This window comes from Primulina eburnea, chromosome 4 (genome assembly GCF_022965805.1).
Source record: "Primulina eburnea isolate SZY01 chromosome 4, ASM2296580v1, whole genome shotgun sequence".
NCBI lineage: Eukaryota > Viridiplantae > Streptophyta > Magnoliopsida > Lamiales > Gesneriaceae > Primulina > Primulina eburnea.
In genome coordinates this window covers 29334152-29406240 of record NC_133104.1, presented here as the reverse complement: position 1 = coordinate 29406240, position 72089 = coordinate 29334152, and the positions used below count along the sequence as shown (strand labels likewise).

Genomic DNA, 72089 nt, shown 5'->3' with positions numbered 1-72089 from the left:
AATTAAGTCCAGATTGATCAGATTGTTATTGATTTGGACGGTATATTGATATGAGATTATTGATATTGTCATTGCCAGACAGATTGTGAGTTCAGGACTTCGACTGAGCCAGACACCGACGAAAGAAAGGTATAAGTCAATGTGGTATTGGGAGATGGACTTGAGTCGGTTTAGACTTGGGTTTCCCTAAATCACATACTTTATTTTATTGCATGGATATTTGCATTACATTGATTAATGTACTTGTTCTCTTGAATTTAGATGACAGGTATTAGACGAGTTATCTTGTGACAGAAGTGCCGGATAGTGGTGGTATCGCCACGGCACATTGCACGATGTCACAAGATAGGATGCTAGCGATAGAACTACAGTCCTTGACGGTTAGGTCAGGACACTGGATGTTTGGTTATATCGAGTAATGGAATCTATTACGGAATTCGATATAGGAACACCATATTTGGTTATATCGAGTAAAGGGTATTGGAATTCTTCTATTACGGAATTCGATATAGGAATACCAGGGCACTGGTTATATCGAGTAATAGAGATTATGGTTCCATCCTTTACGGAATTCGATATAGGAATACCACATCTGGAAACCGGGATCCCTAGACTAGGATTGAGTCTAGTCTGAATTATGAGTTATGTCGACAGATTGATATTGATTATGTTTCAGATTTTGATACATATATCTGTTACCTGATTACATGCTTTATATTGTTTTATATGATTGCATGTTTCATTGATTTATACTGGGATTATATTCTCACCGGTATATCCGGCTGTTGTCTTGTCTGTATGTGTACTTGACAACAGGTGGGACAGGATCAGGGTCCAGGAGATGAGGAGAGATCGTGATTAGAGTGGAGGCTCCGGACTTGGATTAGAGATAGGGTGGAACACTTGACATTAGTTGTTAAACCTTAGTTTATTTTGAATGCATGCAGTACAGGACTCGTATTGTATTTTATACGGATATGTATATGAGTTTGATTTCACTACGTTCCGCATTTTAAAAAAAAAAAAAAAAATTTAGACCCTGTTTTTAATTGATTAATTAGTCCCAATTATGATTAAGAACTTGATTAGCGTCCGGGTCCCCACAACAGGTGGTATCAGAGCGATAGATCCTTGAGATTGAGATAGGAGCTAGTGAGCGGGGTAGAATGTGTTTTCTTTCCTGCTTTTGATTGCTAGCATGATTTACTGCTTTATAATACATGTTTATCTGTTTATCTGATTTGATTTGAACACATGTATTATTGAGAACGAATCAGAGCCGATTCTGGATCAGCAGTAAGATGATCGGAGGAGGACTGAAATAGAACTTTGGGTTGGGATTGCTAATCCTTTTGGTTATCAGATATGCCTCCGAGGAGAATGCCAGAACAGGGGAGTACCTCGAATCCTCCCATGGATGTGACACCTACAGCAATGGAGAAATTGCTGAAAAGGTTTCAGTCATTTCATCCACCGACTTTGAAAGGAACGGAGAACTCCGTGGAATGTGAAAGTTGGTTGAATGACATTGAATCACTGTTTGAATCTTTGGAGTATACTGAGGAAAAGAGGGTGAAACTGATAATACACCAGTTGCATGACGTTGCTAAACACTGGTGGATCACGACTAAAAGGGCATTGGAACAGCGAGGTACGGCCATTACCTGGAATGTGTTCAAATCTGAATTTTATCTACGGTTCTTTCCAGTTTCTTATAGGAAGGACAAGGGAGCCGAGTTTGCAAACCTGAAACAAGGCCAGTTGAACATTGAGGATTATGTGGCTAAGTTTTCGACATTGCTCCGATTTGCTCCCCACGTAGCTGAACATGATGAGGCCGTAGCAGATCAGTTCATAAATGGCCTAAATCCTGAGATTTTTACGCTGGTAAATACTGAGAGGCCCAACAACTTCACCGATGCCCTGAACAGAGCCAAGGGAGCCGAGGCAGGCTTGATGAGGCAGAGAGAGGCTTCATTTGTGCTTCCAGCACCGGGACAGCAACCACCACCTCCTCGATTTGAAGGAGGCAGCAGCAGTAGAACCGGGAAGAAGGATTTCTTGAAGGCTAGAGGGAAGCAATTTAAGAAATCAGGGACTACTTCGTCCAGTTCGAGTGGCTCTAGACAGACCGGTCAGAGCCAGAGCTATGCAGGACCGTACTGTAGTACTTGTGGAGGGAGGCATTCCACAGATCAGTGCCGAGGAGTAGTTGGCAGCTGTCGTATCTGTAGACAGCAGGGACACTTTGCCCGAGTGTGTCCACAGCGAGGTGCCCAGGGATCCCAGGCAGCTGAGTCATCTGGATCAGTGGCTCAGGCAGGTAGACGACCATCTGCCGTTCATTCCTTTCAGCCAGTACCGTCTACTCTGTCACAGCAGAGGCCAGGAGGGGGCCAGACCGCGAGCCAGCCTCCTAGACAGCAGGCCCGATTGTTTGCTTTGACTGAGGAGCAAGCACAGGATGCACCTGATGATGTAGTTGCAGGTAACTGTTTTATTTCTGGTTATCCTGCATATGTACTGATTGATACTGGTGCATCACATACTTTTATGTCTGAGCGATTTGCTTTAATGCATGCATTGCCTGTTGAGTCCTTAGCTACTGTAGTATCTGTCACGTCTCCGTTAGGAACATGTTTGATATCGGTGAAATTTGTGAAATCGTGTATACTGCAGTACGACGGGCATACGATTGATTTAGACTGTATTGTTCTTGGTTTATCTGATTTTGATTGTATTGTCGGCATCGACATGTTGACCAAGTACCGAGCTACAGTCGATTGTTTCCACAAGATTGTTCGATTTAGACCTGAGATGGCTGAGGAGTGGAAATTTTATGGTAAGGGTTCTAGAGCTAGAATTCCTTTGATATCTGCCATAAATATGACTCGATTATTGCAGAAGGGAGCGGATGGACTCCTGGTATATTCAGTTGATTTACTGAAGAAGAGCCCATCATTGGCGGACTTGCCAGTGGTGTGTGAGTTTGCTGATGTCTTTCCAGATGAGATTCCTGGATTGCCTCCGATTCGAGAGATAGACTTCGGCATTGAGTTAATGCCAGGAACAGTTCCGATTTCGAAAGCTCCTTACAGGATGGCACCGATCGAGTTGAAAGAGTTGAAAGAACAGTTGGAGGATTTATTGGCCAAGGGTTACATTAGACCTAGTGTATCTCCTTGGGGTGCTCCAGTACTGTTCGTGAGAAAGAAGGATGGGTCGATGAGACTTTGTATCGACTACAGGCAACTGAACAAGGCAACGGTAAAGAATAAATACCCCTTGCCTCGTATTGATGATTTATTTGATCAGTTGCAGGGTTCATCGGTATATTCCAAGATCGACTTGAGATCTGGATACCATCAATTGAGAGTCAGGGATTCTGATATCTCAAAAACAGCATTCAGAACCAGGTATGGACACTATGAGTTTATTGTCATGCCTTTTGGTTTGACGAATGCACCTGCGGTATTTATGGGATTGATGAACCGCGTATTTCAGAAATACTTGGATGATTTTGTTATCATATTCATTGATGATATATTGATTTATTCAAAGAATATGATTTAGCATGCTAATCATCTGAGGACTGTGTTGAGAATTTTGAGGGCAGAGAAACTGTATGCTAAATTGTCGAAATGCGAGTTTTGGCTGAAACAGGTTGTGTTTTTGGGTCACATGATATCGGAAGACGGTATATCAGTTGATCCTAGTAAGGTTGAAGCCGTGATGAGTTGGCCGAGACCTATATCTGTACCAGAAATTCGCAGTTTTATGGGTTTGGCAGGATATTATCGACGATTTATTAAAGATTTCTCGAGTATTGCCAAACTGATTACGCAGTTAACTCAGAAGAATGCTCCATTCGTGTGGACAGAAGACTGTGAATCCAGTTTTCTTGAGTTGAAAAAGAGACTGACCAGTGCGCCTGTGTTGACGATTCCTTCAGGCACTGGTGGATTTGTTGTTTATTGTGATGCATCTCACCGAGGATTGGGTTGTGTTTTGATGTAGCGAGAGCATGTGATTGCTTATGCCTCAAGACAGTTGAAACCCCATGAAACTCGTTACCCAATTCATGATCTTGAATTGGCAGCCATAGTCTTTGCATTGAAGATATGGCGGCATTATCTGTACGGTGAAAAATTTGAGATATATTCTGATCACAAAAGCTTGAAATATCTGTTTTCGCAATCAGAGCTGAATATGAGACAGTGGAGATGGCTGGATTTACTGAAAGACTTTGATTGTGAGATTAAATATTATCCAGGGAAGTCCAATGCAGCAGCAGATGCGTTGAGTCGAAAGGTATGTGCACTATCCTCATCGATGATAGGTGTCTCGAATTTGATAGAAGACTGCTGTTTGTCTGGATTAGCTTTTGAGACGGATTGTCAGCCTCTAAGATTATATGCAATTCGAGCTGAACCAGAATTGATATTGAGAATCAAAGAGGCGCAGAAAATTGATCAGAACGTACAGAATTCGATTGCGATGGTTAGATCTGGACATCAATCGGAATATTAGGTTCGTGACAATGTCTTGTATGTGAATAATCGTCTTGTTGTGCCAAATGTTTCAGATTTGAGACAGCGGATATTGACAGAAGCGCACAACAGTCGTTTTAGCATTCATCCTGGTGGCAGGAAAATGTATAATGATTTAAAGACACAGTATTGGTGGAAACAAATGAAATCTGATGTGACTGAATTTGTAGCCAAGTGTCTGAATTGCCAACAGGTGAAGGCTGAAAGAAAGAAACCAGGAGGATTGTTACAGAGTTTGTCCATTCCTGAATGGAAATGGGATCACATTTCCATGGATTTTGTGACACAGTTGCCGAGAACCTCCCGAGGTTGTGATGCGATTTGGGTCGTGATTGATCGATTGACCAAATCTGCATGTTTTATTCCATACAAAATGACGTATAGATATGATCAGATGGCCGATATTTATGTCCGAGAAGTGATTAGATTGCATGGAGTGCCGAAGTCGATTGTTTCAGATCGTGATCCTCGTTTCACTTCGCACTTCTGGCAGAGTTTGCAGCAAGCTCTTGGTACGAAATTGCATTTGAGTACCGCATATCATCCACAAACTGACGGACAGTCAGAGCGTACGATCCAGACATTGGAAGATATGTTGAGAGCTATAGTGCTGGATTTTAGCACTAATTGGCAAGAAGCATTGCCACTTTGTGAATTTTCGTACAACAATAGTTATCAAACGAGTATTGAGATGGCACCATTTGAAGCGTTGTACGGAAAGAAGTGCAGATCCCCATTATATTGGGATGATATCTCTGAAGTTCATGAGACTGGACCGGATATGATCAGAGATATGACCGAGAAAGTTAAATTGATTCAAAAGAAAATGAAGGCAGCTCAGGACAGACAAGCCAAATATGCCAACCTTCGACGACGACCGTTGGTATTTGAGACTGGAGACCGAGTATTCCTGAAGATTTCTCCTTTCAGAGGTGTTGTCAGATTTGGCAAGAAAGGGAAATTGTCTCCAAGATATGTAGGTCCATATGAGATTCTTGAAAAGATAGGAGATCGTGCCTATCGACTAGCATTGCCGCCTTCATTATCTGGAATACATGATGTTTTTCATGTATCGATGCTGCGGAAATATCTCCCTGATGATTCACACGTGATTCAACCAGATGAGACCGAGCTGGATGAGACATTGAGTTATGTCGAGAAACCGATCAGGATTATTGATCGTAAAGAAAAACAGCTCAGAACGAAAATGATTCCCCTGGTAAAAGTTCAATGGACTCGTCATGGCGTTGAAGAAGCCACTTGGGAGACTGAATCTGATATGAGACAAGAATTCCCAGCATTGTTTCATTAATGTAAATTTCTTATACAGTGTTTGTATATACTCCTTATTGATAAGAATGAAATGCTCGTGATTTCGAGGACGAAATCGTATCTTAGGGGGGGAGGAATGTAATGCCCGGAAATTAATCACTGTAATTGACGTCATGTGATTATGAATGGACCAATCGGGATACCGAAAAGAGTATTTAAAATGAAAGTAGGGATTTTTGGTGCGAACCAAGACCGCACCCGCGGTCCCTACGACACAGCACCCGCGGTGTAGATGATGAAAAATGGATAGGATTGCCGTGGGGTGACCGCACCCGCGGTGCTTACGAGACCGCACCCGCGGTGCAGGACCGCACCCGCGGTGCAGCAACGACCGCACCCGCGGTGTTGCGTGTCTTGCGGAAAATGAGCCACTTCGCCTTATGCATGCACGGATATATATAAGCATTCCTTCCTTCGAAAATTCAGTAGGGAAATCGAGAAAAGTTGGAGAAACTTTGTTGGAAATCCTTACGCCTTTATCTTTCAATCCGTCCGTCCGAATTTGAATCCGACTTCGGTATTGAGTTCCTAGCGACGTAGGCTACAACTGGACGTAAGTTTTACTACGTTTTGACATGTTTTAGAATTATGATATTGTCAGAATTGAATGGAATTCATATATGTTGTTCTTGACATATGAGACATTATAGAATCGAAGTCAGACTAAGAAATGGACTGGTTATGAAATTGTTATGAATTTTTTGGGGTATAGTGATTTATACCGGACAGATTTGAATTGTGACGGGATTACGGATTGTATTGGATATGAGTTATGGATTGTAACTATTATCTGTTGACTAGGTATTGACGGGGATATTGAAATTGTACCGTTATACCGTTGATTTTGAATTAAGTCCAGATTGATCAGATTGTTATTGATTTGGACGGTATATTGATATGAGATTATTGATATTGTCATTGCCAGACAGATTGTGAGTTCAGGACTTCGACTGAGCCAGACACCGACGAAAGAAAGGTATAAGTCAATGTGGTATTGGGAGATGGACTTGAGTCGGTTTAGACTTGGGTTTCCCTAAATCACATACTTTATTTTATTGCATGGATATTTGCATTACATTGATTAATGTACTTGTTCTCTTAAATTTAGATGACAGGTATTAGACGAGTTATCTTGTGACAGAAGTGCCGGATAGTGGTGGTATCGCCACGGCACATTGCACGATGTCACAAGATAGGATGCTAGCGATAGAACTACAGTCCTTGACGGTTAGGTCAGGACACTGGATGTTTGGTTATATCGAGTAATGGAATCTATTACGGAATTCGATATAGGAACACCATATTTGGTTATATCGAGTAAAGGGTATTGGAATTCTTCTATTACGGAATTCGATATAGGAATACCAGGGCACTGGTTATATCGAGTAATAGAGATTATGGTTCCATCCTTTACGGAATTCGATATAGGAATACCACATCTGGAAACCGGGATCCCTAGACTAGGATTGAGTCTAGTCTGAATTATGAGTTATGTCGACAGATTGATATTGATTATGTTTCAGATTTTGATACATATATCTGTTACCTGATTACATGCTTTATATTGTTTTATATGATTGCATGTTTCATTGATTTATACTGGGATTATATTCTCACCGGTATATCCGGCTGTTGTCTTGTCTGTATGTGTACTTGACAACAGGTGGGACAGGATCAGGGTCCAGGAGATGAGGAGAGATCGTGATTAGAGTGGAGGCTCCGGACTTGGATTAGAGATAGGGTGGAACACTTGACATTAGTTGTTAAACCTTAGTTTATTTTGAATGCATGCAGAACAGGACTCGTATTGTATTTTATACGGATATGTATATGAGTTTGATTTCACTACGTTCCGCATTTAAAAAAAAAAAAAAATTTAGACCCTGTTTTTAATTGATTAATTAGTCCCAATTATGATTAAGAACTTGATTAGCGTCCGGGTCCCCACATCAGTACCTACAACAATCAAGTCTAGTGAGCCTAAAGACTCATCATGCATATATTGTAAATAAAGAGTACATAATATAGTAAAATTTGCATGGGATAAAAATATCATGTCATGAGGCATAAAGTGAAAATTACTTGTCATGAGCAATTATAATACGTGCATAACTGAACTGAAAATCATAGTGAAAATATTTGCTCCTTGGAGCCCTGTAATAAAATAGCATGTAATAATTTTCTGTTGAGATGATGGTCTACGCATGTGGTCCCTGAACTGAACTGACCGGTAACTGGAGACCGGGCCTGTAACTGGCGACAGGACTTAGTAATGTACGTCTGATCAGACCACTGCCACAGTACTGGGTGAAACAACTGAACTGACCGGTAACTGGCGACCGGGCCTGTAACTGGCGACAGGACTTAGTAATGCTCTCATAACCGGTAACTGACGACCGGACCGGTAACTGGCGACCGGATTTAATCATGATAGTAAAGTGACCACAAACAATATCGCATAAATCTCAAAAATGAATATTTTTGCACGTAATATAATTAACCAACATAATTAAATATGAACAATTTCGATCTTCTTGCATTAAAATCATGTACTTGTGATATTTAAAAATATCTATATGGCTTGATTGAAGAGTGAAAGAAGATATAAACATGCCTTGGTTTGTTTTGACAGAAAACAAACAAAATAACGACGCGGCGCGGCGGAGACGGAGTGCTCTTCACTTTCTCACTTAATTCCTTTAAATTAAGCATGCACCATAATTATTACAATAGCGTAAAAATCATAAACGTGATGCATGAACATTTAAAAATATTATTATTTGTGCTCAGGGCGCTGCTAGGACAAAAATCTCACCCCGAGTGCAAAATGCCCATTTTGCCCCTAAAAACTGAAAAATTGACGTTTCAACCGTAGACCTCTAAAATTGACCCGAAACTTACAAAACTCCTTAAAATATCCCAAAGCATATTTAAAAGTATTCCTAGACGTAAACTCGAGCCCAAATCAGAACTTAAACGATTTGTTTTATAACTTGGACCGGGGTCCCGGTTTTAATCCGAATCGACTCGAAACGCAACAAATCTTTTCGAACTTTTGAACCCACCTTACAAACTTTAAAAAGATCCTAAAATTATCCCTCATCCTCATAAACCGACGGCTGGAACTCCAGCACAACATTTGCCACTAAACTCTCTCCACAAGCCACGTCTACCCTTTGCTCACCTCTCCAAATTCATGCCAACCCTCCTCCACCGAACCAGCCCTCAACCAATCACTTCTCGACTAATCTAGGCTCTCTCCTGGACGCAAACATCCCACGCAAACAGCCCATGCACGCTGGAGTTCATAACATCTCGCTAGTTTTCCCAAAACGCTCGCAATGATTTCTCTTCGGCTAAACTCCCTTGCACTGCACTAGATCTGAGACCAGCGAGGTTCAAGCTTTTCCAGATCGTGTTTCAGACTCCTCAAAGATGAGTCCACGACCTGAAGTTGCCCTCACCCTATCAACTCTACCCCTGGTCCGAGACACATCCCAAACGATGCATTTCTCACGCAAACTCTCGGCCTAGCAAGCTATAGCGCGTCACCACCTATCCAATCCCACAAACAACAACTGGAAACCATGAACGACCCCTCCAACAACCAGGAAATCAGCAGCCCTTGGCATGACAGTAAGAAAAAAAAACGTGAGTGACACAAAGGAAAGTGCAACCGATGAACTTGAATCAATGCCGAGGAACATTCATGCATGGACCGAAAGATTTACACATAATATTACACATATCAGAACACATATACGCATGAATGATGCATAAAAAAGAAGAGTAAAAGCGTGTCTTAAAGGATGCGCAGACATAAGGGACCCGATCAAGAAAGCTGGAGGAAAAATCTAGTGCAAGAACAAGGAAAACGATGGGGCCTCCTGCTGTAGAAGGTGAAAACGAGGGTGGCAGCAGCTGGGGGAGGGTGTCGGCTGTGGTGAATGATTAGGTTTAGGTTAATGAGGGGTTAGGAGTTTAATATATAGTAAACAAATGGTTAATAGGCTCTCAATTATTTAATTAAAAGTTTAAAAGAGTATTAAGCTCAATAAGCTTAAAAGTGGGCCCAAAATCCAAACACGCTCCCGAAAAATATTTCGTGTTGAAAAATATTTTGAAAATATTAGCCGAACCAATAAAAAGTCCCCCGATTCGATAAAATTTGCGTACCGTTAAAAATAAAGTCCTGCATGTAAAAATACCCCAAAAATTCCCATTTTTGTAAAATACACTTAAAAATGCTTTAGCTTAATTTATAAAAATAAATCATGTAATAAAATAATTTTTCTCAAAATTCTCCGGTCTCCGTTCCTCGATCGAACGTGAAATGCACCTAGAAATCCTAATGCACGAACTTTTAAAATTTCATGAATTAAATTCTACCATGCATGAATTATGCATAAAATGCATAAAAATAATTAAACATAAATTGATGGAATAAACATGCATTTTATGCTTTAAAAAAATTTAATAAAATACTGCAGAAATTTAATAACTTGCATGCATGCCAACTTTTTAAATTATATTTACTAACACGCTAAATTACCACTTCTTAAATAAGCCTTTATTAACTTATCTCAATACTCCATCTCCAGTCCGGCCTCACTTATTTAATTGAAAAGGTAACAATTTAAATACTGCGTAAAATAAATAAATTTCAAGAAAAGAATTTAAATACTCATGCAATAAAAATCATTTTAATTTAAATACTAGAAATTATGCATGGCTTCTACGTAGTCTGATTTACGGGTTCTACAATGACGCTCATCTTGGAATTTTTTCCATAAACGTAGAAGTTCAATATGCACATGTCCACTAGAATGCGTCTCAAGAGTCAATAAGATGTCCACTAGAATGTGTCTCATCTTAATGAAACCAATTTTATCTTCTCTGTTATCGGAAACACATCCCAAAGATCTGCATCGTTTGTCACAAGTCCATCTTGCACACTTATGACAAACCCCTAACCTTTTGGCCATTCGTTTTTTCGCATAAGTGCTTTTTCCTAATCCAGGCAAATACCGAATGAGCAATGATTGTGGAACTTCTCCTCCTAATCGGACCTTAGCTTCTATTACAAGACGAATATCTTCTGGAATTCCTTTTTACATTATCAATCTCAATCTTTCACACCTTTGTGCATAAATTTTTCTTAGAACATTTTCAGAAACAGAGGGAAAATATTTACAAATTTTTGAGAGAATTTCATCCATTTTGAAAAGAAAAGAAATGATTGTTTTTAATTTTTTTATCAGCAATTGTGAGAAACTGATTTAACCGACTATGAGAGTCACGGAGTACCGTTATCCGCCATTTAACCGGAAAATAAAAAGATTAAAGAAACCTGAAATAAAAAATAACAAAATTAAATGCAACATAAAAATTGAAGGACCAGAAAGGGAAATAAACTCTTCTTGAAAGATTTCATTTTCCAAAAATGGTTTAAGCCTTTGTCCATTCACTTTAAAAACATCACCATTTTTAGGATTTTCAATATCCACAGCTCTATAAGGATATACATACTTTACAACATATGGGCATGTCCATCTTGATCGTAATTTTTCAGGGAATATGTGAAGTCGAGAATTATAAAGCAAAACTTTTTTACCAATCTCAAAAGATTTTCTAAGAATTGTTTTATCATGAAATGACTTGATTTTTGCTTTGTAAATCCTTGAATTCTCATACGCGTCATTTCTGAGTTCATCAAGTTCATTAAGTTGCAATTTACGCAATTTGTTGGCATCATCCATGCTTGAATTTAAAGTTTTGATCGCCCAATAAGCTTTATGTTCCAATCCCACAGGCAAATGACAATGTTTTCCATAAACCAACCTATAGGGAGACATATTCAATGATGTTTTAAAAGCTATTCGATATGCCCAAAGTGCATCACTAAGTCGCAGAGACCAATCTTTTCTATTTGAGTTAACAGTTTTTTCCAAAATTTTCTTTATCTCCCTATTAGCTAATTCAACTTGTCCATTTGTTTGAGGATGATAAGGAGTAGTTACTTTATGAGTAATACCATATTTTTTCATTAATGAAGCAAATGGTTTATTAACAAAGTAAGTTCCCCCATCACTTATCATGGCTAGAGGAATTCCAAATCTACTAAAAAATATTTTCTTTTAAAAATTTGATGACGATTTTATGATCATTTGTTCGACATGGAATTGCCTCTATCCATTTGGAAACATAATCAACTGCAACTAAAATATACATGTATCCAAACGACGGTGGAAAAGGTCCCATAAAATCAATTCTCCAACAGTCAAAGATTTCAATTTCAATGATAGGATTCAAAGGCATCCAGTTTTTTTTGAAATCGCACCCAATTTTTGACAATTTTCATAGATCTTGCAGATTTCGTGGGTGTCTTTAAACAAAGTGGGCCAATAAAATCCACACTGCAAGATTTTTGCAGCCGTTTTCTTTGAACAAAAATGTCATCTGCATGCTTCTGAATGACAAAATTTAATGACACTACTTACCTCATTGTCGGGTATGCAACGTCGAAAAATTTGATCTGGACAATACTTGAACAGATATGGATCATCCCAATAAAAGTTTTTTACCTCATTCAAAAATTTTCTTTTATCTTGGGAACTCCATTGCGGTGGCATTTTTCCTGTCACAAGAAAATTTACTATGTTAGCAAACCAAGGTGTAGTGGTAACTGAAAATAGATGTTCATCAGGAAAATTATCGTTAATTGGTGTCATTTGACAAGATGGTTGTAATGCCCTAGAATTTAATTAACGTAATCTGAAATGATTTGGGTATGATTACCGTAATCTGGAATTAATGTGAAATGATTTATTAATTAATTACGGTAAATATAGACCAAACGGATCGGACCAAAACACATGAGAAAGGTGTAAATTGTGTGCGCAAAGAAATGAGTTAGCGCACATGCGCGATTGGAATGGAGCGCACATGCGCGAGAAGGGCAGAAGCCTGCGCGCACATGCGTGACTTCACGGCGCGCACATGCGCGCGAGCTCCAGAAGGTGGGGCGCATATGCGCCGATTGGATGCGCGCATATGCGCGAATGTTGATTTCCGAGACAGTAGGTCTCGCGCATATGCGCGAGATGAAGCGCGCATATGCGCGAGTAGTCCAGTAGCCGGACAGTGCTTCTGGCGCATATGCGCGGAATTGTGCGCGCATATGCGCCGGTCATGCTGAACGTAGGAATGCCACGTTATGATGTGTGCAACGTGTATATATATAAATATATATACATACAAACGTTCATTATCAGAAAAGGAGAAAGGAACGAAGCTTAGGGAAGACGGTTTCAACTTTCTTCGACGCAAAGAATTTGAGTTTACGAAAAATCCGTCCGTCAGATTTTAAATCCGACTTCAGTACCGAGTTCCTATCAACGTAGACTACAACTGGACATTGACATGGACAGACGTGAAATGGAGTCTTCGTCTTCGTCAGATCATGAAGACAAAGGTATAAGTCAATGTGGTATTGGGAGATGGACTTGAGTCGGTTTAGACTTGGGTTTCCCTAAATCACATACTTTACTTTATTGTATTGATATTTGCATTGATTGATTGATATACTTGTTTTCTTGAGTTATAGATTACAGGTATTAGAAGAGTAATCTTATGACAGAAGTGCCGTTAGTGGTGGGATCACCACGGGCACATTGCACGATGTCATAAGATGGTGTATTGGCGGATGTGCCAAAGACGGTCACTAGATGTTGGTTATCGATGTGGATAGATGTATAGCTTATTCTATTACTGTTGGTTGATATTATATCGATGTGGATAGAGGTATAGCTTATTCTATTACTGTTGATTGATATTATATCGATGTGGATAGATTCATCGTTCCTTCTATTACTGTTAATCGATGTTATATCGATGTGAATAGAATCGGACTTTGTTCTATTACTGGTAATCGATATCCTATCAATGTGGATAGAATCAAGGCTTGCTCTATTACTGTTAATCGATAATATATCAATGTGGATAGAATCAGGGCTTCGTCTATTACTGTTAATCGATACTGTATCGGTGTGGATAGAACTGGAGTCTTTTCTATTACTGTTAATCGATGCTATATCGGCGTGGATAGAACTGGAGTCTTTTCTATTACTGTTAGTCGATATATGCATACCAACTTCTGGAATCGGGATCCCTAGACTAGGATTGAGTCTAGTCTGAATTATGTAGCTACGAGTATTGTTGACAGCGTGCTATTGATTATGTTTCAGATTTGTTACATATTGTTGATACCTGATTACATGTTTTATATTTGTTTATATGCTTGCATGTTTCATTGATTTATACTGGGAGTTATTCTCACCGGTTTATCCGGCTGTTGTCTTGTCTTTATGTGTACTCGACAACAGGTGGGACAGGTTCAGGGTCAAGGAGATGAGGAGAGATCGAGTTAGAGTGGAGACTTCGGACTTTGATCTGAGATAGGGTTTGAGCACTTGACATTAGTTGTTAAACTCTAGTTTGAATAAATGTTTTGTAATACAGGATTTGTATTTTATATACTGAGATGTATATATATGTTTTATTTCACTACGTTCCGCAATTTAAAAAGAAAAAAAAAAATTTTTTTAGACCCTGTTTTATAATTTATTAAGTAGTCCCAATGATGATTAAGAACATGATTAGCGTCCGGGTCCCCACAACAGGTGGTATCAGAGCTGTAGGTCCTTGAATTGTAGGTTTCTTAGCACTGAGATAGGAGTTAGTGAGCGGGGTAGATTGAGTTTTCTCTCCCTGTATGTGGTTGCTAGCATGTGATTTCATATACTGATGATTTATATGTATGCTAGCATGATATTATGTTTTATTGCCGAGATTTATATGGCATATGATTGAATGTAATGTTGAAATTACATTGTATATGCTAATATTTCAGTATGTTTTACTGGATATTAAGCTACATGTTACCTGAATATCTGAGTTGATTTGGTAATATGTATTATTTGAAACTGGATCAGAACTAATTCTTGATCAGAGGTAAGCTGATCAGGATTGGGATTGAGACGGATTTGTCTCTTGTTACTACTAACGTCTGTGATTATCAGATATTCCTCCTAGAAGGATTCCAGAAAGGGGTAGTACATCGTATGATCAGATGGATGTGTCTGAAACTCTGATGGAAACACAGATGATAAGATTTCAGTCATTTCAACCACCTATTTTGAGGGGTGTTGAGACACCAGCTGATTGTGAGACTTGGCTGGAGGAGATCGAAATGTTGTTTGAATTTCTGGGATTCACAGACGAGTGCAGAATTAAACTAGTTGGGAATCAGCTACGGGAAGTCGCTAGAAGTTGGTGGCTGGTAAACCGGGAAGCCATAGTACAGCGTGGTTTCATGATTACATGGAAAGTTTTCAAAGTTGAATTTTATCAAAGGTTTGTACCTCTATCATATCGAGAGGACAAAAGTGAAGAATTTGCAAATTTGAGGCAGGGTCCACTGAAGATTGATGAATATTTGGCCCATTTCTTTACCCTGTTAAAGTTTGGTCCGCAAGTGGCTAGAAATGATACAGCTGTAGCTGATCAATTTATCAAGGGCTTGAATCCAGAAATACGCACCTTGGTAACTGTGAAACAACCGAGTAATTTTACTGATACTCCGAATCGAGCCAGAAGAGCAGAAACAGTTCTAATGAGACAAAAAGAAGCTTCATATGTTCTTCCAACACCGATACCACAACAACTGCCTTCCAGAATCGAGATTGGCAGTAGCAGTGGTGGAAAAAAAGAAATGTTGAAAGTGCAAAAGAAGCAATTCAAGAAGTTTGGGAGCGGTTCATCTAGCTCTAGTGGCTCTAGTCCGAATTATACTGGAGTTTATTGCAGGAATTGCGGTGGGAGGCATTCCCCGGAACTATGCCACGGAGTGACTGGTCGGTGCAACTTCTGTAAACAGCAAGGACACTTTGCTAGAGTCTGTCCACAGAAAGGTGCCCGAAGATTTCAGGGAGCAGGATCATCTGGGGGTGGTGATCGAGAAACAGACCCAGGATACACTTGATGATACAGTGACAGGTACTGGTCTTTTATGATTAGATTGCATATGTATTGATATATACTAATGCATTCTTTACGATTATCTTTGACTGAGTTGCATTGATATACATTGTACCTGTTGGGTCTGTGTATACTGTAGTATTGAGTTTTGTTTTAATCTTTTGGAGGAAAAGATTGTTATCAGTGAACTCTTTAAATATCATATACTGCAGTAAAATGAGAATGAGATGGAATTAGATGATGTTGTACTTGTGTTGTTTTATTTTAACTATATTATTGATATATAATAACAAGTACAGAGTGAGTATAGATTCTTGCCAGGAGATGGTAAGATTTTGACCTGAAATGGCCAAAGAATAAATAATGTACGGTAAGAATTCTCGATTTGGAATTCCTTGATATCCGTACTATATGACTTGATTATTATTGAGAGGAATGGAGTAATTCCTTATATATTCAGTTGATTACTGAAATTGAGCATATCAGGAGCTGATTTGTCAATAGCAGGAGATTTGCTATAGTCTTGCAGATTTAGATTTTAGATTTGCTTTGTATCAGGGAGATGGATTACAACCTTGATTCTATACCAGGTACTGGTGTTATTTTAGAATTCTGTATAGAATAATACTGAATGAATTAAAAGAATTGAGATAGCAGTTTGATGATTTATGACTTGAAAGTTAGAGTTATATCTGAATATGTATTTCTCTATGAGATATCTCAGTTCGGTTATGGGTTGATGAATCCTGTATTCATAGGTATTCTGATGATTTTACACCGTGTATCTATGATGTGTTGATATACTCGTGATATAGGATTGATTGAATTGAATATCTTGTATGGAATAATCTGGGAGTTCAGATTATTGTATACAAAATGGTTTGGATATAAAGATAGTTGAGGACAGTGATTACTGACTGAAACAACAGCAATATCAGATAATTATATTTGCTGGAGTTTGGTAGATTATTATATCCGATTGTTGTTTTGAAATTGCTTGCGAATTGTTATTGTTCTGAACAGTATTGAGACAGATGATATTGTTTGGGGGACATTACATTCGAAGAAAATATAGCAGTTGATCTAAACGATTGGAAGATGTGATCAGTTAGTCAGCATTATCAGATATTGATTTATACTCGAATCGGAGCCGATATTGATATTATTCGAAATCCGTATATGATACCGATTGTGATATATTATTGTGATTATATACAGTGCAACCGAATCTGAGCGTCGATCAGAGCATCAGGTAGGTATTACTGTTATATATATATCTTGTTTGTGCCGAATATTCCGAATCTGGAATGACAGACAAGGTCAGAAGTGCACAGTGATCGATTCAGTATTCTTTTCGCTAACAGAACAGGTATGAAATGTGAAAGTATGGTTTTGATATAAACAAATACGATCAGTTGTGGCAGAATATGTATTGAAATAGCTGAATTGCCAACAATTGAAGACAGAAAGATGGAAATCATGAGATTGATTGTCGATTCTCGAATAGAAATGGGAGTGCATTTCTATAAATTATGTGATAACACTACTGAATTCTTGTTTTGATTGTACGGTGATGTGATTATGAATGACAGATTGTTTGAATCTGCCTCTATTATGCTGTACAGGACGATGTACAGATACTATTAGACGACTGAAATTGTGCAAGAAAAGAGATCAGATTGTATTGAATGCCAAAGTAGAATATATCATACCAGGAGTTTGGTTGCTTTTATACTTTTGGCAGTATATACAATTAACTCTTTTCTTTATTGTGCATAATGGAAGGATAGTCGGAGCGAACTATCCTGATAACTGGAGGATATTCAGTAGTTGTAGTGCATGATTTTAGCACTAGTTGAAATAACTGAGTGTTATTTATGAATTTTCATACGACGATAGCTATCAAATGCGTATTGAAATAGCATTCTTAGAGATTTTGGTACAGAGAGAACTGTTAATTTCCGTTGTATGAAGGATCTCTGAGATTTGATTTGATAGAATCAGGAGTATGATTCAGAAGAAAAAAAATGAAAACAGCTCGGAATTTACTTTGACATAGGCCAATGTCGGATGATGACGATTGGTAATTGGAGCTGGAAATTGAATATATCCTTGACTAGGATTGATAAATGATGATACTGATTTGCTACAGAACTATTGATTGGCATATACGGATGCTGTATAGCCAATATTTTACGATTGATTATGTCACGAATCATTGCAAGTAGTATTATGACATTCTACTTCTTGAATGAGGTTTTCCGTTTGGAGTCAAGATCCGGGAAAGAAAGATGCTTCAGAATGATGTTAATGAAACGAGTTTGGATGTTAAACTCTGTTATACATTGCTTCTGATAGATCGGAATTAATTTAGTGAGAGTTCTAGGACGAACTCTAATCTAAGAGGGGGAGAAATGTAATGCCCTAGAATTTAATTACCGTAATCTGAAATGATTTGGGTATGATTACCGTAATCTGGAATTAATCTGAAATGATTTATTAATTAATTACGGTAAATATAGACGGAACGGATCGGACCAAAACACATGAGAAAGGTGTAAATTGTGTGTGCAAAGAAATGAGTTGGCGCACATGCGCGATGGAATGGAGCGCACATGCGCGAGCAGGGCAGAAGCCTGCGCGCACATGCGCGACTTCACGGCGCGCACATGCGCGCGAGCTCCAGAAGGTTGGGCGCGTATGCGCCGATTGGATGCGCGCATATGCGCGAATGTTGATTTCCGAGACAGTAGGTCTCGCGCATATGCGCGAGATGAAGCGCGCATATGCTTGAGTAGTCCAGTAGCCGGACAGTGCTTCTGGCGCATATGCGCGGAATTGTGCGCGCATATGTGCCGGTCATGCTGAACGTAGGAATGCCACGTTATGATGTGTGCAACGTGTATATATATAAATATATATACATACAAACGTTCATTATCAGAAAAGGAGAAAGGAACGAAGCTTAGGGAAGACGGTTTCAACTTTCTTCGACGCAAAGAATTTGAGTTTACGAAAAATCCGTCCGTCAGATTTTAAATCCGACTTCAGTACCGAGTTCCTATCAACGTAGACTACAACTGGACATTGACATGGACAGACGTGAAATGGAGTCTTCGTCTTCGTCAGATCATGAAGACAAAGGTATAAGTCAATGTGGTATTGGGAGATGGACTTGAGTCGGTTTAGAGTTGGGTTTCCCTAAATCACATACTTTACTTTATTGCATTGATATTTGCATTGATTGATTGATATACTTGTTTTCTTGAGTTATAGATTACAGGTATTAGAAGAGTAATCTTATGACAGAAGTGCCGTTAGTGGTGGGATCACCACGGGCACATTGCACGATGTCATAAGATGGTGTATTGGCGGATGTGCCAAAGACGGTCACTGGATGTTGGTTATCGATGTGGATAGATGTATAGCTTATTCTATTACTGTTGGTTGATATTATATCGATGTGGATAGACGTATAGCTTATTCTATTACTGTTGATTGATATTATATCGATGTGGATAGATTCATCGTTCCTTCTATTACTGTTAATCGATGTGAATAGAATCGGACTTTGTTCTATTACTGGTAATTGATATCCTATCAATGTGGATAGAATCAAGGCTTGCTCTATTACTGTTAATCGATAATATATCAATGTGGATAGAATCAGGGCTTCGTCTATTACTGTTAATCGATACTGTATCGGTGTGGATAGAACTGGAGTCTTTTCTATTACTGTTAATCGATACTATATCGGCGTGGATAGAACTGGAGTCTTTTCTATTACTGTTAGTCGATATATGCATACCAACTTCTGGAATCGGGATCCCTAGACTAGGATTGAGTCTAGTCTGAATTATGTAGCTACGAGTATTGTTGACGGCGTGCTATTGATTATGTTTCAGATTTGTTACATATTGTTGATACCTGATTACATGTTTTATATTTGCTTATATGCTTGCATGTTTCATTGATTTATACTGGGAGTTATTCTCACCGGTTTATCCGGCTGTTGTCTTGTCTGTATGTGTACTTGACAACAGGTGGGACAGGTTCAGGGTCAAGGAGATGAGGAGAGATCGAGTTAGAGTGGAGACTTCGGACTTTGATCTGAGATAGGGTTTGAGCACTTGACATTAGTTGTTAAACTCTAGTTTGAATAAATGTTTTGTAATACAGGATTTGTATTTTATATACTGAGATGTATATATATGTTTTATTTCACTACGTTCTGCAATTTAAAAAGAAAAAAATTTTTTTTTTTAGACCCTGTTTTATAATTGATTAAGTAGTCCCAATGATGATTAAGAACATGATTAGCGTCCGGGTCCCCACAATGGTCCTGTTACTAGTTTCGATAAATGATCTGCTACGACATTCTCAGTTCCTTTTTTATCTTTGACCACAATGTCAAATTCTTGGAGCAACAAAATCCATCGTATCAGTCGTGGCTTTGCATCCTGTTTGGTCAACAAATATCTAATAGCAGAATGATCAGTAAACACAATAGTCGTTGATCCAATTAAATAAGAACGAAATTTATCTAGTGCAAATATTACAGCAAGTAGTTCTTTTTCAGTCGTGGAGTAATTCATTTGAGCATTGTTTAAAGTTCTACTTGCATAATATATCACATAAGGCTTATAGTTTCTTCTTTGACCCAGTACTGCACCGACTGCATAATCACTCGCATCTCACATGATTTCAAATGGTAAAAACCAATCAGGAGGTTGCATGATAGGAGCTGATGTTAAATGTCGAATGATTTTATCAAAAGCATTTTGACATTCTTGAGTCCACTCAAATGCAGTGTCTTTTGTTAAGAGGTTACAAATGGGTTTAGAGATTAAATTAAAGTCCTTTATAAACCTCCTATAAAATCCAGCATGTCCCAAAAATGAGCGAATTTCTTTAATGGTTTTTGGAGGGGGTAAATTGGCAATGACATCAACTTTTACTTTATCAACTTCAATTCCATGAGATGACACGACATGTCCCAAAACAATTCCAGAAGTAATCATGTAATGACATTTTTCCCAATTTAAAATAATACCTTTTTCCTCGCATCTTTTTAAAACTTTTTCCAAATTTTCAAGACAATTATCAAATGTATTCCCAAAGACAGTTAAATCATCCATGAAAATTTCCAAACAATTTTCAACCATGTCGCAAAAAATGCTTAGCATACATCTTTGAAATGTTGCTGGGGCATTGCATAATCCAAATGACATCCTTCTAAATGCAAATGTTCCAAAATGACATGTTAATGTAGTTTTATCTTGATCTTCAAGTGCAATGGGAATTGATAATAACCTGAATATCCATCAAGAAAACAGTAGTATGGATGACCTGCTACTCTTTCTAAAATTTGATCCAAAAATGGTAATGGAAATTGATCTTTTCTAGTGGCGTCATTTAATTTTCTATAATCAATACACATCCGCCAACTAGATGGACTTGACTTGTTAACAATTCGCCTTTTTTATTTTTTATCACTTTGATGCCAGATTTTTTTGGAACTACTTGTGTTGGGCTTACCCACTTACTATCATAAATAGGATAGATAATCCCAACATCAAGTAGTTTGAGAACTTCAGTTTTCACAACATCTTTCATGTGTGGATTTAATTTCCTTTATGGTTGTTGAGATGTTTTAGCATTTTCTTCTAAGTGAATTTTGTGAGTGCAAATTAGTGGATTAATGCCCTTAAGATCTTTTAGTGTCCAACCAATTGCATTTTTATGTCTTTTAAGCATATCAACTAATTTACCTTCTTGATTACTTGATAGTTTGGAAGAAATTACCACCGGATATGTTTCATCTTCTCCAAGAAATGCATACTTCAATTCTTCTGGCAAGGGTTTTAACTCCAATATGGGTGGTTCGTCTTTGTTCTCATATTTTGCCTCAAATTCTTTTTCTGATCCTGGTAACGGGTGATACCTAATAAAATCATCAAGATCAATTTCAATATCTTCTTTAACAGTATCGATTGAACAAATATCTAATTGGTCATGAGTACTCCCTTCTTGAATGTTTTCTTCCACAAGAGTTTCAATAAGATTTTCATCTTCACTTTCATCTCCTTTGTCATGTGGTTGCGTACAAAGATTAAACACATTAAGCTCCAAGGTCATGTTATCAAATGACAACTTCATTATTCCATTCCTGCAATTTATAAGAGCATTAGAAGTTGCTAAAAATGGACGACCTAAAATTACAGGAATTGCATTACAAGCTTCGATAGGTTGTGTATCTAAAACTATGAAATCGACAGGATATACAAAGTTATCAACTTGGACCAACACGTCTTCTACCATACCTCTTGGCACTTTAACTGATCTATCAGCAAGTAAAAGTGTTACCGAAGTAGATTTTAACTCGCCTAGATTGAGTTCTTGATAAACAGAATATGGAAGTAAATTCACACTAGCTCTAAGATCAAGCAAGGCTTTTTTAATCTTTCGTTCTCCAATAATACATGAAATAGTAGGACAACCAGGGTCTTTGTATTTCAAAGTATTATTATTTTGAATGATTGCACTTACTTGTTCGGCTAAAAATGCTTTCTTTTTCACATTCAATTTTCTTTTCACAGTGCACAAGTCTTTCAAAAATTTGGCATATGATGGTACCTGTTTTATTGCATTTAATAAAGGAATATTAACTTTTACTTGTTTAAAAATATCATATATATCAGAATTCAAATTTGATTTTTTTGTATTTTTCAATGCATGAGGGAATGGTGGTGACACTGTCTGTTGAACCTCCTCTTCGCAAGTTATGGGTTCCACTTCCTTACCCTTTGAAGTTGATTTATCATCATCTTCACAAGGTTCAAGAATGGATTTTTCCACAACCTTACCACTTCGAAGGGTAATAACAGATTTTACCTGATCCATCGGCTGAGTTCCAGAAGTTCCAGTTTGTGAATGATGATCATTGGGATTAGGCAAAGGTTGTGAAGGAAATTTACCTTTTTCATGAACATTAAGTGCAGATGCAAATTTAGCAAGAGTATCTTTCAAATCTATCATGGTTTGAGCAGTTTGAGTATTGATAGACTCTTGCTTTGCAATGAAAGAATTCAATAAATCTTCCAAATTCCTTTTAGGTGGAGGAACATAAGGTGCATAATTTTGAAAATTTTGTTGATTTTGAAAATGTGGTTGCGGAAATTGTGCAGCATTATCATTCCTCCAACTAAAATTTGGATGATTTCGCCAACCTAGATTGTAATTTTGAGAAAATGGTTCAAAATTTGACCTTTTGAAATTGTTCAAAACATTGACTTGTTAATGGAGACATTCTTTAAAAGAGTGCAAAGTGGGACAATCTTTTGTAGAATGATCACTTGTATCACAGATGTGACACACAATTTCTTGAATAGCTTTTAATTGACCATTTTTTTCAATTCAAGTGCCTCAAATTTTCTTGCCAAAGAGATAAATGTAGCTTGAAGATCATGTTCATCTTTGAGAGTGTACATACCACCACCAGATGTAAGAGATTGAATCTTGTTTGATGGTTCGGTTGTACCTATAGTGTCCTAATTTTGAGCAATTTCAGCTAATGAATCGAGATACTCAATTGCCTCATTTGGATCTTTATCTTCAAATGTTCCATTACACATAAATTCAACAATTTGCCTATCTTTAGGTGTTAAGCCTTCATAAAATTGAGAAACAACTCTCCAAATTTCAAAACCATGATGTGGACAAAGATTAAGCAATTCTTTGTATATATTCCAACACTGATAAAAAGTTTCTTCTTGTTTTTGAGTGAAAGTGATGATTTTCCTTTTCAAAGAATTTGTTCTATGAGATGGAAAAAAAATTCAAAAATTGTTGTTGCAATTCATCTTTAGTTCGAATGGATCCCGATCTAAGATTTTGTAGCCAAGTTTTAGCTTTATCTTTTAAAAAAAAGGAAAAAGCTTAAGTCGAATGGTGTTCATGCTACAATTTAGATCATTATATGTGTTGCACACTTCTTCAAACTCTCGTAAATGCATGTATGGATTTTCAGAAACTAAGCCATGAAAGTTGGGTAAAAGTTGGATAATACCAGGCTTAAAATTGAAATGAGATGCATCAGGGGGAAAAACTAGACATGAAGGTGCACTAGTACGTGTAGGATTCATGTGATCTCTAAGTGTTCTTCATCTATCATGATCATGTTGAGATTGAATTTCATCTTCATTTTCTTGGATGGGTTCTTCCGCCATGTTTTGTAAAAATAAAGGGTTATTTCGAATGAGTCGACCACTAAGTATACGTGACCAAATGCTCATGCAAATGCAAATGCAAATACAAAAGAATAAAAACACACAAAAGCAATAAAAATTCAAATAATGAAAAATAAACTATAAAGGAAATTAAATAGACTTGAAATTAAATTATACTTCCCCAGCAACGGCGCCAAAAACTTGTTGCGACTCTGATTGTTGCACTCCCAAGAGCAGGTTGTCCACAAGTAGTATAATTCGGTGAGTCCGATATCGTATCCACAGGGAAGCTAAGGTAATTACAAGTCCACTACAATGTCTTTTTTTTTTGTTTTTGTTTTTTTTATTTTTAATTTTAATTGTTTGAATTTTTAATGGGTAAATTTTAATTGTTCAGATTTTAATTTAAGTAGTTGAGATTAAAGGATCCATTCTTGGTATTTTAATAAAGTTAACATTAACGAACAATATTGAAATCCACTTAATAAAATGCTTCCGATATATTAAATAATCATATTTATATTATGTTATATATTATTATCTCATAAGTATATAATATATACCGAGACTATAAATGTGGTCAAGTATTTATTGTGCTATATATATTTGTAAACACTAAATCAAGGTTCCCACTTTAAATGGTTGGTAAAACCAAACTAACATTTAAATGGTACCAAGAAATTAATATTATGATATATTAATATATAATAAATCAAGGCATCCACTTTAAATGGTTGGTAATACCAAACTAACATTTAAATGATTCCAAGAATTTAGTGTAACATATAGCAACAATAAATCAAAACTCCCACTTTTAAGTAGGGTATAAAAATGCTTAAAGAAATAAATATAACATAAACAATAAATAATGATTAAATAATATAAATCATAGATTCTTACTTTTTAGTAACCTTATTATCATGCCAAGAGTTTCATTATTTCATCTCAACTTTAGGAAGTTAGCTATTCATTATTCAAAATGTAAAACTTTGAATATGAAATTAACATGCTAATTATATTTAAATGAAGAAATAAAGGAACAATATAGAGAGAAATATTATGAACTCAAAGGTTTGTTCATAGAATGAGGGATATCTCAATACATTACAATGCACCCCTATTTATAGCCAAATTTGGGGAGACAACCACAAATAAAATATTATTTTTTACATAAGTCTTCATTGGTGTTTCAAGATATTATATTATATTACACATCACTTTTGAAAAATCTTCTTCTCCGAATTTGCTTCTTCACATAAAAAGAAACATGTGGATAATTGAGTTGTCTAGTTGTGGTATTTTTTTCAAACCATTTGACCAAGTAATTTGATAGATATGGTCAAAATACTAGAGCATGGTAAAACTGTCACTCCTTTGGTAACTTTATTTGTTGCTTAATTTGATCCCAATTGTGAGATGATTTTTATCTCAAACTTGCCATCAATATTGTAGATATTAACATCAACTTTCTACAGGTCCAAGAATCATCTTAATCCCATTTGCAATGCCAAGTTTATTCTTGTTTTATCGAACCTGTAAAAAATAGTAAAAACTTGTAATTACACAATAACTTATATTTTATACAATTTATTATAAAACATATAATATTTAAATATTTAATAAAACAAAAACCATAATTATATTATAAAACATTTAATTAATGTACAATTTTTATGTTTATCACTTAGACCGAAGATACATTCATGAGCCATGATTCACGGTGGCTCTCGTGGCAGAAGGTTGTGTTTGTGAAATGATGCCAGAGTTTGGAAGGAAGCCGATTTGGGGTGAGATAATGAGATTGTTGGAGAGAGAAATTTTTTTTGGGTAATGCTATGTGTACATAATGGATTACATAGAGGCTTACATGTAATTATTAATTAATTATTAAATTACAATTAAACCATCATCCTAAATTGATAGACTACACATTCCATTCATTATTTCTTCTCCTATCAATAATATTAAATTGTTTTTTTAATGTAAATCCTGATATTTATCATACAATTTTTTTAAAAAAAAATTATTTTGATAAATATTATATTTTTCAATATTTAATAAATCATATAAAAATTAATAGTAATGATTTTTAAAATTAAAAAATTAATGATTGTAACTACAATAATAAATTATTATATTGCCAAAATTAGAATTAGACAAACGAAACAATCTACAATCTCTTTTACGAATCTACATCTAAAACAAACGAAACAACAAATTGGAAGAAAAAAACTAACCTTAATTTACAGTAATAAAGATGTAAAACAAAGAGAATAGATGGTCGTCTCGATAAGCAATAGAATATTTCTATGATCTCGATTTTTTCTTCGTCTTTACCGCATATGGATTTGGAAGCGAGGGTTGGGAGAGGAGAAGAAAGATACGGTGAATCGATTTGGAGTAGAATTTACGTCAAAGTAAGGTATTTATATAAATAGCATTTCCATTTTTTTTAGAGATGTATGGCGGTGAGAGTGAGGAGAGATTAAAAAATTGAAAATGATAGGGAAAAAAATAAAAACTTTTAGAGTGGCTATTATTAAAAACGTCATTATAACATATCTAAATTTAATATTTTTTTATTAAAAATTTATGTGTAACTAATGTCATGATATGTATGTAATAACGACATTATTCTAAAAATGTCATTCAGAAAATATCCAGTATAGCATTTTTTTTGTAGTGGGTTTTACTCACTTGTTTACTTCGTTATATTTTCATTGGTAATTGTTTATGATAATTTTTAAAAAATACTTTTATCGTAAGATTGCATGCATGCGATTCATTTAAATGTTTATTTTAAAAAATGAGAGCTTTTATAAAAAAATATTTTTTGTATTTTAAAATGAGTAGATGTTATACTTTAATTACACTTAATTTGCTCAAACTTAGTTTAACCGTTTTTTTCTGTTTATCTTCGAAGCGTGACGTTTTTGTCGAGTTTCGTTTAGAAAGAGTTTTTAAAACACTGATATAACCTGATTATGAGGACACATTTGACACTAGAGCGAGTTTAAAATAATCCCTAATTATTCATTCGATATTTAACAAGTTAAAAATAAATAAAGATGTAGAAATAAATGAACAAAATTAGAAAGTCGAAACGTGTCCCACCAAAAATTGTTGTTCTCCAGACGTGTCAACTACCTGAACAACGTCAAAGCGGTGATTCCTCTCCCTCCGTCGCGTCAAAAGAGGCGACACCTGCCCCACCTGTTGCCATCTCCACCTTCGACCCCTGACTGCTGATTAAAAAAATCTCGTACACTCTACGCGTGTCCCTGTAAACCTAATTATCAGCGGGACCCATTAGTAGAGAAAGCACTGGCACCACAGCATTTCGGTGTCGAGCTTTCATTGGATTTTTGGGGATCCTTGCATTGTTTCTCCTACACGTGTTAAGCTTCATCTGGCTGTGGATGGGGATGGACGGTCCAGATTCGGTTACTCTTTGGGAGGGGAAGCATCAGAGCTGCATTGGCTTGCTTCGTTAGGTCTCGGTTTTCGCGAGAGAAACGAATGGGCAGGCGGCGTTTAAATTCTCTGTACCTTTTTCTTTTTGAAATTGGACATTTTCTTTTGATTTAAGGTAAGAGGTTCGTGTTGTAAATGGCCGAAATATGTTGCGGTTTGGTGGGACGTGAGAACAAAGGTTCTTGCGATACGAGCAGCCGAGCGGCGCGGCGGCGGAGAATGCAGCTCCAGAAGGTTCGAGCGCGGTCGTCCAGTTTGGTGCCTATTGAGACCGATGATGATTCGAAACGTCGTCGGTTGAACAAAGGTGTTGCTAAATGTGGCTTGATGCCGGAAATTGTGTCGGAATCTTTTCTACTCTCTGGCGGAGTCACTCAGATGCGGCCTAAATTCGGAATGGCCTCCGTCTGCGGAAGGCGTAGGGACATGGAAGATGCGGTGGCGATCCACCCCTCGTTTTCCAATCTACATCAAAGCACACCACAAGCACTGCACTACTTTGGAGTTTACGACGGCCATGGATGCTCTCACGTAATATATTTTTATTGTTGATCAATGTTGGTCCACATAAATCATAGTAAATCTTTCATATCACCATTTTCGTAGTTTTCTGGGTTTTTTAGGTGGCGACGAGGTGCAGAGAGAGGTTTCATGAGCTGGTGAAGGAAGAGTTAGGTTTTGCAGAGGAAGAACTGGCAGCAGCAGAAAGCTACTGTGACCGGAAATGGTGGAAGAAGGTCATGGATCGAAGCTTCAGCCGCATGGACAAAGAAGTGATTGCATGGAACGAGAACGTGGTTGATGACGTAACTCCGAACTGCCGCTGTGAGCTGAAGTGTCCAGCGTGCGACGCCGTTGGATCCACGGCGGTGATAGCCGTAGTCGCGCCGGACGAGATCATTGTGGCAAACTGCGGTGATTCCAGGGCGGTGCTCTGCCGCAATGGCAAAGCCATTCCTCTCTCCAACGATCACAAAGCAAGCTCTCGCTCCTCCTCATCTACACTTCCTCGGCATTAAATTTTATAAATATTTAAAACCCATTAAAACACAAACTTCATTTTTAGAATCACTATAGCTATATAAAATCAATTTTTCGTCATGCGGATGTAATCTGTTTCCGCTAACGCTGTGGCCGGCTTTTACGAGCGCACGAGCCAAGGAGAAAATCATTTGTAATTATAGATGTTCTACTCTTAACGACTTGCGTGTTATGTTCAAGAATTCGCACACGATTTCATAGATTCCATTGCAAGATTAAAAGAATGATGTATGTATAAAAGTTAATTTGGATGGTAGTTAAAGATTATAATTTTGTGTAAAGAAATGTTTTACTGAGAATGCATATTGCAAATGCAGCCCGACCGGCCAGATGAACTGAACCGGATCCAAGCCGCAGGCGGGCGCGTAATATTTTGGGAGGGTGCGCGTGTTCTTGGAGTTCTAGCCATGTCTAGAGCTATTGGTAAGTCATTTTTCAAATTATTTTTCTGTACTCGAGATCATATATGGATTAATAAAGATCAAATTTTTATGTAACAAAACTTATTCATGAGTATGAAATTACATTTATTGAACCGCCATTGATAACATAATTTATATATGTAAAATCTACGTAACCTCCTAATATATATCGCATTTATCCTGTTTCAGTGGGTTTGCGCTCACAGAAATTTCATTCCAAATACTATTATTAATGTTTTGTATGCAGATATACTTTTATAAAAAATTATAATAATTTTAATGTTTTTTTATTGAGTGAAGGATTTCTTTCAAGTGAGATTGATTTTTATGTTTGAACGCTTGATAGGAATTATTTTTTTAAAATGGAAGTTTAGATAATTTGTATACATTCTTAAACTTCCATGAAATTGTCTGAACATAAAACACGCTTAATTTTGTGTTTTTTAATAATTGAGCGTACGTATAATTAATTTCCTACATAGGTATATTTAAAATTGTGTACATGCATGATATTAATTGGCTTTATATCTTGCACGCAACAGGCGACAATTATTTGAAACCATACGTAACAGTGGGAGCCAGAAGTGACCGTGATGAAGCGAATGGAGGACGACGAGTGCCTGATCTTGGCGAGCGATGGGCTGTGGGACGTGGTGTCGAACGATACTGCATGTGGGGTTGTGCGCATGTGCTTGAAGAACGAGCACAGGCACGATCAGACTGCATCGAACAATGCATGTGCTGATGCATCAATGCTTCTAACGAAACTAGCTTTGGCAAGAACGAGCGCAGACAATGTCAGCGTGGTAGCCATTGACATTAGAAAATAACGTGAGTATGTCAGGCTAATCGAGGCCAAAGTGTAATTTTTCGAAAAAATAAAGTTTCGACACCGACACGGTTTATCGAAGTGCAAATCAATCCGTTGAATATATTATATATATGTTATATTTGATGTGTAGGATATAATAACTAATTGGATTGATTACAAAACTTAAGGTATGTTATATTTGGTGTATAGGCTATAATAACTAATTGGATTGATTACAAAACTTAAGGTAATGATATATAATGTGTAGTGATTAAGAATGTTTTGTTTGCGAAGATTTTAATGTTGGTAAAATATTAATTTATGTTATCTTTTAGGAATTGGATTCTCAATCCTTCTAAAACAATGAGATGTTTTTTATCCTAAATAAGTTTTTTTTATCACGAGTTTCATGATTAATTAGACATATAAAAAATGAGACAAACATGAGTTTAACCATTTATCTTTTACTTATCACTCATATCAAACATATAGAATCTTGTGTTTCTATTTTTAGGGTTTATGCCTCTTTTCATTGCATATTCGCTATTATTTTGGTTTCCGAAGGTTGGAGACTTAATATTGTGATATCCCGATACATCAGGAAATGTTTAAAAATTAAACACTGAAAACAAAGAGTTTTCTGGTATGATATATATACTAGCAAACTTGTATATGTAATAAATAAACATTGTATTTGCAATGTAGAAGTCAAAATAGATAAAGTGTGTAATCGATTACAATTGAACTAAAAACATTAATAAAACAGGACTTTCGAAATTGGTCATCAGTCCAGAACATCTCTAGCTTGTTCTTCATCGTCTAGTTGTTTTTCGTTTTTATCTAGGTAATGAGAGTAAGGGGTGAGTATCTTGTTAATATTCAATAGTTGGAGTCGATCAATCATAATGAATGTCACACCCCATCTGTTAATCCTCTAAGAATAGAGGTCATGTTAACAGTTACTATATTTCACTTTATCATGGTCATAATAAAACCTATCAAACATCGAAAATTCTCTTACCATTTCAAATTCAAGTAATAAACAATTTAAAACATGGTTTCTCATATCAAAACAAATAGAAAAGAATAAATCATTTATCGAATTGGAAAAATATATCATATCCATCGAATTTTTATAAACATATGTGTACATTTTTAAAACATAATCCACCTACATAAAGATTGAGACGTCTACTACTGAATTTTTTTTAAGCTATTTCCGAAAATTACAATCAACACATGCATTTTAAAAGATCATTCACCACTAAAGGAAAATATTGCGGTTAAATAATTTTAATATCGTCAAATTCCTAGAATATGGTTTTAAAGGAACTCGAATGTAATATCCAAATCCTGATAAATCATCAACGTAGTAAAAAGATTAAAATGAATAAAAATAACAATGTTTCAATCCTGACTCATCAACATATAATGCGGAAAACGTATAGTCCTCGGGTTAACGTGCGCACACCCAGCTCCGCCTACTCAGTCTTTGGCACCTCCAGTCTCCACATCATCATGCTCACCTTCATTATCCACACCTCGTGAGTCTAAATACTCAGTACACTGAACCGATGATAACAAGTACATATACATAACACGCAACAGTGAAAAGTATTGTAATTAAAATACATCTCATGATCTTAAAAGCATGAAATTAAACATAACATGTCAAAGCATAAACATATCCATATCACATCATATCCACACATATGTGTTCATTTTCATTTATTGAATTCAGTTTATTAGTTGTGACTTTCGTATCAACTCTAATTCGATGTATATCAATCTACATATAACCGGGGTACCTGGCGGCGGGAACATCAGCGATAATTTTACCCATCCACTGAGCCTTGGCCTTACATGTTCATGTTCGTGTTCGTTTTCGTATTAGTCACAACCAACTCTCTTCCTTCAAAACATGCCATCGTATTCATCACTTATGAAAATCATGCATATACGTACAATTTCTTAAAACCAAGTATGCAACGTATTTTCCATATTTTCATAAAAACTCACGCTTAATTTAACATATAAATTTTAAACATGCAATATTGGTGATCAGGGCATTGCCATGACTGCTAACTCGACCCGTGTACAAAATAATCATTTTGCTCCTAGAAACCCTAGTTGACCATTTGACTCATGGACCTCAAAATTTCGACCTGAAGTCAACCAGACTTATTAAAACACCTCAAAACATATTTATAACAATTTCCTAGACTTAAACTCGAGACATTGCAATAACTTCTATAATTCATTTTAAAATTTAGGCCGGGGTCCTGGTTTTAATCTCAATTAACCCGAACCTCAACAAAACTTTTCTAAACTTAAACCATGACTTGAGCCTACCTGACCAGCCCTTAAAATACATATTTCAGACCACCTAAGACCCAAGAAAGCCCTCGACCCTCTGCTGGAAAAATTTTCACAAGGTGAGTCAAACTGTAATGCACCTTTGGCTTCAATTATTCGATACTAGCCTAAAACCCAACGGACCAGCCCCTAGCCAACTATTCTGGGACCAAGACCAAACCATGAGCCCCCTCCTAGACCGACCTAACCCATGTCGCTTGCTTACCCAACTCACGCCCCAAAACGCGACTAGCTTGGCACCCTCGATCGACTCATGCCACGCCATACTGCCAGGAGCACATGACCCTTCACAGCCTTGAAACGGACCCACTAGGGTCTGAACCACGACCTCGACTTAGCCCACGCACGCTGCTCCCAACCCTTTCATCAGATTTAGTCATATTGAGCCTTAACCCTAGAACAAACCCCTCGGCCCTTGCATGTTTCGATACTCAAAGCCGACCTTAACTCCTAGACACCTTCCAACATGATATAACACAACCATTACACCGAGACCTAGCAGCCCCATACACAAAAGCAAGAAATCGTGAGCCTCTTGTCAATAATATGGATATTTTTCGTGTCAAATGTGTATAAAACCAATACAAGCTAATAGGTATGATATTTCTCCTTCATAAAAATATAAATAAACATATATTGATGTGAAGGATGAGAAAAAAATATGTATAGAGCGTGCCTATGCGTATTTACGCATGAAAACCTTGATATAGTCGTGTAGAACGTACAACCGAGAGACGGAAAAGAAATATTTTGAAAAATCTTTAGAAAATTAGGGAGAAAAGTTGCTAAATTTCGAAACTTGCTGCTGCTGAATGGGGAGGGTGAGTCCGAATGGTAATAGGGGTTTTCATTCAGGGGGTAGGTTTATGTATAATATAATTAGTATAATGGGCTCTTAATTAAAACTAGCGACCGAGGCACACGCGTTGCGTGTGTCATGAATATATTGAGCTAATATATTAAACATTCATGATATTACAACAACATGACACCGAAACATTTTGTACGTGAATAATGAAAGGACAATAGATTACGAAGCTTAAATAAATCTGCCAAACTCAATTTTTTAACTTACATGATATATGTTTTGATCATAAAAAATACTATTCTTTTGAAGCCGTAAGTGAAATATTGATAAATTTCAACGTAAAAAAAGTAAACAAATAGTCAAACGATTTTCCAAAAGATATCATAATGGCATCGAAATAAAATTTATTGAATTTAAAACCTCAAATTTGTCTCCTAAATTGAGCTAAGAAATTGAACAAAAACAATTAAAACTGTATTTATGTTTACACATTGTATGCATAAGTTAAACTCTATCTGTTCTAGCGTATTAATAGTTTTGCTTGAGTTAATCTAACGAAGAACCTCAAATAACACTTTGTATTCCTAGAGCAACACAACCAAATTAAAAAAAGAATAATTTTGATACACTAAATATGAAGAAAAATATATGAAAATTGTAGTTTGAATTTTTATTTCTTGAAGAAATTACAGAATAAAGAAATATGTAAGGCGAATACCTACTCTAAAAGTCCATTATTACCAAGTAAAAGATTTCAAATGCATTGATCCGGAGTTCTCTTTTGGTTATTTGTGAAAACTTATCAATCTTCCATGTATGCTTTCCATATAACTCCGAAGGTTTTGGTCCTGCAGCATAAGACAATAACAATAACAAACTCATGACAGCGAAAAGGATATCACATGTGACATTAGGATAAATACTTGAAGCGTACTACAATGCCAAAAAAAATGCCTGGCCTCTTACACATAATTGCACGTGACAAAAAAGCCAACTTGACCAAGGTATGCTAAGTGTAAAACAACACTTAATAGTTAATACATGCAAACCTAGAGGTATTCACTCTCAATTTTATTTATAATAAAATAATTTATAATAAAATAATATTTTCATACCTTAATCCAATGTTTCTTCTACATATTCGATAACCTCCTTCAGATCATCTAATACCTACATCCACACATGACAATATTGAACTTCTAAATCTCAGAAAGGCAGAAATCCCCATGCTCATTAGGAGAAAAGATAAGCAGATTATAAGATGACTACCGAAGCACATGCTCCAGATAGGAACTCGGAAGGATCATAACCAACAGAATTGGTGAAGGAAAAATATAAAGTGAATCAATGACGCTTATTAAAACTGATTCGATATAATCAATGCCCACTAATACCAATGGGGAAAGAGATAAATCAAGATCCACATGAATAATGAAATCCAACTCAACATGAGAAAGCTTGTAGCAAGAAAAGTTTAAGCGTCAAAACTGACATTTTATTCATATTTGGGAGCCAGATCCTTTACTCGCCCCATATTATACAGTAATAAAAATAAGCATCATAATCATCCACACATTTTCCAAAAAGGATGCACCGGATTGAGCTAATGAAAAAATATCAAAGGATATGACATGCAGTTACATGTACAGACACCACCAAATCATCAAATCTATTGCTTTCAGAAACTTACAAAAAAAGGGGGGGGGGGGGGGGGGATGAGAGTGCCGACACCACAAATAAAATAAATAAACAATGGATTTTTCCCAAATTAATCATGTAGGTTAGCACTTGTAGTCCACGCCACATCTTGAACAATGTCTAAAGCAGCATGTAATATGAATTGGTGTATATTAGCAGCATCCTCTTTCTACAGATTTTAAAATTCTCAGAATAAATCATATTGTATGATGCCATAATGGCGAGATTGAAATTTTTAAAAAAAATGTAAAATTGATGGGGTATTGAAAAGAATCATACTTTGGGAACTGTACCAACTTCAGCTTCGTAAATGGGGATATCATTTTTGCTTACTATCATGAAGCACGCAGTACTTGCCATCAATTTTTTCCTCTTCTTCTTTGTCTTTTATGAATTTAGCTTCTCTGTAAACATACTAATGAGTGGCCAGAAAACATGTTGATATGCAGTACGTGATATATATAGCCCATCTGTAAAGATACTAATGAGTGGCCAGCAAACATGATGCAGCAAACATGTTGATATATATAGACATGCAGTAAACATACTTCTCTGTAAACATACTAATGAGTGGCAAGCAAACATGAGCATGGCGAGTAATTTTATATTGTGCCCTGATATATAGACATCTCTAATTTGCTATTTTATAATAGTGGAGAATATTATAATAAGCTTAGTTTCGTAACACAAATACAAAATTTACACATATATCTTCAATAATTTCAAGTTTCAAAGATATAAGACCACTTAAATCGATCAAAATTAATTTATTTCGTTGTATCACACCAACACACTTACAGAAAAGTGAAAAAAAGACGAACAATAATACGTCGTTACAGCAGTAATCAAAATAAAATAAATTTAAAGAGGAAAAAAATTGAAATCATCGTAGGGTGTTGCAGCCAAACCACCGCCGCTGTGCAGGAGGCGCTGGAGTTGGGGCATTCGAAGGACACTGAGGAGAGGATGGCTGGCGTCGAGCATCTCAACACAACCAGATATTTTGTAGAGTTCAAGACAACCAAAGGAAAAAAAGAATAATTTTTATACACTAAACATGAGGAAAAAGAAATGAAAATTGTAGTTTGAAATAGTATTTATTGAAGAAATTATTTTTATACACTAAAAAGAATTATTTTAATGTATAAAATTATTCTTTTTATTTTATTTGGTTGTGTTGAACTCTACAAACAAACGAATGTGATATAATTACTAATATAAAGCAACATAATAAATCATAGACGATAAACTTATTTAATGTTAAAAACAAACCAGATGAAGATGGGGGCGAGTAGATCTGATCCATTGAATTGAGTATGACATTTCTACTAATAACTTGTTTGCAACCAGTATCCTTCAGCTGTTGAAAAAAAAAACAAAGTCAAAACCAAAAAAAAAAAATTAAACTTAAACCAACAAACAGAAAATCATAAATAATCTGTTTCTCCATTAGACACTAAGCAAGTACTTTTGAAAATTGATTTAATAAATTTAGAAATTGTAATATTCATGCCAAAAATGTTTATTTGGGAGACGTGATAAGATAGAGGATGGAAAATAGATAAACATGGATAGAGATAAAAGCATGGATAGAAAACATGGATAGAGATAAATTGATTTTTTTAGCATCCGCCAAATTCTAACATTGAAACATATATCATGTATTTAACGATTATTGTGATTATTTGTACATAATGTATTTTAAAAAATTTACAATAAAGAGAGTTGACTTACTTACATTTTATCTTTCTCTATTAGGTAGCAATACCTCTTTGAAAACCACGTTTCTTGTGAATACACCACGTTGACGCTCTAAATTCCCGTCTTTTATCAAGATTTTTGTAGAATTTTGTGAGACTCCTCTCGAAAGTGCCACATATAGCTGACCGTGGCTGAACACATGGTTACGCAAAAATATGCCAATATTTGGGATTGTTTGACCTTGTGCTTTGTTTATTGTAAAAGCAAAACTGAGCCTTATGGGAAACTGTCGACGTGTCAACTCAAATGGTAATCCAGAATTATCTTCACTTTTCAAGGGCATTCTATGTAGAAAGAATCTGGTACCCTTGTGAGGACCTGTTATGATCTCAGCATCTACAAAATTTCTACCAAGACTCCGACATATTAATCTTGTTCCATTGCATAGACCAAGTTCAGGCACAACATTTCTCAAGAGCATGACAGGGCTTCCTACTTTCAATTTGCTTTTATGTGGTGGCAAACCACTTGGACTAAGAGAATTAAAAAATTCTTCTTGAAAAAGGTTGTGATTGTCATCTTCTACACTATCCCAAGAGGTATACTCTTTTTTCCTCTCCAGGAAACTTGAGAATGAGCATTTGATTAATATTGTCCACATCAACATTTTTTGGTGTGATGATTGCTCTATCAACCATATAATTTTCATCGTGAACATGATTTTGCATATTAGGAAAAACAGAATCAATCAACATCTGAATTGATTGTTCACCTTCCCATGGTATGATAATTGTATCTGGTAATTTTATGAAATCACGATTTACAGTATGTTGCAATCCATCACCTACGCGCAAGAGAAATTGCGAGAACTCAATATCTTGAGCAGATCTCATATTCTGTTGAAGGTGTATTATCTTTATGCAATTCCAGAATGTTGACCTTGAAATACTTGCAGCAATTTGTTCTACCTTTGACCCTCGTTTAACAACCGGTAACACTTGTCGAAAATCGCCACCAAAAACCATTGTCTTCCCTCCAAATTCTATTTGATTTTCCATAATATCTTGGAAACTCTTACTGAAAGATTTGAAAGCATAGCGATTTGCCATTGGAGCCTCGTCCCATACTATAGCTGATGCACGTTGTAATGCCTGAAGTAAATATTACAAGTTGTTGATTTAGTAATGTGATATTACTAAATAATTAATGATTTTTAAAGAGAGAAATATGACATATGTTAGTCATATGAAGTCCAAATGATTTGAAATTTGGATATAACGTAGAAAATTCAAAGATATAGAAGTTTCATGTTTTGAGTTTTGGAAAATTTGATCGTTTGACTGATCCAAATGGATATACCGGTGTTAAAATGTTAAATATTATATATTATATTATTTATATTATTTATTAATATAATATAATATAATATTAAAAAAAACAAAAGATAAATGTGAAAAACTCAATCGGTGAATGAATTAGAATTTCATTCATCGACAGTGTAGGGAGAAGAGAGAGAGTGAAACAAGGTTTGATATTTTCTTTTCGATCTTGGGATTTATCGGTTTATCCAATTGACGAACCGACTTCAGTTTTGAGATCGTTGATACGAGGTCTTCGATTTGAGGTATAAATTTTATAGTTTTGGTGATGTTTGAAATTCGTTGATTTCTGGAATAAATCCGATAAATTGTTAAATCATACTGAAATTGAAGATTGTTGAATAGTGTATGATTTTAACGAAGTAGAGAAGATTATAGTGGTGTTATTTTGAATTATTCCTAATTTATTATAATTAGGGATTTTTAATGTTTGGATTGAGATTGGAGAGTTGTTTGTCAGTTGTTATTAATTCTGATTATATATTCGGAGTCTACGAAGTATAGGCTACACGTTGATATAAAGTTTTCGTAATTTGACGGATGTTGTAAAATAGCCTATTATTTGAAGTTAATTAATTAGGGTGTATTTGATGGTAGTATTGTGAATTAAATACACCAGATTATTAAATTGTTGAACGATACGAATTTATAATCGAGTTTTATATTTTGTTGAATTAATTGTTGTTGGGCTATTTGATGTTAGATATTGAGGCTGTTATAACAGTGTTGATACCGTGACAATGATCTGATAATTATTGTTGAATTATTTAGATACATCACAAGCCTCGGGATCAAAGAAATAGCCAGATTATATATATACTCGAATATCAGGTACGTGTTGACGTACGAGCATATGTTGTTATTGTTTAGTATTGATGAATACTATTGCGTTGAACGATGATAAATCACCGGAATAGGGTGATTTGATATTATATTTGTTGTTGTTTATTATTGTTGATGTTTTTGGTTATCGTTGTTGGGAGACGTATCGTTGATGTTGTTCGTTCAACGATATTCCTGTCACCGGAGTCGGGGTGCGACGTATCGTTGATTTCATTCGTTCGACGATATTGCTGTCGCCGGTGTTGGGGTGCGACGTATCGTCGATGTTGTTGTTCGTTCGACGATATTGCTGTCGCCGGTGTTGGGGTGCGACGCCGGTGTTGGGGTGCGACGTATCGTCGATGTTGTTGTTCGTTCGATGATATTGCTGTCGCCGGAGTTGGGGTGCGACGTATCGTCGATGTTATTGTTGCAGTGTTATGTTGTTGAGATTGTTGTTGGCTGATTGTCCAGAAACGGCAAAGGGGGTATTTATATTATGATTTCAGTTATATTTTATGTTGTTAATATAACTGTTATATATTACGATGATGATTGTTGTATATGCTCACCCTTTGAGGGCTGTTTCTGTTGGGCAGGTTACAGGACTATGCGTGAGACATGATAGTGGTGAAGGACTAGGTGTGTCTAGTCAAATAGTCCTGTAGTTGATAGTAGATAGAGACAGTATATCTTATTGTCTTATTTGAGTTGTATGTGTATTTATTATACTGTTTCTGCTACATTGACGTAGATAGTGTGGTGATTGCACTATTTTTGTCGTATATGCATTATATTATTACGTCGTCGAAAAGAAATTTTTATGCATATGACGTCACATGTTGCATGATTACGTGGCGAGGTTTGGGGCGCCACACACGCCTTATTAGATCTGCAAGTTCTGTCTGTTTTTTTATTTTGCAAAGTGTTGATGCGGTTGGTCTAAGTGGAATTTGAAAACGTGAATGTGCAGTTCTTCCACCTGGCAACAATGTCGCAGCTATTCCAGATGTTTCTACCGCAATTATTATTTTACCCATTTGTCTTAAATGTGCCAATATTGAGCGGTATAAAAAAGTCTTACCAGTGCCTCCAGGACCATCAATGAAGAAAATTTTTGATTGGTTATGCATAATACTTTCTATGATGGTGTCGAACGCAATTTTCTGTTCAGCATTCAAACGTTCAATAGGTCTCAAATCATCATCAGAAATATGATAAGAAAGCTCATCCTCAATTATTCTTGGTAGTGGTGCGTCTTCTAAAAACTCAGCACTTATTGATGGCAAATCAAAATCACCAAGTTTCATTTTGTACTGATGCAACAACCTTCGTATCTCAAGCAATAACTTATTGATGATTAAGTGACTTGATGAAATTTCTCTGCCATAATCTTCACACATTCTAGGATGGAACTCATCCCAGAGTTCTCGAACTATTGTTGGTTGACAAAACACCAATATGGATACAAATAACCTTCTCAATGAAGATGGCATTCTAACAGAGCGTGCTTCTTGCAGACATTGTATTACATAATCATCTTGTTTGAGAAGTCCTCTCATTTGAGCAGACTCCTTAAACGTTGAATATGTTATCTCATTCACAGTCATCAGATCTTCAAAAGATGTTGGGCCCCTGACATGATTTAAAAGGATACGAAGATAAAACCTCTCACCTTCAGATGGCGACACAACATATACTCTTCCAACCACTTTATTGTTGCTTCTTCGACGAACCCATTTTTTTCCAGATTTTATCCATGTGTAATATTATGGAAATTCTCGATATAAATACTTCCCAGTCAAGTCAGGATCACAATTTATTTTGAAAAATTCTGTAAGCATAGTCTTCGAGTTGCCATCATCTGCAAGTAGATCACTTACGCATTGTTGGGGGTCAAAATAAATCAAATGTTGGTTTGGTGTATGTAGTTGTAACCTAATGACTGAAAGATACATCCTACTGAACTCAAATGAGAAAATTCGCCACAATGCTTCAGGCGCACAAATCCACCTTCCATCCACGTACTGTTGGATTTCATCACAATTTTGTCCATTTCGCAACTCTAGTGCGACCCGATCAGGACCTTTATGGATGTACTTGTATATGTACTTGACACACTTAATCCCTCCACATAATTCAACATTAATATGACAATCATATTTCAATAAAAGCCAGGGATTGTACGGGACAACCCAACCATTATCAATGAAAACATCGTCATTGTTGGGAATTGATACTTGGCCACCTTCACGTCTTTGATACAAAGGGTATGAATCATTTCCTCGCGATGTGTATTCCACAAATGGTTTCGGAAAGTTCTTCTTGCATTTACCATTTACCATGCACGGACAATTAGGATTCATCAATCCACAGGGCCCATGTATCATATGGTGGACAACTGCTTCGTGTAAGTTGGGTTCTTCTGTTTGTAAAGGTATTTCAGCACGCACAATTGAGTCAAAGTGGTCGGGAGTACATAACTTGTCATTATTTTCAAATATGACCAACATATGAACATGAGGAAGCCCTCTTTTCTGATACTCAATGACGTACGAATAAGAGCGGACCTTACCTAAAACCCCTCTATCCACAATGTCTTTCTTAAATTCCTCAAATTTTGACCGAAATATCCTTGTAATCAAATCTGGACGGTCTTGAGGTGATTGCCCAGAAAGTAGTTGAGTTTTTATCTCATTCCAATTCGGATTGCATGTCATTGTAAGCATTATATCTGGCTTTCCATATGTTTGTACCAAAGTAATGGCATCTTGATACCGTTGGTACATATCACGTGGACTACCACCAAAAGATGATGGCAAAACGATTCTGTTACCAACATTTCCTGTATAAAGTAGAAGATGATAGATATGTATAAGATGTGAGTTGTAACATATAGTGTGAAAAACAATATTCAAATCATAAAGCTATCGTACAATATTCAAATCGGTAAGTTATCGTACCTGCATTATTTTCACCTCCATGTAAACAATCTTGCAATCCCTGGTAAAGTTTTGAACGTATATCACGTTGATTTGAACGTATCCATCGTAGTCTTTGTGTTTCAATCTTTACGTAATTGTCAACCACATATTGTTGAAGTAGACGACCTCCTCTAAGAATCAAAGATGGTGAATTTTCTCGTATCTGGTTAAGAAGATAATTTACACTGTATGAGAGTTGATGTAAATATAAGTTTGATTTTTTTTAAGATAAAAAGATAAAGCATAGAGTACAATGTTTTCTCACTAACCTGTAGCATATACGCATAGTAATTTAAGCATGTTAATCGGGTACCATTGATATTTCGGCTATTTAAGTCCCAACCATATGTACCATATGGCAAAAAGAGGGGATATTGTAAAGGATCATAATAGCCAACTACATCTTGAATGCTGATAAGATTTCCACCGATTCCTTGTATAGTAATATCTCGACTGCTCAAAGTTTCTTGATACTCATTGTCAACAATGACGGCCGCAACTTGAGATGTTGTGGTAAACTATATTGATGTTCATTAGGTTTTTGTTGCCTGATGATGAGCGTACAGTTAGGTATGTCTTGACATTTGCCAATTTGTCGAAACACGTGCACAAAAGGATTGTGTTGATCAAGAATGTTTTGTATCTTAAGCAGCAATTCTCGCCTTAGATCTGGATTTTCATGAAGTCTATTGTCTATATCATGATCTGTGTCTACAATCCACATCTGCATGTACCGTGGCCTACAATTCTCATTTGGTAGAAGACTTCCAATCGAGTGATATATTGAACCCTGGGCACGAAATGTGTAAATTCCATGTGTACCGGATGTTAAGAACTCATCTATATTGACTCCCATTGATGTAAAAGAGAAAACATGATTGTAAGCCCTTATGAACAGCCGAAAATGTCTTCCTTCCTCGTTATCCGCAGCATACAACTCTTGCAATTCAATGGGAGAAGGGATATGATCCAAATTTGTGTTTCCATTTCTACAGCAGAATTGTGATGTTTCACCATGAAACAGTACAGCTTGACAATGTGTACAAATTCTTGGGTCAGACAGTTGCCACCGATAATTTATCTCAATTTCACCGAAATTTCTTGCTAGGTTATGATATCGACGTGGACGTGGATATCATTGTATGTTAGTAATGACATTGTTTTGATCGAAAATGGTCCTGCAAAAATTTTCAAATTAATCTTCAAACTAACAATTCTTAAAGAAGTTGTTGCTGTAAGAGTGAACCAATAAATTATATGTTGTGGAAATTTATTATTATAAATTACTTGTAAATTTGTTTTTTAAAAGTAAACTATTTTTCAAATAAATGATGATGTCACTGTATATTGCAAAAATTTCAAAATGTATTTTTTTTTCTCCTATATGTTAATTGAAATTATGAAATGCATATAAGCTCTAATAAAAAAGTCAGATATTTCATATTTTACGTTAAAGAAATATACCATATTTTGAAATAATATCTTTATTATTTATACGAGTTTTTGAAAAATATGAGTAATTATTTTAAATAAATATATTTTTGTTGTACACAACTATAAATAAGACATTTTAAAAATATATAATGTGTTTAAATTTAATTTTACATGTGTAAAAATATATTTAATGTAGGATGCTTCCTATTTAATTTTTAAATCAACTTCTGAAACATTCAAATGATTAAATATTTATGCAAAAAATGTTGACATTTAAAACAAAAAATATAAATCAATCACCTAGTTGATGGACTCTCATTGAAGTCATTAAATATTACATGTATAACGTGAGAGAGGAAATTGCTGTAGAAGCAATAAAATGTTTTTTTTTAAAAAAAAATATATATGTCACAAATATAAAAATTGGGTGAAACAATTATTTAGCAATTTAAAATTAATTAAGTCAACATATTTTGATTAAATTATTTATATTTATTTGAACCCATTTATAATTGATGAATGTGTAAAACATATATACTCAATCGACTATTTATTTGGATATAGTAGAATACCTTGATGAACAGAATTTGGCCTTGGTAGACGTGTGCTAGAACTTCCACGCTCGTAATTTGATGTCAAAGTACGAAAAGATATTGGCTCTGAGCGACATGTTTGTCGCACTGTAGTCACATCAACAACTGTCATGAACAATAGATGTGGAGATTTTTGTAACTTCGCAGTAGTATTTGAGATTGAGATCTATTTGGAATATTTTGTACAATACTTCAAAGTAAATAATGATTGTTTTGCCAAGAAAATATTGTTTAAGATTACACTGTGGATTTAATTCCAAATATTGTAAAAGATACTTACGATTTTCCCCGATGTTATGAGTTGATTCTTGAATCATTGTATTTGGTGCAACAAAATCATTACTACCAAGATTAGACTCATCTGGAATTGATGATCTTTCATTATCTTGTCTCCTTAGATAATTTGTACGACGGCGGGCCAATTCCATGTTCCTTGCATCCTCATTTATTGATCGTTGTCTGGCACGTTGAGTCAATCTCCAATTTTTTTGTTGATCTGTTGAACAATATATTCATTTTGTAAGTGTTTTTTTGCATCTAGCACACCTCAAAAGTATCACTTATAAACCATGTAAATATTTATTAAACTACGAATTATACCATGCTGGTTTGAACTAGAAATGGATGAAGTAAGTTCCATTCTTCTAATTTGGTAATTTGATCGACGTCGAGCAAGGTAAGATTGTCGGCGTTGTTGGGTCATAGAATGTATCCTTTCACGTTCGTTATGCGTTAGCATTTGTCGCCTTTCGATGATGTAAGAGCTGGAGCTAGAATTTCTCATGCCCTACATAGAATTATAGACCAATAGTTAATGTACTTATGGTAATAAAAAAATAATAGTGGAATACACTTCAGAGCAAAAGCGAGAATAGAGTGGTTAATGATTATTTTTGCATGTACGTACATGACAATGTCGTCAACTATTTGAGGCTATATTTTTCCAATATATCATCGTTTTTGTCTAAATATGAAAGATATTATAAATTATATATATTAATGCTAATGTATTAGTATGATGAGTGATCATGAATGAAATTGATTTTTAAAATAGAAATATTTTAATAATTTTTTTTTAAATTTCCCACAATATAGTATTAAAATGTTTTCTGGAAATTTGGTATTGAAAAATAGCATACCTGTGAAGACATTTGTTGTTGATTTGCGACGTCATTTTGGATAGAAAACATGTTATTGACATTGTTTTATGATATATGATCTCCCGAACTTGTGGCTTTCATTTTCAATATTTAGATATCTGCAAGAGACACTATATTCTCGTTTTATGAAATTGAACGTAAAGCATAATCTAATATACTGAGTGAAGAACACATTGACTAAACTATTTAAAGATTCTTCATCAATATGACACTAAATATGATAAATTTATTGGAAGTTGTGAAGAAATAGTAGTAGACAAAGCGTTAGAGAAGCAGAAGATTTGAACGCATATGAAAGGTGGCGGCTCGTAAGGCAGTTTGAAGTTGTGAGCGTCGTGAAATGCAGTTTATTTGATGAGAGTAAATTGACAGCGCTTATGACAAATGAATCTAAGAACACCGAATAATGAAGATGAAAAAGCCCTGAGACAATAAGAGTTGGACAATATTTAAAACCTTGGTCTACAAATTTAAACTTGAAAACATTCGTAAGGTTGAAACCGAAAATAACATTCAAAATGTGCGTCGTATTTTCTGGATTTTAGAATTCAAACGATAAAAAAAATGGAAAACACTCATAAGGGATAAAAACATTACTAAAAAGATAAGGGGATAAAAATAAAAATTTTGTAAAAAGATCACCAAGACACTGTTTAGTTACTCTAGCATGCCCAATTTAATAAATAGCAAAAGATATAATAGTAGTTTTTTTTATATATAATGTAAAAAATATATTATATGACATTATGGTCAGTATTCCGTAGTGATTAAATTAAATAATGAGTATTTTATGATACTATTTTATAACGAAATTGTAGAACCCAATTTCGTACACGTACAACCTATGCATTTATTTAATTCGTTAAATCATTTATTTTAATTTAAAATGAGTTTAGCCATGCATAATTTATTTAAATGCATTATTTTAAATATATTCATGCTAATGTGGTTCACGCTAAAATACTTTTCGAGTTTCATGTTTCATGCGTTTATCCGGGGCGGGATTGAGGAAAAGACCCGGTGACGACTCTTGGCAATTTTAAAGATGATATTTTATTTTAAGTTGAGTTTGGGGAAATTTTAAATAATTTATTGAGTTTTTGCATTTTTAAGCCTAATTTATTTATTTAGTAATTTTAAGACTTTAAAACTTTTAAAAGTTTAACAAGTGTGCACTTTATTTTATTAGGGGACTTTATTTTAAGATGAGTATAGTTAATATTTTAACTAATTTATTATTTGTGTCAACCTTTTTAATTAGTATTTGATTAGCATGTTATTTATTTTAATTAAGCAAAATAAATTCCCTAATTAAGCACAAAACTCACGCACACATTACACACTTTTACACACACCTGTCACGCTTAAACACACACACACTCTACCAATTCTAGTTTTATTATTTTAAAAGAGAAAACTAGGGTTCTTCATTAGCATAGCAGCCGCCCACCCCCTCTTCAAATTCCAGCAAGGTTTTCGTGAATTTTATTGCAAGAAAACGGTGCCACGTTCGACCCGGATCAACCTCGCTCTCATCTCCGCTTCGATATCGCCGGTTCGGTAACGTTTATCATCAAAAGGCACGTATAATATGTTCTTTCTGCATCGATCTTGTCATAGTATGCGGCGTGTTATTTTATGCGTGAAAATCCATGTGTGACGTTCGTCGTTTGAGCGGAAAATAGTTTGAATGCGTTTGAAATACTTTTTAGATCTGAAATCTCGCAACTTACTGTTCTGATAAAAACTGCGATTTTTCTGTCAAGATTTTGAGAAAACTTTCAACTAGAAAATTGTAGAACTTTTCGATACCTTCGATTTGATATAAAATTCGAGACTTTTGGATGAAAATTGAGTGAGTTATGATGTTTTTCGTGGGACTGCTCAAACTGCGACTTTAACGAAAATTGTGTTCTTGTAGTTTTTGTTGCAGGCTTCGGTGGAGATCGACGGGTGATCGTTGCTGCATCTAGGTATGATTATTATGATGATAGGATGTCAATTGATGCGTCGCCTAGTGTCGATAGGCACTCACACGCACTAGAAGTCGTAGGTAACGAATTGGTGTCAATTGCTATGTTTGAATTGGATGTGTCGTAGGGGAACATCGTTGCCTTGGGTGGTTGTACGTTTATGGTTTGATGTTAGGGCATGATAGGATGGGTCTCGGGGTGTCGTTCATAGTCCGTGCAACCGAGTCTAGAAAGTTAAGCAAAGCATGTACAGAATTTTCGTAGCTTCGTTTGTCCCGCAGGTACACGGACATGCCAGGGTCCGTGTCTTTGTTTTTCTCTTGGTGCGCCATTACAGAGTCTACACGGACCTCCACCCGGACCCTGACACGGGATCCGTGCCTTTGATTCTTTTCGGAGCCTTTTTCCAGAGTCTACACGGACCTCCACCCAGACCCTGGCACGGGGTTCGTGTCCACCCTTCTTTCCGAACCCTTTGTAACCCGAGTCTACACGGACCCCTACACGGATGTAGGCACGGGGTCCATGTCCTTCTATTTTGGGAAAAATGTTATAGTATGCTTTGAGGTTTGATGTCATGATTTAGTGCAAGGATTATCAAGGTCGTGTCATGGGAAATTTTAGAATGTCCTGAGTAATGATTGAACTTGAGAGTAAGTACGATTTCTACGTTAAGTTATGCAAGTGAAGTATGCAAATTCATGTTAGTATGTGCAGCAACGGCCCCGATCGAAGTCCAACGAATCCCTCAACGCCAAGTAAGTATGTATGACGTGCAATGAAAATATTTTAAGTTTTTGAGGTATGCTAAATGTCTTGTGACCAAATTATGAATGGGTTTGGAAGTCGGTGAACGTGGCCGAGGACCTCTCCGCCCCGTTAAATTATGAGCGGGGACCAACCAGCCCGTTAAATTATGAACGGGGATCTCATGTATGCGGCAGTGGATACGTCCCTGTCAGCCCAGTACTGTGGTGTGTCTGATCAGGCGTTTATTATGTATGGGTCACTTGCTTTGAAACATCCTCTACGAAAATGATGAAGTTACGTATGTTCAAGTATGCAGTATGTTTATGAAAGTTCATGTTGATGGCACGTCTAGTTATGTATGTACGTATGTTCAAGTTTATTATACAAGCTCAAGTTTCAAGTTATGTACGTTCTATTTTTAAGATGCATGCGATTTTATTATGTAGTACTCGTTATCCCAGTTTATACGTGTTGAGTCTTTAGACTCACTAGACTTGATCGATGAAAGTGAGTATGTTGAGGAGACAGGAGGTGGTGACCAAGGGGCAGGCTTGGACTGAGTGGCAGGCTAGACCCGAGGACCGCAATGTTTACGTTTATGTGAAGTTTAAAAATACTCTGATTTTTAAATATCTAGACGTGAAATATTTTGAGACAGTTTCTTTTAGTAAAATTTTATTGGTGACGGATGACTTTGAGATTTATTGTTATGAATGATGAGTGACGACCGTGTGGATGTTTTTTTTATTTAAGAAAATTTTTAATTTTTCCGCAAATGTTAAGTATGAAAAGTACGGTTCGTTACAGTTGGTATCAGAGCGGTGTTCTTGTAAAGGGTCACGCCTACTGCCAGTCGCAAGAAGCTCACGAAGTCACACCTCAAGTCTGTAAGTTTAAAGTTTTGCATTATGTTATGTAGTAAGCATCAAGTTATGATTTCAGTATGTGCATGTTTTAAGTTTGATTTACGTGCATCATAAAATATTGATATATGTTCATGCATATTGGGTTTACGTGTTGGGTGAATTATTGGAACAGTATGCCTCCTAGACGTTTGGTTGACCGGGAAACAAGGTATGAGAACAGAGAGCATCGAGTTGAGGACAGGGAACATCGAGATGTGGAGAGGGCCAATCCTCCACCACCTCCACCACCAGATATGCAGGCACAGATGCTTGCTGGGATGACGCAGTTCTTCGCACAGTTTGCGGGGAACCAGGCAGCAACATTGGGTGCAGGGGCGAGTCCCCAACCAGAGGCAGTATATGAAAGGTTTAGGAGGATGAGTCCTAAGGAGTTTTCGGGTACCACTGACCCGATGGTAGCAGAGGGATGGATTAAGTCCATAGAGGTAATCTTTGACTTTATGGAACTGACCGACACAGATAGGGTCAGATGTGCCACGTTCCTTCTGACAGGGGACGCCAGATTATGGTGGGAGAGTGCATCAGTGGCAGTCAATTTGCAGGTGCTGCCTTGGAATGGTTTTAAGAAGGTCTTCTACTCCAAGTACTTCACTGAGGAAGTACGAACCAGACTCACCAACGAGTTTATGACGCTGCGACAAGGGGACAATAGCGTGGCAGAATTTGTTAGGAAGTTTGAGAGGGGATGTCACTTCGTGCCCCTCATTGCTAATGATGTCCAAGCGAAGTTGAGGCACTTTTTAAATGGGTTGCAGCCGATCCTGCGCTGTGACGTGAGGGTAGCTGGCCCTACTTCTTATGCAGTTGCCGTCTCTAGAGCTCTGGCGGCAGAGCAAGACCAGCGAGATATTGAGGCGGACAGGCAGGGCAAGAGGCCCTATCAGGCACCACCGCAACACCAGAAGCTACAACAGCAGAGACCCCAGTTTAAGAGGCCGTTTCAGGGGCCGCCTGGGAAAAAGCCATATCCAGGACCGCCAAAGGGCAAGGGTCCAATTCAGCAGCAAGGGGCGTTTCAGAAGCCCGGTAACTTCCCAGTGTGCCAGAAGTGCAATCGCCAGCATCCCGGACAATGCCTATGGGGATCCGGGAAATGTTTTAAATGTGGGGCTACAGATCACATGCTGAAAGAGTGCCCACAGTGGAAGCAGCCAACCCAGGGAAGGGTATTCGCCATGCATGCTCAGGAGGCGGACCCAGACACCACCTTACTGACTGATAAACTTTTCTACCTAAGCCCAGTATTATTTCGCCTTGCATATAGAATATTTTTACTTGGGATTATTAGCGTGCTAGTAATATTTGTGTGCCTAGGGTTATTGTGTTCTATTGTGCTTAAGGTTTATGTTAGTAATTTTGGGAAAATAAGTTGTGTTGTACTATCGCATCTCAGGAAACATTTTTATTAAGAGATTATCCACAACTGCATTGTTAGACTCAGGAGCCACTCACTCCTTCATATCAGAGACGTTTGCTAATCATTTGGACCTCAAGTCCATTGGCCTAGACGTGAACTTTTCGGTGACAGTCCCGTCAGGGGAAGAGCTGTTGGCTACCAGTGTGATCAGAGACATTGATCTAGAACTGCATGGCCACCTAGTATATGCAGATTTAATCCTATTGCCGATGCCTGAATTTGACATCATATTGGGAATGGACTGGCTGAATAAGAACAGAATTCTTATCGATTTTCAGAAGAGGTCAGTCTTGGTTAGACCGCCGGGCATGGAACAGTTTCTTTTTGAATCAGCCAGATGGAGAAGCTTTCCTCGCATGATTTCGTGCATGCAGGCGAGGAGGTTGATTTCCAAAGGGTGTCAGGCCTTTTTGGCTAGTATTATTTCAGCACCTGACGTGCCCACTCCATCTTTACCAGAGGTGTCAGTAGTCAGAGACTTCCCAGACGTCTTTCCTGATGACGTCACAGGCCTTCCACCAGAGAGAGAGGTGGAGTTTGCAATCGATCTCGTGCCAGGCACAACGCCAATCTCTAAGGCACCGTACCGATTAGCTCCAGCTGAAATGTTAGAGCTCAAGCAGCAGATTCAGGAGCTCATCGACAAAGGATTTATCCGCCCTAGTTTCTCACCCTGGGCGCACCGGTGCTCTTTGTAAAGAAGAAGGATGGGAGTATGAGGCTGTGCATCGATTACCGAGAGCTGAACGAGGTAACGATCAAGAATAAGTACCCACTACCTAGAATCGAAGACTTGTTTGATCAATTGCAGGGAGCTACAGTTTTCTCTAAGATAGATCTCCGATCAGGGTATCACCAGATGAAGGTTAAGGATGCAGACGTTCACAAGAAGGCCTTCAGAACCAGGTATGGGCTATTACGAGTTCTTGGTGATGCCATTTGGATTGACAAATGCCCCAGCAATTTTCATGGATCTCATGAACCGAGTATTTCAGCCATTTCTCGATCAATTCATCATAGTATTCATTGACGATATTCTTATATACTCGAAAAGAGGAGCACAGCCAGCACTTGAGGACAGTTTTACAGACCTTGCAGAGCCGCAAGTTGTTCGCGAAGTTTAGTAAGTGTGAATTTTGGTTGGAGAAGGTAGCATTTTTGGGTCATATAATTTCTAGTAGCGGTATTGAGGTGGATCCAGCCAAAGTAGCGGCGGTTAAGGATTGGGTTGAGCCAAAGAATGCATCAGAAATCCGCAGCTTTTTGGGTTTAGCCGGTTTCTACCGTAAGTTCATACGGGGATTTTCATCCATAGCAGTGCCACTAACTTCACTCACCAAGAAGAATGCTAAGTTTGTGTGGAGTGATGAATGTCAGAAGAGCTTCGACACGTGGAAGCAAGCTCTTATTTCTACGCCGGTACTAGCCATGCCATTAGGGCAAGGAGACTTTGTGTTATATACCGATGCATCTAAGCTCGGGTTAGGCGCAGTATTGATGCAACAGGGTCGGGTCATAGCCTATGCTTCCAGGCAATTGAAAGTGCACGAAAAGAACTATCCGACTCATGACCTAGAGTTAGCCGCCGTTGTCTTCGCACTGAAGATTTGGAGACACTATCTATACGGCGAGAAATGTCAGATTTTCACTGACCACAAGAGTCTCAAATATTTCTTCACGCAAAAAGAGTTGAATATGAGACAGAGACGATGGTTGGAACTTGTGAAAGATTACGACTGCGAAATTAGCTACCATCCGGGGAAGGCTAATGTTGTCGCAGATGCTTTGAGTAGAAAAGTGGCATTTATCGCTCAGTTGTCAGCTCAGAGACCGCTTCAGTCGGAGATTCAGAGATTTGGTCTAGAGGTTTATCGAGAGGGCAGAGCTCCTAGACTGTCTAATCTGATAGTAAATCTGATTTGCTAGACTGTATCCGGGCAGGTCAGTCTTCAGATGAGCAGTTACAGAAATGGAGACTGAAAGACGAAGCCAAGGGCAGTGTGCTGTACACAGTTTCAGACGGCATTGTGAGATACAGAGGTAGAATGTGGGTGCCTAGTGGTGAATCGGTCAGACAGGATATCTTGACAGAGGCACACGCATCTCCGTATTCTATCCATCCGGGAGGTACCAAGATGTATAAGGACCTCCAGATATTGTATTGGTGGCCAGGGATGAAGCGAGACATCCGTAGATTCGTATCAGAATGTCTCACGTGCCAGCAAGTAAAAGATGAACATCAGAGGCCAGCAGGATTGGTTAAGCCACTTCCCATTCTCGAGTGGAAGTGGGAGAACATTACTATGGATTTTGTGGTTGGATTACCGAGATCAGTCAGAGGATCGAACTCCATTTGGGTTATAGTAGACAGACTCACTAAGTCAGCGCATTTTCTGCCAGTGAAGACGACTTTCTCCATGACGCAATATGCGGAGCTTTATATCCGGGAGATAGTCCGGTTGCATGGTTTCCCAGTCTCTATTGTGTCCGACAGGGACCCGAGGTTTACATCGTCCTTCTGGAAGAGCTTACATGCAGCTATGGGGACGAAGTTGCTTTTTAGTACAGCTTTTCACTCGCAGACAGATGGCCAGTCTGAGCGAGTGATACAGATTTTAGAGGACTTGCTAAGAGCTTGCATGATTGATTTTCAGGGAACATGGGAGTCTAGACTACCTCTAGTGGAGTTCACATACAACAACAGTTTCCAAGCATCTATTGGTATGGCTCCCTATGAGGCGTTGTATGGTCGGAAGTGCAGATCACCAGTTCATTGGGATGAAGTGGGTGAGAGATCAGATCTAGGTCCAGAGATAGTTCAACAGACTGCAGACGTGGTGGTCAAGATTCGTGAGAGAATGAAGACTGCCCAAAGTCGTCAAAAGAGTAATGCCGATAAGAGGAGGAGAGACCTCGAATTTGCTGTTGGTGATCACGTATTCGTCAAAATAGCACCTATGAAAGGTGTTATGAGGTTCGGAAAAGAGGAAACTGAGTCCTGAGATTCATTGGGCCGTTTGAGATTCTTGACAGAGTTGGGACACTAGCCTAACGTGTAGCCCTTCCGCCGAATCTGGCCGGGGTACACAATGTGTTCCATGTCTCGATGCTAAGGAAATATTTGGCTAATCCTTCGCACATTCTGTAATGCCCGAGATTTAATCATTTTAATCAGACGTTGATTAATTGACGTAATGGAAGTCATAGGAACTCAAATGACGAAGCCGGGCGTTGGTTTATGTTAAGCCAAGATGTTGAACCGAACATCTCAAGATGTTAGGCCGAACATCTCGCGCCCGAGCGGCAGAAAAGCACCGCCCGAGCGCGCATGTATAATTGTGAGGGCCGAGAGTTCTTCGCCCTAGCGAGCAACTTTTGACCGCCCGAGCGACAGGAGATGTTCAGCCGAGGATCTCGACCGAAACTGACTCGCCCTAGCGGTAGGTTTTGACCGCCCTAGCGAGAGACGTGCAGAACATGCACAATGCCACTTGCCCTTGGGTTATGAAACGTGTATGTATATATGTAAATATATATATCAGCCTATTCCTTCAGAGGGAAAAGACGAGAGCTTCAAGGGAAAAGCTTTAAGGGTTCTTCGATATTTATTTTGGACTTTGCGAGAAATTCGTCCGTCCGATTTTGAATCCGACTTCGGTACCGTGTTCCTAGCAACGTAGGCTACAACTGGACGTAAGTTTTACTACGTTTTGACATGCTTTGAAATTATGATATTGCCAGAATTGAATGGAACTCATATATGTTGTTCTCGACATATTAGACATCATAGAATCGAAGTCAGATTAAGAAACGGACTGATTATGGAATTGTTATGATTTTCGGAATAGTTTTGGAGTCAAGTGATATCAGAATTGAGTTGTTATTGAGTATGAGATATTAGAATTAATATCTGATTGATAGGGTATTGTTGGGTATATTGATATTATACCGTTATGCCATCGATATTGAATTAGATTGAGTATTGAGCAGGACAGATTTAATTCGAGTGGTATATTGATATTATACTCCTCGATATTGTTCTTGTCAGATTGAGTATTGACAGATTTGAGTTCGAGACTTCGACAGAATCAGAATATCAGAAAGAAAGGTATAAATTAATGTTGAGTTGGGATTGCACAACTCGAGTGAGGTTTGACTCGAGTTTCCCTAAATCACATACTTTTACTTATTGCATTGATATTTGCAATTAATCAGATTGATGATTGTAGTTTATTGAGTTATAGCTACTGTGTGATAAGATTGATAATTGTAGCTTATTGATTTATAGCTACTGCATGTAATGACTGCTGATTCGCTAGTCATTGACTGATTTGCTTAGATACTGACTGTATGTATGGATTACTGAGTCGTTGAGTCATAGGCTGATTCGCCTAGTCACCGGCTGATTCGTCGGGTTATTGTCTGATTCGTCCATTATAGGCTGATTCGCCTAGTCACCGGCTGATTCGTCTGGTGATTGACTGATTCGTCTAAACTTAAGCTGATTCGCTTAATTACAGGCTGAGTTGTCTGATTATGGGCTGATTCGCCTAATTACTGGCTGATTCGTCAGGTTATTGACTGAGTCGTCAATTCTGCGGCTGATTCGCCCAGACACTGATATATGAATTATATCGATGTCGTTTAGGGATTGATTCATTCCTATCGACTGAGATTCGATATGATTACCTATATTCAGACATCGGGATCCCTAGGATAGAGTTGAGTCGAGTCTGAGACGACGTGTTAGTTGAGTCGAGTCTGAGATAACGCGTCGGTTGAGTTGAGTCGGATATGACAGGTTGAATTACATTGCTTATATCATTCATGTTTATTGAATGCTTGACATTGATTATGTTCTCAGATGTTTCTGATTTGAGACATGTTATGAATAGTTCGTATATGCTTTTATATGACTGCATGTTTACATTGTTTATACTGGGATATTTATATCTCACCGGAGTTATCCGGCTTTTGTCTTGTTTTGTATGTGTGCATGACAACAGGTGGGGCTGGAGCAGGGTCAAGAAGAGGATGAGAGAAGATTAGATAGCGTGGAGGCTCCGGACTTGGTTAGAGATAGGGTTAGACACTTGATATTAGCTGTTAAACCCTAGTTGAATAAATGTATGTAGTACAAGACTTGTACTTTTATACTGAGTTGTATGTTCATGTTTAATATGTAATTTGAGTAAATTACATTACGTTTCCGCTGTGTATTTTAAAGGAAAAAAAAAATTTAGACCCTGTTTTATAATTGATTAATTAGTCCCAAACATGATTAAGTACTTGATTAGCGTCCGGGTCCCCACAACAGGTGGTATCAGAGCAGTAGGTACTAGAACTGTAGATTCTTTAGATTGAGATAGAAGAGGCTAGTGAGCGGGGTAGATTGAATTTTCTTTCCTTGCTTGTGATTGCTAGCACGACTTACTGCTTTATATAATATATATTACTTGATTTATCTGATTTGATTTTGTAATATGTATTATTGGGCACGAATCTGAATGGATTCTCGATCAGCAGTAAGATGATCGGGAGGGAGATTGAATTGAAACAGATGTGTTGGATTGGGTCACTAATCCTTTTGGGTTTCAGATATGCCTCCTAGACGAATTCCAGAACAGGATAGTACATCGAATCCTCCGATGGATGTAACACCGACTCCAATGGAAACCTTACTGAAAAGGTTTCAATCATTCAAACCACCGACTCTGAAAGGTATTGAGACATCAGTTGAGTGTGAGAGTTGGCTGAATGATATCGAAACGCTGTTTGAATTGCTGGAGTATAGCGATGAGCGCCGAATTAAGTTGATTGGGAACCAGTTGCATGATGTTGCAAAGAGCTGGTGGAGTACGATGAAGAGGGCCTTGGAGCAACGAGGTACGATTATTACTTGGGATGTATTTAAAACTGAGTTTTATCAGAGATTTTTCCCAATATCGTACAGAAAAGACAAGGGGCGGAGTTTGCCAATTTGAGACAGGGTCAGCTGAACATTGAAGAATACGTGACCAAGTTCTCTACCTTGTTAAAGTTTGCTCCACATGTGTCTGAAAATGACGAAGCCGTTGCTGATCAGTTCATCAATGGCTTGAATCCCGACATTTTTACATTGGTGAACACAGGGCGACCGAATAACTTTGCTGATGCCATGAATAGAGCAAAGGGCGCTGAGGCGGGCCTGATAAGGCAGAGAGGAGCTGAATTTGTTCCTCCAGTGTCGAGACCACAGCAACCACTTCCCCGATTCGTGAGTGGCAGTAGCATTGGTGGAAAGAACGATTTTCTGAAGGCTAGAGGAAAGCAGTTTAAGAAGTCTGTCGGCAGTTCTTCTAGCTCTAGTGGTTCTCAGCAGAGTTATACCGGCGTTTACTGCGGAAATTGTGGAGGGAGACATTCCACTGAGCAATGCCAAGGAGTACTTGGTAGTTGCCACTTCTGCAAGCAACAGGGACATTTTGCCAGAGTATGTCCACAGAGGGGTCCCCAAAGATTCCAGGGAGCTGAACCATCTGGATCAGCGGCACAGTGGGGTAGACGATCAGCTGCCGTTCCTTTATTTCAGCCAGCACCATCTCAGTCACAGCAGAGGCCAGGAGGAAGCCAGACAGTCGGCCAGCCTCCTAGACAGCAGGCCAGAGTATTTGCTTTGACCGAGGAGCAGGCTCAGGAAGCACCAGATGATGACGTTGCAGGTAACTGATTTGTTTGATTATCCTGCATATGTATTGAGGGATGCCGGTGCTTCACATACTTTTATTTTTGAAAGATTTGCATTGATGCATGCATCATCTGTTGAGTCCCTATTTACTGTAGTATTTGTTTATTTTCCTTTGGGGAAAAGATCTTGTATCAGTGATTTCTGTTAGATCTTGTGTACTACAGTAGGATGAGAATGAGATCGAGTTAGATCGTGTGGTAGCTTGTGTTGTGCTAGTGTTCTCTGATTTTGGGACGGCATTACTGATATTGATATGCTGACTAAGTACAGAGCTACCCTAGATTAGTTCCAGAAGATGGTTAGAATCAGATCTGAGATGACCAAGAATGAATATGGTACGATAAGGATTCTAGATTGAGAATTCCTTTGATCTTCGTACTAGCTATGACTCGATTATGACAGAAAGGAGCAGAGTGACTCCTTATGTATTCAGTTGATTTACTGAAATTGAGTCTATCATTGGCTGATTTACCAATGATATAAAAGTTATTAATGTTTTCTCTGATAAGACTTCAGATCTGATTCCAATCAGAGAGATTGATTTTAGCCTTGAATCTGATTGAATATTGATGCTTATTCTGAATACGTGTTTAAGACAAATGGTAGGCAATGGAGATTACATTGTACCGTCCGAACCAGAGCTGATGTTGAAACGTTAGCAGTTCAAAAAGCTGATTAGAATGGTTAGAACTCAATAACGATAGTCAGAACAGAGTGTCGATCAGAGTAACAGATATGTGATTTTGTATTTTGTATGAGATTGATTATTCTGTGATGTCAGATGTGTCAGAATGGTACAGTACAGCTTGATATTGATAGGCAGAGCCGAATACCAGGTAGGTATTTCTTCTTTAATTTATGTTATTAACTGATTTGTGTATATCAAATAGTTCGAATCAGAAAGAACAGATATTGTCAGAAGCTTACAGTCATGGATTCAGTGTTCAGTCTGATGATTGAGACTGTATTGTATTCGAACAGATAGTGGTGATATAGACAGATGAGATCAGTTATAACAGAATTGTATTGAAATGTTGGCAGAAATTGTACTGATATGTCTAAATTGCTAACAGAAAAGATAGAAAGATAGAAATCAGAAGAATTATTACAGAATTGTAAAGTTCTAAATAGAAATGAGAGTACATTTCTATAGCCTTCGTAATGAAATTACCGTCTTTTTACAGATTGTAATATGATATGATTGTGATTGACAGATTGTTCAATCTATATCTATTAGTTTGTACAAGATAACGTACAAACATGACCAGATGACACAGATTGATGTCAGAGAGCTAGTCAAAAAGAGCAGAATGCAACAGTAGACTATGTCAGATTGTGATTTTGCTTGAGTTTGTATTCGTGATAGAGTATATCATGAACTTTCTCTTAGATGGTTTTACAGATTGACAGACCGTCAGAATGTATTAGCCAGATAGTGGAAGATTTTTGTACAGCTTTAGTGCTGGATGTTAGCACTACTTGATATAACTTATTATCACTGTGTGACAATAACTATCAACTTATCAGATGGGTAATGAGATAGTTATAGACAAGACAGTATACGATGAGTACTACAGATTTCTTTTGAAGACAATTCGAAGGAAGATGCAGATAGTTCAGAATGGACAGATTTAAGAAACCAACGTCGGATGATGACGATTGGTAGTTGAAGCTAAAGATTGTTTATGTCTTTGGTTGAGGTAAACAGATTTGTTAACAGCTGATGATACTGATATGTGATAAGATGTAGATTGGTTTATACGGATGTTGTATAGCCAGTAATGCGATATTGATTCCGTCAGAAGGATTGGAGAAGTATTATGATATGATACTTAGTGAATTCTCATTCCAGATTGGAATCAGAAATATGAGTTTTGAATTAAACTCTGTTATAGATTTCTTCTGATATATCTGAATTGATTGCTTGTGAGTTCGAGGACGAACTCAGATCTAAGAGGGGGAGAAATGTAATGCCCGAGATTTAATCATTTTAATCAGACGTTGATTAATTGACGTAATGGAAGTCATAGGAACTCAAATGACGAAGCCGGGCGTTGGTTTATGTTAAGCCAAGATGTTGAACCGAACATCTCAAGATGTTAGGCCGAACATCTCGCGCCCGAGCGGCAGAAAAGCACCGCCCGAGCGCGCATGTATAATTGTGAGGGCCGAGAGTTCTTCGCCCTAGCGAGCAACTTTTGACCGCCCGAGCGACAGGAGATGTTCAGCCGAGGATCTCGACCGAAACTGACTCGCCCTAGCGGTAGGTTTTGACCGCCCTAGCGAGAGACGTGCAGAACATGCACAATGCCACTTGCCCTTGGGTTATGAAACGTGTATGTATATATGTAAATATATATATCAGCCTATTCCTTCAGAGGGAAAAGACGAGAGCTTCAAGGGAAAAGCTTTAAGGGTTCTTCGATATTTATTTTGGACTTTGCGAGAAATTCGTCCGTCCGATTTTGAATCCGACTTCGGTACCGTGTTCCTAGCAACGTAGGCTACAACTGGACGTAAGTTTTACTACGTTTTGACATGCTTTGAAATTATGATATTGCCAGAATTGAATGGAACTCATATATGTTGTTCTCGACATATTAGACATCATAGAATCGAAGTCAGATTAAGAAACGGACTGATTATGGAATTGTTATGATTTTCGGAATAGTTTTGGAGTCAAGTGATATCAGAATTGAGTTGTTATTGAGTATGAGATATTAGAATTAATATCTGATTGATAGGGTATTGTTGGGTATATTGATATTATACCGTTATGCCATCGATATTGAATTAGATTGAGTATTGAGCAGGACAGATTTAATTCGAGTGGTATATTGATATTATACTCCTCGATATTGTTCTTGTCAGATTGAGTATTGACAGATTTGAGTTCGAGACTTCGACAGAATCAGAATATCAGAAAGAAAGGTATAAATTAATGTTGAGTTGGGATTGCACAACTCGAGTGAGGTTTGACTCGAGTTTCCCTAAATCACATACTTTTACTTATTGCATTGATATTTGCAATTAATCAGATTGATGATTGTAGTTTATTGAGTTATAGCTACTGTGTGATAAGATTGATAATTGTAGCTTATTGATTTATAGCTACTGCATGTAATGACTGCTGATTCGCTAGTCATTGACTGATTTGCTTAGATACTGACTGTATGTATGGATTACTGAGTCGTTGAGTCATAGGCTGATTCTTCTAGTCACCGGCTGATTCGTCGGGTTATTGTCTGATTCGTCCATTATAGGCTGATTCGCCTAGTCACCGGCTGATTCGTCTGGTGATTGACTGATTCGTCTAAACTTAAGCTGATTCGCTTAATTACAGGCTGAGTTGTCTGATTATGGGCTGATTCGCCTAATTACTGGCTGATTCGTCAGGTTATTGACTGAGTCGTCAATTCTGCGGCTGATTCGCCCAGACACTGATATATGAATTATATCGATGCCGTTTAGGGATTGATTCATTCCTATCGACTGAGATTCGATATGATTACCTATATTCAGACATCGGGATCCCTAGGATAGAGTTGAGTCGAGTCTGAGACGACGTGTTAGTTGAGTCGAGTCTGAGATAACGCGTCGGTTGAGTTGAGTCGGATATGACAGGTTGAATTACATTGCTTATATCATTCATGTTTATTGAATGCTTGACATTGATTATGTTCTCAGATGTTTCTGATTTGAGACATGTTATGAATAGTTCGTATATGCTTTTATATGACTGCATGTTTACATTGTTTATACTGGGATATTTATATCTCACCGGAGTTATCCGGCTGTTGTCTTGTTTTGTATGTGTGCATGACAACAGGTGGGGCTGGAGCAGGGTCAAGAAGAGGATGAGAGAAGATTAGATAGCGTGGAGGCTCCGGACTTGGTTAGAGATAGGGTTAGACACTTGATATTAGCTGTTAAACCCTAGTTGAATAAATGTATGTAGTACAGGACTTGTACTTTTATACTGAGTTGTATGTTCATGTTTAATATGTAATTTGAGTAAATTACATTACGTTTCCGCTGTGTATTTTAAAGGAAAAAAAAAATTTAGACCCTGTTTTATAATTGATTAATTAGTCCCAAACATGATTAAGTACTTGATTAGCGTCCGGGTCCCCACACATTCTGAGTTATGAGCCTTTGCAGCTTGCTCCAGATTTGTCTTACGAGGAAAGACCGACTCAAATCCTCGACAGACAGGAGCGCAGACTTCGGAACAAAGTGACTAAGCTAGTCAAAGTTCAGTGGCTGAATCAATCAGAGGAAGAGGCCACTTGGGAGTCAGAGGCAGATATGAGACTTCGCTACCCGGAATTGTTCGGTAAGACTTAATTTCGAGGACGAAATTTATATAAGTGGGGGAGGAACTGTAGAACCCAATTTCGTACACGTACAACCTATGCATTTATTTAATTCGTTAAATCATTTATTTTAATTTAAAATGAAAGCCATGCATAATTTATTTAAATGCATTATTTTAAATATAGTCATGCTCATGTGATGCACGTTAAAATACTTTTCGAGTTTCATGTTTCAGGCGTTTATCCGAGGCGGGATTGAGGAAAAGACCCTGTGACGACTCTTGGCAATTTTAAAGATGATATTTTATTTTAAGTTGAGTTTGGGGGCATTTTAAATAATTTATTGAGTTTTAGCATTTTTAAGCCTAATTTATTTATTTAGTAATTTTAAGACTTTAAAACTTTTAAAAGTTTAACAAGTGTGCACTTTATTTTATTAGGGGACTTTATTTTAAGACGAGTATAGTTAATATTTTAACTAATTTATTATTTGTGTCAACCTTTTTAATTAGTATTTGATTAGCATGTTATTTATTTTAATTAAGCAAAATAAATTCCCTAATTAAGCACAAAACTCACGCACACATTACACACTTTTACACACACCTGTCACGCTTAAACACACACACACTCTACCAATTCTAGTTTTATTATTTTAAAAGAGAAAACTAGGGTTCTTCATTAGCATAGCAGCCGCCCACCCCCTCTTCAAATTCCAGCATGGTTTTCGTGAATTTTATTGCAAGAAAACGGTGCCACGTTCGACCCGGATCAACCTCGCTCTCATCTCCGCTTCGATATCGCCGGTTCGGTAACGTTTATCATCAAAAGGCACGTATAATCTGTTCTTTCTGCATCGATCTTGTCATAGTATGCGGCGTGTTATTTTATGCGTGAAAATCTATGTGTGACGTTCGTCGTTTGAGCGGAAAATAGTTTGAATGCGTTTGAAATACTTTTTAGATCTGAAATCTCGCAACTTACTGTTCTGATAAAAACTGCGATTTTTCTGTCGGGATTTTGAGAAAACTTTCAACTAGAAAATTGTAGAACTTTTCGATACCTTCGATTTGATATAAAATTCGAGACTTTTGGATGAAAATTGAGTGAGTTATGATGTTTTTCGTGGGACTGCTCAAACTGCGACTTTTACGAAAATTGTGTTCTTGTAGTTTTTGTTGAAGGCTTTGTTGGAGATCGACGGGTGATCGTTGCTGCGTCTAGGTATGATTATTATGATGATAGGATGTCAATTGATGCGTCGCCTAGTGTCGATAGGCACTCACACGCACTAGAAGTCGTAGGTAACGAATTGGTGTCAATTGCTATGTTTGAATTGGATGTGTCGTAGGGGAACATCGTTGCCTTGGGTGGTTGTACGTTTATGGTTTGATGTTAGGGCATGATAGGATGGGTCTCGGGGTGTCGTTCATAGTCCGTGCAACCGAGTCTAGAAAGTTGAGCAAAGCATGTACAGAATTTTCGTAGCTTCGTTTGTCCCGCAGGTACGCGGACCCAAGCACGGACCCTGGCACGGGGTCCGTGTCTTTGTTTTTCTCTTGGTGCGCCATTACAGAGTCTACACGGACCTCCACCCGGACCCTGGCACGGGGTTCGTGTCCACCCTTCTTTCCGAACCCTTTGTAACCCGAGTCTACACGGACCCCTACACGGATGTAGGCACGGGGGTCGGTGTCCTTCTATTTTGGGAAAAATGTTATAGTATGCTTTGAGGTTTGATGTCATGATTTAGTGCAAGGATTATCAAGGTCGTGTCATGGGAAATTTTAGAATGTCCTAAGTAATGATTGAACTTGAGAGTAAGTACGATTTCTACGTTAAGTTATGCAAGTGAAGTATGCAAATTCATGTTAGTATGTGCAGCAACGGCCCCGATCGAAGTCCAACGAATCCCTCAACGCCAAGTAAGTATGTATGACGTGCAATGAAAATATTTTAAGTTTTTGAGGTATGCTAAATGTCTTGTGACCAAATTATGAATGGGTTTGGAAGTCGGTGAACGTGGCCGAGGACCTCTCCGCCTCGTTAAATTATGAACGGGTTAAATCGTGGTTGGAAAGCGTTAAATTATGAACGGGGACCAACCAGCCCGTTAAATTATGAATGGGGATCTCATGTATGCGGCAGTGGATACGTCCCTGTCAGCCCAGTACTGTGGTGTGTCTGATCAGGCGTTTATTATGTATGGGTCATTTGCTTTGAAACATCCTCTACGAAAATGATGAAGTTACGTATGTTCAAGTATGCAGTATGTTTATGAAAGTTCATGTTGATGGCACGTCTAGTTATGTATGTACGTATGTTCAAGTTTATTATGCAAGCTCAAGTTTCAAGTTATGTACGTTCTATTTTTAAGATGCATGCGATTTTATTATGTAGTACTCGTTATCCCAGTTTATACGTGTTGAGTCTTTAGACTCACTAGACTTGATCGATGCAGGTGAGTATGTTGAGGAGACATGAGGTGGTGACCAAGGGGCAGGCTTGGACTGAGTGGCAGGCTAGACCCGAGGACCGCAATGTTTACGTTTATGCGAAGTTTAAAAATACTCTGATTTTTAAATATCTGGATGTGAAATATTTTGAGACAGTTTCTTTTAGTAAAATTTTATTGGTGACGGATGACTTTGAGATTTATTGTTATGAATGATGAGTGACGACCGTGTGGATGTTTTTTTTATTTAAGAAAATTTTTAATTTTTTCGCAAATGTTAAGTATGAAAAGTACGGTTCGTTACAGAAATAACTCGTAATAAAATCTGAAATTGATTTTTTGCAGCTTCACCAATGAATGAAGAAAAATTCCATATAAAAATCTAAAAGAAATCATGGTTTAATGTGTAATTGAATATTGATTGACAAAGAAAGATAAAAGTAAAATCATTAGTACACAAAGGAGAATTTAATAATTAGATTGTTCGGCAATATTAAAAACTGAAATGAAGAAATAAATCAATTTGTCCAATTTGGTTTCTGCTTTTTTTCTGGTTAGAGAAATCACAATGACATAACTCTGTCTAGATTTTCAAAATTTGTAGTTTTGAGAAAATGTGTGACAACATACAGGAATTGTGGCAAATCACATTGGGTTATGAGAAGAGGCAGATTAAGATGCTTCTATAATGGTTAAATTGAAGTCTAAATGACTGCATGAAGTTATGCCGTTGTAGTTAAATGTTATCTCTTACTAATGTAGATCTTCCACCAATTGAGGGGAAGTTTGCTACTGAAATTTTATCCCGGAATCATGATCTGGATGGGTCTACACCAATGAAGGACACAAAATCCTTAGGGTCGGCAAATGACAATTATCTTCGTAGTTCGGTACTATCATAAATTCATTCCAATACCTTAACAATATCAAATTTTTGCCTAATTGCTTAGTCTATAACTACTCATAAAATTTCAGTTTACATGCATTTAGATTTTTTCCCAGAACTTACCAAAACTCACCAAATTTTCATTCTTCTAATTTTGTTGGAAAGATAACTCATTTTAGCACATTTCAGTTGTTCAATTGCTTAGTCTACAACTAATTATAAAAATTCTGTAGCATACGGTTTGAATTAAATGAAAAAATCATATGGGATTTTGAAGAAGTATCTGAATCTTCAGTGCTATTGAGGAGGTGATTTTCGCAGATAACATGAACAACATCAAATGAAAAAACAGAAGAACCCAAACCATAAAATAATTAAACCCACATAAAAGATACGATTAAACAATAAATAAAGAAAATTAGAAAACAATACTAATGGGGAAAAAACCATAGCAAAACAGATGAAAAAAGAAAAAATAAACCTTGAAAATTGTGATGGGTTTGAGGCGTAGGTGAAGATCGGTCCAAGTTGTGAGCGGCGTGAAATGCATATAATTGTATGATAGTAAATGTACAGCGCTAATCACAAATGAATGTAAGAATACCGAATAAGCAAGATGAAAATAATTTGACGGAATAAAGAATTGGACAAAATATAAAACCATAAGACGTAGGAATTGAAATGCATATTCCACAGTGAAATGCATCATCCCTGCATCTCAATTCGTCTATTATCCAAAATCACGCGCACACCACGCTCTTCAACCAATCATATATAATCCCAAATTCAGCACAAAGAATTGGACAAAGTTTAAAACCAGAAAATCTAAGTGATGCATTTAAGAACGTGGAGTGATGTAGTGGGGGTTAAGGGTATTATAGGTATTATAAAAAACAGACCAATGTAGTTACTCTAGCCTACTCAACTTTAATAAATAGTAGAAGATTAGAAGGAAGCATAAGAGAATGTGACCTCAAATTTTTTCCAGTAGATTACTTTGTAATGTTGCTTGGCTAGTTTGTAACATCAAATTTTTTTTAGTAAATTATAATTTGCAGCAATTTGTATTGATTCTCAAACATAGATGGTATGTAAAACAGAAAAAATTAATAAAAAAGAGTTCGACTCCATTATGTCCAGATGCTGTATATGATTAATATGAATACAGCTACAGTATTTGCTTGAGCGTGCAGTAGTTATTCTTTTATTGAATGGCCCAACAGGATGTTCATATTCCCTTGATTGCTAATGACCCAAACTCTGGACATACAATCCACTGATGTGTTTGGTTGAGTGGATTAAATAAGGATAGATTAATAGTCAAATATTTATCGTTAAAATTTTAAGTTGTTTTAGTAATCATTTTGACCCGATTTAAGATCCAATTTTATGGATAACTATTTGATTAATAAAATTGGATCTTAAAACCGGGTCAAAATGATATTAAAACATCTTAAAATTTTAACGATAAATATTTGACTATTAATCTATCTTTATTTAATCCACTGAACCAAACACATAGTTGATTAAAATAACAAAAACCACAGTATTCCACTAAATACTTTTATACATACAGACGGAGTAGTTTGAACAGCAGAACAATTTGGAAAAAGAATCATCCCCAGTCCTAAGTACACGTATGCTGAACCAAAACTGTGAAACAATAGTAGCTGGATACTAATAAGCCAACCTGTTACTTTTACTTGATGGCAAACTGACCTATTTTAGGGAGTTTTAAAACAGACCAAGACAGTTACTCTAATATGCTTAGCTTTGATGAATAGTAAAAGAAGTAAAAGATGTGTTTAAATTAAAATATTATTATTATATTTTATTTTTTTCGAATTATTTTCATTAATTTTTTTTAAAAATAAATAAATAAAATTCGGGTTAGACGGGTTGAGTCGGTTAATGTTAATTTTTGCATGAACTTTTGTTTGTAGTTTTTCAATTGTTGGGAATTGGCAGCAAATTATTTGCTGCGTAAGCTGAAGTGTTAATGAAAGTGTTCCATTTAGATGCCGTATTTTATTTCTTTTGGAACTTTTTTACATTTAATTATATTTTAACATTTACCATACTCATGGATATAGTTAAACAATAAATATAGAAAATTGGATAAAAATCATAACAAAACAGAGAAAGAGATACAGAACCTTGTCAACTTTGATGGGTTTGAGGCATGGTTCAAGATCGGTTGAAGTCGTGAAATGCAGCTAATTGGATGAGATTAAATTGACAGAGCTTGCCACCCCGTAAGATTCCAAGTTTCCAGTAGTTAAAAGGGCTCCAAACTGTAACAAACATATCACGTATTGAAATTTGATTATCAAAGAGTTGTATGACACATCAGAGGGTTGAACCATTAAAATCAATTACTGTACATATTCGATGAACATAATTTACTATTTCATGCAACCCAGCATAAATAGCGAGCCAAGTTGAGTAAAATAATCAAATGAAATATTTAATGATCAATATATGAGTTGTGACAACACCTTATTATCTCATATAACTATGTGTAACAAAGTTATAAATTGAAAGACAGGAGAACATTAATGACTTAAAATTGAAAAATGAAGAGTAAAAGGTAAATTAGGTTGAAAAACAAAAAGTACAAAAACAGTAGCTTGATAATTATTGAATGGCATTCAAAACATGAAAATAAAGGACCTCCTGACATATAATTACTCACCGAAAATGACATGAAACCCAAAAGAAATCAGCATGTCATCCTTGTAAAACCCCAACTTTGCCATGAAAGGCTCAAGATGAAACCAAATGACCAAATCAATAAGAATTTTTGATTATATATATTTTTTCAAGCACACGAAAGAGTAATTACGTGGTTTTACCATTAAGTTAATTAAATTTCGGGTGCGTAATTATTTTGTTATTTTTTATTTTTTTAAAAAATTATCCATAAAATAATATTTTAAAACTAAATAATAATGCTATGAGAGGCTCAAGATGAAACCAAATGACAAAGTCAATTAGTAGTTTTGATTATATATATTTTTCAAGCACACGAAAACAGTAATTACGTGGTTTCACCATTAAGTTAATTAAATTTTGGGTGCGTGATGTTTTGTTTTTATTTATTCTTTTGGATAATAAAATGGGACCTTAAAGAACATTTTAAAATTAAATAGTAATTCCATAATGATTTATTGAATTTAACAAAATACGGTTGGTTGAAGTAGGTGGGAGAGTTTGGGAAAAAAATGTAAGAATTGTAAGACATATATGATTCCTATTGTTTATGTATCATTTAGGGTATTTTTTATTTCATAAACGTTAAACATATTAAAAAAAAGCATAAAACCTAGTCAACAATCATGAAGTAATGGTCCTGTTATTTTTAATAAGAATAAAAAAACTATCATTTAATGTAAACCATATGATGATATGAAAAAAATTCAATGAAAACTTGATAAATTTAGCAATGTTTGCAGAATTATGAAACCAAATATGATGTAAAATGTAATAACAGCCTTGTTGCAAGTTAAAATCCGTGTCAATTAAAAGGAAGCATAAGAGAATGTTAATCTGAGCATAAAAATTGGATTTAATTGTGGGAGTAGATTACTTGTAATGTCGATTGCCTAGTTTGTAACCTCAAATTTTTTTGAGTAAATTATAATTTGCAGTAACTTGTATTGATTATCAAACATATGTAGATGGCATGTAAAACAGATCTCAAACATAGATGGCATGTAAATTTGAAAAAATTAATAAAAAAGTGTTCGACTCCAGTATGTGAAGCTGAAAAAATGAAGGCTTGTGATATGAATTTTATTCCCTGAAATTACAGTAGTTTAGATATTTGACATTGGTCCAATAATAGATATGAAAATGAGTAAATTCGAGTGATGTGTTTAAGAAGTAAAACAAAGACAAACATCAATACAAAACCGTCTCTCTTTCTCAATGGGTGTATCAGTAGCAATCAAATATCCAAACACATGCTATCAAGCGAGGGATTATATTTATTTGTGTGAAGTAAACAATATGCACAATTTTTAAGAAGAAATTACCATGTGGTGAGAAAGGGGCTAGTGAGCCGCTGTTTCCTCGGATTTAATCCTCCATGGACGATGAAATTAAAGAAGTCGAAAAACACAAAAAATGAAACAAAATGATTGCAGTCAAGCACGGGAGGAGAAAAATGAAGAGAGAGTAAATATGATTTGCGAAGAATAAAAGAAAAAATATATTTACCATTAAGAAATTAGTGTTAAAGATTGAAGCCACTATAAAAAAGGCAGCTGCGACCGAGAAGGATGCTACAATTTGGCCTACTGGTTTATTTTTGTTTGCTGGAAGCGAAGGGAGAGAAGCCTAATCCAAACTTTTTGCTTCCCCATTTATTTTGAAGCTCCAACCCAAGAGATAATTGGAACTTGCTAAAGCAGAGAATCCAACATACATATATTCTTTAAGAATTGGAGAAAGATCCAACTGAGAAGAAAAAAAAGGAAGCTGAGATTTGTACGAAGATGGCTAAAGATTTACATTGATGACATACGTCCTCGAATCATACTCTATCCAAGCAACTACTGGCGTCCAACGGTTGAGGTTCAGATCGTTTTTCACTCTAAAAAAAATGCAAATACCGTAGGGAGTTGCCGCGGCGGTCGGGAGAAGATGAATTTGTTTTTGAAGGGAAGAGCCGGAGGCGGAGGGGAGTTGATATATCGAGAAATTGAGATGACTATATCCGAGCCCAAATGACTAAACAGAGTTGATAAATCCTTAGATGCTACCTGTATTCAGATTCAAAGTACAAAGACTCAAATCAAAACATTGTCGTAGAAATGAAGGAAATCCAAATAAGATTAGTATTCCAAATTTACCGTAAATTGATCGAATTTCAGATGTATTCAACGGGCTGTTGTGTTTGTTGTTATCTGCACGTCAATTTTTAGGCTTCAGAAACAGATTTAACCTGAACACTGGCAATTTCTTCATTTTAGGCGGCTCTTCATGTGGAGTTTTAGGCGCCTCTTCGTGTGGGATTTGGGAGAGGAGAAGATATTCTGATTAGCTTTGGAAATCTGAAAAAATCTCCTCTTCGTTTGGGATTTGGGAGAGAAGAAGATATTTTGATTAGGATGGAAATCAGAAAAACGTGGAAAGGTGGAGTGAGGGTATTTTCGGGTGTTTGAAAAACAGACCATGACAGTTACTCTAATATGCTCACCTTTAATAAATAGTAAGAGATTAATCAGGAGCAGTAGGAGTTTAGGCCCAATATAACTTAGAGTAGGCCCATTAAGCCCAAAACACCATCGCAAAATATTTCGTTTAAATATGGTTTAGAAAATTTTGCCCGAACTCTCAAAAAGTCCTCCGACTTGCTAAAATATGTGTACCGATTTAAAATATAACTAGATGAGTAAAAATACCCCACCAAGCCCATTTTCGAAAATCTCACCTATAGACACAATGTATTAAATAATTTAAAAAATTATTTAATAAAAATACTTTCTTAAGTATCACCGGTCTCCGATCCTCGTTCGAGCGCAACATACTACTGAAGAGCCCTAATTCTTTAAATCTTAACAACCATGAAATAAAACCCCTATCCATGCAATAATCATGCATTAAAAATAATCAAACACATATTTTAGCAAACCATAAATTGCATGCATTTAGGTTACGTCGTTTGAATTTTCTATACTTTAAAATTCCTCTCCTTTGTATAAAATTCCATCCTCGAAATTTAAAACGTACCGAATAACTCCGAGTAGAGACTCCTCATTTCAGTCTCAGTCTCCCAAGTAGCCTCCTCCTTGAAATGATTCACCTAGTTGACCTTGAACATCTGGATCACCTTGTTCCGGAGCCTCCTCTCCTGTCTGTCCAATATCTGGGTAGGTCTCTCCTCGAAAGACAAGTATAGAGTCAACTGTAGAGGCTCATAGTTAAGCACATGCGAAGGGTTCGATATGTACTTCTGCAGCATGACGTGGAACACATTATGAACTCCCGCCAGATTCGGTGGCAATGCGACTCTGTAAGCTAGTGTTCCAACCCTATCTAGGATCTCGAATGGTCCTATGAATCTAGGGCTGAGTTTTCCCTTCTTTCCGAATCTCATCACACCCTTCATCGGTGTGACCTTCACAAATACATGGTCACCCACTTCCAACTCCAGATCCTTGTGCCGCTGATCTGCATAACTCTTTCGGCTTTGAGCCATCTTTATTCTGTCCCAAATCTTGACCACTAGCTTTGCAGTCTGTCTGACAATGTCTGTCCCAAACTCTGTTATTTCCCCTACCTCATCCCAATAGACTGGTGACCTACACTTTCTCCCATAAAGTGTCTCGTATGGAGCCATACCAATAGATGCCTGATAACTGTTGTTGTTCATGAATCACGACAGGTAACTTCGGCTCACAGCTGACTGGAAGTCGATCACGCAAGCTCTGAGTAAGTCCTCAAACATCTGAATCACCTTATCTGACTGTCCATCGGTCTGAGGATGGAAGGCTGTATTGAATAGCATCTTAATACCCAATGCCTGATGGAGACTCTTCCAGAATGCAGATGTGAATCTCGGGTCCCTGTCTGACATGATGGAATTGGAATCACATGCAGTCTGACTATCTCTCTGATATACAACTCCACGTACTGAGTCATGGTGAAAATTTTCTTGATCGATAGAAAATGTGCTCACTTAGTGAGCCGATCAACTATCACCCAAATGGCATTATGCCCTCCATCCGTCCTTGGTAGCCCTGTCAGGAAATCCATGGTAATGTTCTGTCATTTCCAATCGGGAATAAGGAACGGTCTCACCTTTCCTGCATGCCTTTGATGCTCGGCCTTAACCTGCTGACACATCAAACACTCAGACACGAAACGCAAAATATCTCGCTTCATGCCCGGCCACCAACATAGAGACTCCAGATCCTTATACATCTTCGTACACCCTAGATTAATGGAGTACAAGGTTTTATGGGCCTCCCTCATGATATCTGCTCTCAGGTAATCACCGCTAGGAACCCACAGTCGGTCTCGATATCTGACTATACCATCCTCAACTAAATACAACCTCAGGCCTTTGGAATCATCCCTCTGCCTCCACTTATATAACTGCTCGTCAGAAGTCTGCCCTACTCGAATCCTGTCCCTCAGTGTCAATCGTACTGTCAGGGTAGAAAGACTAGGGTCATCGCCCCTGACATACACTGCAAGCTCAAACCATTGAACCTCTGCCTAAAAAAAGTCTCTATACCGACAACTGAACGATCATTGAATGCTTCCTGCTCAGGGCATCCGCGAATACATTAGCCTTATCCGGGTGGTAGCTAATTTTGTAGTCATAATCCTTCACTAGCTCCAGCCATCTTCATTGTCTCATATTCAGCTCTTTCTGCGTGAAGAAGTACTTCAGACTCTTGTGATCGGTGAAAATCTTGTACTTATTCCCATACAGATAGTGCCTCCATATCTCCAGGGCGAATACTACTGCCGCTAGCTCTAGGTCATGAATCAGATAGTTCTTATCATGGACCTTCAACTGTTTGGATGCATAATCTATATCTCTGTCATGCTGCATCAAAATTGTGCCAGAGCTTCGAAGCGTCCGTCTAAAACACAAAATCCCCTTTCCCTGATGGCATAGTGATAATTGCAAGAATTGCACTTAATTTATATGTTAATCCATTGAATTATGTTAGTTTCGAACAAAATTACGCTTGGTTTTTGTTGTTTTTGTATCGTGTAGGAGATAAACTACTATTAGACAAATGAAGGCAATTAGAGTGCAAATGGGCA

The 72089-nt window shown here is 37.0% G+C and overlaps 2 protein-coding genes and 1 long non-coding RNA gene across 10 annotated transcripts; 2 read left to right on the top strand and 1 right to left on the bottom strand.

Moving 5' to 3' along the window:
* The first annotated feature begins 27373 nt into the window (after positions 1-27373).
* LOC140830941 (probable protein phosphatase 2C 24) lies at positions 27374-30033 on the top strand. The gene is given in 5 exon segments (XM_073194530.1): positions 27374-28153; positions 28246-28599; positions 28981-29086; positions 29628-29659; positions 29661-30033. Coding segments are annotated over 5 exon segments (1143 nt in total). The 5' UTR covers positions 27374-27757; the 3' UTR covers positions 29916-30033.
* A 5024-nt stretch (positions 30034-35057) lies between these two features.
* Positions 35058-69500, bottom strand: LOC140830939 (uncharacterized). Of its 8 annotated transcripts, XM_073194524.1 has the most exons (12): positions 69433-69500; positions 69158-69371; positions 68817-69067; positions 68339-68707; positions 66458-66595; positions 44831-44949; positions 44292-44478; positions 43972-44187; positions 43671-43796; positions 41934-42653; positions 41644-41827; positions 39564-41525 (listed from the first exon to the last, which is right to left on the bottom strand). In XM_073194524.1, the coding sequence occupies exons 10-12, from the start codon at positions 41940-41942 to the stop codon at positions 40450-40452; spliced, it is 1269 nt and encodes a 422-aa protein (XP_073050625.1). In that variant the 5' UTR covers positions 41943-42653; positions 43671-43796; positions 43972-44187; positions 44292-44478; positions 44831-44949; positions 66458-66595; positions 68339-68707; positions 68817-69067; positions 69158-69371; positions 69433-69500; the 3' UTR covers positions 39564-40449. The 8 variants fall into 8 exon arrangements, 7 of the variants coding, with proteins under 7 accessions (XP_073050629.1, XP_073050630.1, XP_073050625.1 ...); XM_073194528.1 differs by lacking the exons at positions 39564-41525; positions 41934-42653 and adding exons at positions 35058-35182; positions 36051-36138 and having other exon boundaries at positions 69158-69472; XM_073194525.1 differs by having other exon boundaries at positions 68339-68762; positions 68918-69067; positions 69158-69478.
* LOC140830940 (uncharacterized) lies at positions 67290-68495 on the top strand. The gene is made up of 2 exons (XR_012117718.1): positions 67290-67500; positions 67533-68495. It is a non-coding gene; the product is annotated as an uncharacterized lncRNA (long non-coding RNA).
* Positions 69501-72089: the final 2589 nt, after the last annotated feature.

Bases quoted from the DNA above. Each gene is read 5' to 3' on its own strand.
- LOC140830939 (XM_073194524.1), bottom strand. The intron at 41,526-41,643 runs GTACGATAACTT...TACTTTATACAG, and splicing joins TGGAGGTGAAAATAATGCAG to GAAATGTTGGTAACAGAATC.